Source organism: Xenopus laevis, chromosome 1L (assembly GCF_017654675.1).
Source record: "Xenopus laevis strain J_2021 chromosome 1L, Xenopus_laevis_v10.1, whole genome shotgun sequence".
Lineage (NCBI taxonomy): Eukaryota > Metazoa > Chordata > Amphibia > Anura > Pipidae > Xenopus > Xenopus laevis.
The window spans coordinates 139,201,008-139,273,096 of record NC_054371.1 but is presented as its reverse complement, the minus strand read 5'-3'; the positions used below and the strand labels follow the sequence as shown (position 1 = coordinate 139,273,096).

General features: G+C 37.3%; 2 protein-coding genes across 2 annotated transcripts; both read left to right on the top strand.

The window, feature by feature from the left end:
* Positions 1 to 38,209: 38,209 nt before the first annotated feature.
* dmrt2.L (doublesex and mab-3 related transcription factor 2 L homeolog) lies at positions 38,210 to 40,410 on the top strand. The gene is given in 2 exon segments (NM_001096256.1): positions 38,210 to 38,378; positions 39,030 to 40,410. A coding segment is annotated over 1 exon segment (573 nt). The 5' UTR covers positions 38,210 to 38,378; positions 39,030 to 39,092; the 3' UTR covers positions 39,666 to 40,410.
* A 1,678-nt stretch (positions 40,411 to 42,088) lies between these two features.
* Positions 42,089 to 45,039, top strand: LOC121394124 (doublesex- and mab-3-related transcription factor 2-like). The gene is made up of 2 exons (XM_041564132.1): positions 42,089 to 42,170; positions 43,759 to 45,039. The coding sequence occupies exon 2, from the start codon at positions 43,830 to 43,832 to the stop codon at positions 44,790 to 44,792; it is 963 nt and encodes a 320-aa protein (XP_041420066.1). The 5' UTR covers positions 42,089 to 42,170; positions 43,759 to 43,829; the 3' UTR covers positions 44,793 to 45,039.
* Positions 45,040 to 72,089: the final 27,050 nt, after the last annotated feature.

Genomic DNA, 72,089 nt, shown 5'->3' with positions numbered 1-72,089 from the left:
GCTTAAGGTAAGTTTACTTGATCACTTAGATCCACATAGGAAGTATTTTAAGTGAAAATACACTACTCATTTTTATGCCACGCAAAGGACTTCCGGGATGAACTCCCAGTTTTGCTACTTAAAGTAACAGTTCAGCGTAAATAGAAAAACTGGTAAATGGATAGACTGTGTGGAATAAAAAAGTGAATGGATGTCAAACAGAACAATACTTCCTGCTTCAGCTCTCTATATCTTAATTAGTCAGTGACTTGAAGTGGGGCCACATTGGACATAACTGTTCAGTGATCCTTAGCAAGAGTTTCATATTTAAAAGCAAAAAGGTATGACCCATATGGCTCTCCTTCAAATCACAGATTGGGTGCTGACAGGTAACCAATCAAAGCGTTGCAAAGCAGGAAGTTGGGTTCTGGCTATAATGTTAGACATACGGTCACTCCAGCCTTTATAGATTTACTGTAATTTTTGGCTAACTAACTATGTTAGAAACATTTTTTATTTTGCACAGACTATCTATTTACCAAGTTTTTATTTTTACACTGAACAATTTCTTTAAATGTCTACATTCATGAAGACTAAGATCTATGCCCCAATTAGCGTGAAACAGCTTTGTAGTTAGATTCTGATCAGTAACTTACCATCTTGTTCTTCCAAACCCAGTAGGTGAGTTTTACCGTATGGCTAACATAACTTATGGAGGTTTTTCCACCAGCATATATCATCTGCCATCCTCACAATTGTGCAAAATCCTTGTATGGCACTATGTGTGCTCTCTGCATTTCCTTCTCATTGCAAAAAATGAGAATTGCTGCAGGTAAGACATTGACTTACATAATTGCTTGAAAATGCATTTAAAGGTATTTTCACACGGTCTCTCAATGCTTCAGAAATGAAGAGGTATTTTCAAGTGCTTTGTGTGCTCTGTGTGCCATCACCCTTAGGTTTCTTGATGTTCTTTGCATCTTAGGAGATCACAACAGGAAAGCTAAACCATAACAAATGGTAGTCAGTAAGGTCTTCACATGGCATCTTCTCTTTATATTCTGTTATGGAATTCAGGAGCTGCTTGTCTGCTTGTCAGTATCTTTGAGTTTTTTCTTGTCCCCCACCAAAAGTTTTTTTTTTGTAATTATCTATTGCCATCTCTTCTCCTCATCCCTCTCTGCTTGTGTGCCATTCACTCCTACTCCTCCCTATGTGCTATATCCCATCACCTGTGCCATGTTTACATCTTTCTCTTATTCTTTCCATGTTTTAATCCATTCCTCCATCCAATGTACTATTCTCTTCTGCTTTGCTTCTCTGTCCATATACCAACTCTATTTCCATCTACTATGCATTCCTGTTCTTTGTCTATATGACCATCAATGCCCATTGGTCAGCGATATATACGTTTGCCCAAACAGACCTAGGGGTTGATGGGGAATCCTGTAACCCTGGAAATCTTAATATGCTGGGTGTAAAATGTGAGTGTCTTGCTATGCTTTCCTTTAGGCAAGATTCCCTGCTACAGCTTTCAGTTCAGATATTTATAAATACCATTATTTGTACCACTATTTGTACAACTACTATTCTGCAGTTCTGAATATAAACAGAATATAAAAAGTTCTAAATATAAACAAGTTGCATCTTTTCATGCAACTGCATGTGACAGCAAGAGATTATGTAGGAAGCCACAAAGTGTGATCCTTCATGCTGTAATGCAGTATTTCATTAGATAAAGTGAGCTGGTAATGGAAAACAAAAGTCTATGAGACGTTATCATGTTGGACAAATACACAGTGCGAGTGTTGCCTTTCAATTGCATTGTGTCAGATGGATTTTACAGATCTGATTTTTTAGTTCCATTATTTTTAGACATGTGCAACTATATCTAAACTGTCAATAAGAGGACATCCAACAAGAACTCTCATGTAGTTCAGCCTTGAGTAGGTATTAATATAAGTGTGCATCTATTTCAGTGAAATAACATAAATACCAATCTCTATGAAACTAGAGTAAGTTCCCAAATCGGTTCTAATTAAGTCTGTTCTATCAAAATACAACCTAAAACAATTTTATACAGTGAAACCTTAATTTTACATCCAGTGATGTAACTTTCCAACATCGGGCCTGGGTGCAGATGAACCTGCCTCCTCCGGAATAGCGCAGCAGCACACTCCCGGCATTTGTGCTGAAACCCCCCCTGCCATACTGCCCACAATAAGATTAATAGCTGCCACGGCTGGCCCAAGGCTGTTCAGGCCTGGTGCAATCGCACCCCAGTAGTTACGCCACTGTTTACATCCCCTGATTCTACGTTTTTCTGCATTATACACCCTTTTTTGTGGTCCCACCAATATATAATGTATAATACATTTGCCTGATTTTACATTTTCCTGGCATTGACGCCATATATCTTCTGGTCCCCTGAAAACCGTAAAATTTTCCCTTTGTGATAACAATGTAACATGAGTAAAGATATTTCTGAGAGTCTATATTTTACCCCAGATAGGGCCACCATCAAGGGGGCTGCAGCCAGTGGCCCCATGACAGAGGGGTTCCCCAAGATTGAAAAGCACAATTCTCTGGTTGTGGGGGAGGGGGTTGGCTTGCAGAGTAGTGGGGGAGGGGTGGATTTTGGAGGGAGTTTTGGCATAATTGGAAATGGCTAATGCAGATTAGGGTTGTGGCCATGCATGCAAGGTTTTTTTTTTACTTGTTCATATGGGGCCCTACTAACTGAGGAGTATGGGGCCCCTTGATTACTGGTAGTGGACCTGATCCAAGGGCAGAGACTGACAGACTTCTAGGCTCTAGATTTTGCAAAACATCACCCCTGCATCATCCTGTTGTATGCTTGTTATGGCTGTACATATGTCGTTGTGTATGCTGTGTTTCAGTACTTGAACCATGCAAATACTCACACTTCTGCTTTAAATAATAACAAAAAGAAAAAAGTTTCTTCACTTTTTGTTCATAATGATAAATAGTAAATTATGCACATTCTGGTACATGCCAACTGCAATACAATTATGGGTTCTATTTTCCAGAAAGCTTCAAAATACAGCATTACCATTTCAATAATTAAGCAATTCAATTTTTCTCATCCCTGTATATGACCCCAAATGACTCTGAATCCATGGAACATAGATGATTGTAGAAAGCAACTGTGATAAATGCTAAAGATGCACTAAATCCATAATTCTTGGGTTCGATCAAATACCAAATCCTCCACCAAACATTTCGGCAAATACAAAATTGATTCTGAACATAATTTTGTATACTGTTATGTGTAAAAAATATTACAAAATATTTGCATAATCTGTAAAATAAATAAAACAGTCTCTTTCAGTTGCCCAGAGCATTAAGGTCGAATAAATTATGGGACAAATTATTTTGGGTAGAATAAACTTGCAGGCTGCACTGATTGAAAACTGGTTACATATTTTATTGATTTTCTGTTATTCCATTTTTCGTTTTTGTAATAATGATGCATTGTAGCACCCCCTGGTGGTGTTTTAGTAGATTTACCATTTAACTTTTTCTTTCTTTTAAAATTCTTTTTATTGAATTTTCATGAAAATACAATGAATTAAATATATGAACAATCATATTATGGAATAAAAGAATAATTCATATGAGTAAAGTTCAAGAAATGTTTTCATGTAATCTAAACCATGAAATAACCAAAAACAAATCAAAACAAAACAAAAACAAAAAGACCCGTACTTTATTTTAAAGGTAATTAAGACATGGGAAGTCAGTACAAATAGTTTTAACACACTTTCATATAATAATGACAAATGAATAGTTATGTGAGTGAAAAGAAAATATAAAATTACCAAATTCGTTCATTAGCGATCATCTTGTCCCATCAGTTTAAGGATAAAATCTTTTTTAGAAACATCTAAAGATGAAATTTACAGGGACCATCTGTTTTTAACTTTATTTCTATGAATAGAATCATCCATCCTAAATCTAACAGCTTCCTGCATACATAGCTTATGTAAATATGAAATTACATCTTTCAAAGAAGGGGGTTGATCTTTAATCCAAAACAAAAAAATAGTCTTTCGAGTAGCAGCCATAACCAGCCAGCAAAAAGACAATATTTCATCTGTAATCTTCCCAGAAGAACCATTCTGGGATAGCTGAAGTGAATCTTTAAGATCTAACAGTGCATATTGGGGTTTCAACAAAAATCTAAATTGACCACTCCTTTAATGTAACGCGTAATTTTCTCCCATAGAGTTATGATAAGTGGACATACCCACATATAATGAAAAAAATCAACATTTTGCTCTTTACATTTCGGACAGTAAGAAACCTTCTGAGAATCTTTATTTTCTTGAAATAGTTGTCCATAACCCAGGTGAATGAATCTAAATTGCTGATCTCTCCAGCTCTCAGAAAGTACATTCTTTCTAAAATTCTGAAACGATCTCAAAAGATCTTTGGAAGAAATGTTTATCCCTAAAAACACAGACCATTTTTTACTTGAATTATCAAGTGGATCAAAATCATTAGAAATAGGGTTTAGAAGATGTGATGAGATCCATGAAATATTGTTTAGTTTGAGATCTTCAGTTAATTGCACTACGAAATAATAAAACTGATGATGATTTAGTTGTGACTAAACCTGAAAACCTTGTCTAATTTGCAAATAGCTTAACCTCTCTTTCTCAGAAAGACCATATTGTTCTTTAATTTTGTTCCAAGAAAGAGGATCTCCTGAAACCGGATCAATAATATGACTAATTTGAAAGATACCAAATCTTCTCCACCTATGAGAGACAATATTTCTTCCCTTTTTAGGAAAACCTCCCAAAAAAAAAGGAGATAAGAAAGGTGAAACATTAAAATTTAAATTATTCTGTTTACATAAAATTTTCCAAGTACTGAATGTATCTCTATATATTGGGTTTCTCTTAATATCAATATTTTGCTCTGACCAACCTCTATGGAGAGAAGAAATAATATGTTCTTTTGAGTCTTACAAATTGTTCCAAATCTAGATTAGTGAATTTCTCTCTACCAGACAACCATTCAACAATATATCTAGTGTTTGCAGCAACATTAAACTTTCTAAAATATGGAACATTAAGTCCCCCTAAACATTTAGGTTTCCTAAGTTTAGATAAAGAAATTTTTGCTTTTTTGTTATGCCAGATAAAATTACTTAGAATTCGATCCATCTTCTGCACATCTGAGTGCTTTAACAATAGTGGGAGATTTAAAATAGGAAATGCAATCTTTGGAAAAATCAACATCTTAAATAATGCTATTCTTCCCATTAAATTTAATGGACTATCCATCCATTTTTTACAAAGAGTACTCATTATTTGAATTAATGGGTTATAATTTAATGAATATAACTTCGAGAGATCAGAAGAGATCAGCAACCCTAAATATTTCAATGTACCAGAAGGAGATTTAATGTGAAGGTCAGCAAGTAATTGTCTTGGAATGGCATTACCAATGTTCAAAATATCTGTTTTGCTAGAGTTTATAAAGTACCCCGAAAAAGTTTTATAATAATCAAAAAAATTAAAAATGTTCTTAAGTGATAGTGTAGGATTACTCACAATTAAGAGAAGATCATCAGCATGTGCTAATGACCTAATATGTTTGCCGTCAATCATCAACCCTTGAAATAAATTAGAAGAGTCCATAAATCTAATTAAAGGCTCCATAGAAATATTGAACAAGAGTGGGGATAAAGGACAACCCTGGCGAGTTCCACAAACCAAATGTTTCAGAAAGTTCACCAACTACAGCAATTCTCGCTTTAGGATTTGAATATATGGAATGAAGTAGTCCAATAAATTGACCTCTAAAACCAAATCTGTCACAGCATTCAGAAAGATACTTCCAGGAAACATTATCAAAGGCCTTTTCGGCATCAAGGCTCAAAATTGAACATGGAACCATAGATTTCTTGGCTTTATAAATAACATTTACCATTTAACTTTTTAACAAGGACGCAGATTCTATTTCAATTGCCTTATTAGAATTTAAATTCCACCTTACTTTCAATGGTGTCCACAGTTCATATTCCTAATATTGGCATCAATCCAGCACTTTGACCACAGAAAACCTATAAGGATAATAAACGTTGGATTTGACTAAACATGGGGTGCAGAGAAGCAACTAAAACCACTCCTTCCACCTCCCATTCACTTAAATGTGAAATGCATGACCATTTTTCAGCCCAAAGATTGCCTGGTGATAAATGCTTGCTGAAATACATTGGCAGAAAATATGCCCCTTATGCTGTAGCCTTTAGAGAAATGTAATTAAAACCACAGTGTAGATGCACAGCTATTCCTTGAATAATAAAGCCATTAACAAAAAAAAAAGCTTAGAGGTGTATTATCATCACATAAATTAATCTTCTTATTTAAATAGCACATCTTTTTATAAATATTGACCTCACACTTGGTTCTCCTCAGATCTCTCAAAACTAAATTCCCCAGCAACCTCCCATTTCTGCTTCCTGGGCAGAGAGAGAGCTCACCCCTAGCCACTCCCCTTTTCCCAGGTGGTGACTCCTCAATTCCAGCACCTGTACAGGCTCCCCCAGCCTGATTCAATACAGCCTCTGTTATTCTCCTCATCTGCTGTGTCTCATAGCATTGTGGGAAAGACTAACCTACCGTTTATGGTTTTTCCAGTCACTGGGCCATAGAAGACTACATGTCTTTGCCAGCATCAGAGCTCTATAAAAACTGTAAAGTTGCAAAGTAGACCAATTTCCACACATTGCCCCAACCACCTGGGAACTTTTTTTTTACTTTTGTAAATATTGACAGTGCTTTGTTTTGCTATACAAAAATGATTCCATATTCCAAGAAAATCCATGTATAATGTGAAGAAAGCAATTAGTGATTCTGTGTCAGCACACAACTCCTCCACTGTTTCTGGTGCACGTTCAATGGTGGCCACCCCACACCGTAGACAATTCAGTATAGACGAGAACAGCACATCTTGATATGATAAAAAGGACTTTATTCAAACATGGCACAGACCAATAGTAGCAACGTTTCAAGCCATCTCTGGCTCTTTATCAAGCTTGATAAAGAGCCAGAGATGGCTTGAAACGTTGCTACTATTGGTCTGTGCCATGTTTGAATAAAGGCCTTTTTATCATATCAAGAGGTGCTGTTCTAGTCTATACTGAATTGAACTAATGTGAAGAAAGCACCAAAGCATTGCTGCTAAAGATCCATCCCACCACAGTTCCCCCTGAGGCATTAGATCATCTCATGTTCCTAATGGGCAGTGTCGGAGACAGTGTAACACACTCAAATATATTTGCTTGATGGAACTGTCAGGGGGTTAGTGGAAAGACACTGGGGCATTGAGAGTCAGTCATATTAGCTGCATGGGTCATTGGACATTTGATAAATTGCATTCTAATAATAATATTCAATTGAAAGAGGCACATATGATCTTGACTTGCTGTACTGCTGCTATACACTCAGTTCTTATACCGTTATTATATAGGCTCAGAGGTAAGACTGAAACCATGTTTGTCCATACTGCACAACCCTCTTTGCTATTGTTCTACTAACGAAAGTCATTCTATGGGATCTCTTTCCCTGCACCACCTAGTGGCTTTGTCTTCCATTAACAACGTTCACACATAGTGTGGGTACTTGCGCGTGTTTAATCTATATACAGGGATTTAATTAATTTATATTAATCCAGAAATAGTAAACTAACACAATGAATGCATTTTATCCTTTTAACACCCCAATCTATATAATTTGCTGTGTAGTTTACGAGCACACATGCATACAAATACACACACAGGCACATCCCTAGTGGGGGATTTTAAATTTCCCAAACAGATACACATGTAAGACTGACACTCTCATCAGGGATGAATCAAATCAGGGCCGGAACTAGAGGTAGGCAAAAGAAGCACATGCCAAGAGTGCATACCTCTCCTGCAGTGGCGTAATTAGAGTGCGCCCGGTCCCCCTGCAAAACAATTTTCAGAGGGGCCCAGCCCCCCAGCCTACTACAATCTCCATCCTGCCTCCCACTTCCTGCCTCCGCCCACTCCCTACCCTGACCCGCCCACATCCACACAGACCCCACCTACTCCCCTGACTCTGTGCCCTCTTGCGTTCTGATACTCCGCCACAGGTAAGAGAGCGGCTGGGGGTGCTTGCTAGCTATATAGAGGACTGCGACTACGGGTTTCTGCTTCCTCAATAGTTACTCCACTGCCCCCCTGCCTATATTACACTGATTTCTGTCTTCCTGCTTTGGTGGAAGTGATTATCATGATCTATTGGTATCTGGGAGGGAGGAAGAAATTATGTCCCCACTTCTGTGCATGCACATTTGTGGGGTTGGTATCATCCAAACGAGGGGGGAGGGGCTTGCCTAGGGCACCCATGTCACTTGGCCTGGCACTGAACCAAATCCAGAATTTTAGGACTTGACTGAATAGTAAATACACCATAAAACATTTGTCTGTATATGAACCCTAAATTCCTTTTTACAAATTAGCTAAATGAAAATAAAAATCATCAGTACCTTTTTGGATTAAGTTTGACCAGGACTAAGCAGCATTAATACAATACAATACTAAAAAAAGTCAGTGACACCTAGTCTGTATTATACACACATGCACAAACAGTAAAGCATGTTTTGAACCTCAGAACTCTGCATGTTTATGTTCTAGTTTGCCCAGTAGGTGTCTCTACCTCCCCATCCAAATCAGACTTCTGTAACACTGACTAAAGGCAATCCTGCTATAAATAAAATCATTTTCCAAGAAACTTTTGTTCCATTTTTATTGAAATGAAAACCTCAAGAAATAAATGCATTTTTTAGAATGTAAATTCAGCAGCACATTGGTATCTCACCCTGAAGTATTCCAGCATCGGAGGAATAGAAGAGTTGCACATTTCAAATAATTTAGTAAAAAGGTCAAAAGTAAGCACTATTTCATATGGAAATATCTAATTATTCTAAAAGTACTTTAGCAAACCCAAGGCTGAATTAAATTAACTGGGGTTTAACTCACCCCTGCATCTTGGCACTAAGTGCAACCCCGTCATTCAGCATGCATTCTGCATGTGCAATACATGTACTTGGTCATTTAGAGGAGAGTTCAAGCTACCTGCAAAAGCATAAGTCTCTGTGAGTGGAAAGTTTCCCAAGTCGCCTGGCGAGAATCTTCCCGAACTGCCTTCTGTCTGCCTTCCGTCTGCTTGAATGAAGAATTGACTGTGCTAATACACTCTCGGTGCTTCGATTTCTGAAGTCACCCGAAGTTGCCTCACTGGTGTTGCACAGAAAATGTAATAAGATAATAGATAATCTATTATCTAATAATAATGTAAAAAGGGGCTCAAAAGTTTCTCCATCATTTTCAGGGTGAATATTCTCAAGCATTTATTCTGGCATTGGGCAAGGATCTATATATATGATAAGGCTTCCCAAGAACACTTAACAACTCTGCAGAATACTCATGTAAGTGAATTGATAGAATGACAATTTGCCATTGGTTTGAATGAATCCCAGCAGGTTTGGACTATACAGTACATCTAAAAACCTTGATATTAGGGTGAAAACCAATTTTCTGTCAGGATCAACCTACATTTTTCGCCTCGACCTTAATGTCTATCTCAGAAGGATCTAATAAAAACATGTCTTTACCATTGTCACAGTTTTCTTGGTGGTCATTTTATTAAACTGGAGATTGTATCCAATAACCCAACAATCTCCCCATCTGGGAGAGCAAAAAATAATGTCACCCAAATGCAAATTCATGCATACAGGCCGGTGCAGGCAAAAAAGAAAGCTAACGCAGTGTTGGGGTTTATTCTAGACATGCATTTTTCAGCAGGCCAAGATCAGCCCTGGTGTGGCATTAGCCAAAGGGAAGAAGAAAAACTTCTTTTTAATAGAAGATGTAACCATAAAGAATTCTCAACTGAAGTATTCGGTAATCTTGCCCAGATCCCTTTCACCCCAAACTGCTCCTGAGCAAACTTAATTACTTTTATTTCATATGGGGGGGTAAAGGATATCTCTCCTTTAAAGCCATGTACACGTGAGTCTCTTTACTACTTGTGCTCTCATCTCCTTCCAGTTTACCTACTTTCCAGGATACAAAAGTGTGTTGTATCTATATACAAACTAAGTAGTTATTCTAAATAGTCCACAACGCATTGCAAGAGTTAAACAGTTATATGTACATGTAAACACGAATGCCCATTTGTACTTGCTGAGCATTGAGCAGTTGAAAGTGACTAGGGACAAGCCCCAGGCAATTTCAACACATGTGCCCCCACTTGTTTCAGTGTTTGGATTAACTATACACTGGGAATTTCCCTTACTGTGTTCTCTCGTGCAAGTCATCTTAGCCAGCCAACGGCTTATTATATAGAAATCGCTATCTGAAATAAAGCTGCTGCTGTCTAAATATGTGACTAATGACATATATGAATACAGAATTTTTTTTTTTTTTTTTAAAAAGTATGGCTGTATGTAGGTGAATGTAACCTTCAAAGTTGGGTTCTCCAAGTAAATATTAGGAACTTCATGTAAGAAGAACTGTTTTTTTAATGAAGCTGGTTTGAATGAGGTTTCCATAGACTTCTGTTTATGGCATTATCTTTTCAAATGCATCAGACATGCAGAAAGTGATCTACAAACATATGTGCTAAATGTCACCAGTGCAGTCACCCATAGCCATAATATATATGTGTTCATTTTCTAACTTGTAGTAGACAGTCCACAGCTAAATGCTGATTGGCTACCAGGGCCACCATCAGGGGGCCAGAGGGGGGACAGTTGTCCTGTGCCCGGTGGAATTTAGGATCTAAAGGTGGGCACACCTGGGCTGCACTTTCCGGATCAGCCGGGCACCCTTTAAGAGAGTGGACGTTGCCGAAGATCCGAAGCTGAAGACCTGAAGCTACAAATGGAAGCCAAAGTTCCGAAGCCAAAGACCCGAAGCTGTGAAGGTAGCCAAAGCTGAAGACTGGAAGTCGCAAACTGAGCCAAAGACCGGAAGTTGCAAATGGAGCCGAAGACCCAAAGCTGCAAACAGAGCCCAAGACCCAAAGCTGTGAACGGAGCCTAAGACCCGTAGCCGCAAAAGGAGCCAAAGATCCAAAGCCACAAAAGGAGCTAGGAAGGAAGAAGAACCTGAGGTAAGTTCCACTGAACACCAATGTTTTTTTTTTTTCAATTAAATCCCTGGCCACCAATGTTTTGTTTTAATCCTCTATGGACCCCTGGCCACCAATGTTTTTTTTTTTTTTTTTTCATTTTTCAATGGGGCCCCTGACCACCAATGTTTTTTTCAACTTGTAAGGGGGGCCCTTGCCACCATTTTTTTTTTTACCTTGTAGGGAGGCCTTGGCTACCAATGTTTTTTTTTAACTTTACGGGGTGGGGGCCTGACCACCAATGAAGTTTTTTTTTTTTACCTTTTATAGGGGGCCCCTGGCCACCAATTGTTTTTTTTAACTTGTACGGGGGGCCTTGTTACTAAAGGGTTTTCTAACTTGTAGGGATGGGCCCAGCCACCAATTAAGTTTTTTTTAAACTTTTATTGGGGGCCCTGACCACCAATGAAGATATATAACTTTTATTGGGGCCCCTGGCCACCAATTGTCTTTTTTTTAACTTGTATGGGGGAGCCTGACCACTAAAGACTTTTTTTAACTTGTAGTGGGGAGCATGGCCACCAGTAATTTTTTTTTTTAATTATTATGGGGGGGCCTTGACCACCAAATGTTATTTTTATCTTGTAGGGGGGACCCTGGGGTACCCACAACCAATGGGTATTTAGCAATTATGTTTTAGCGCCCATATTTGTTTGGCTTTTTACTGTGGTGTGAGGGTACATGGGGTCTGGGGTGGGGCCCTCTGTGGTGGATGGGCCCCATAAATGTTGTCGTATGGAGCTAAATGATTTCTGATGGTGGCCCTGTTGGTTACTATTGGCCCTACAATATCCTACTATCATATTGATCTGCATGGAATAAATAGGATATCATTCCAGGTTTAGGAAGCACATACTTGTTGGAAGAAGCTATAACTCAAAACACAGGAGGGCATTACTACATGCATGGGATCCTTTATCCAGAAACCATTATCCAGAAATTACAGGAAGGCCATCTCCCCTAGAATAACATTTTAATAACTAACATTTTTAAAAATGATTTCATTTTTCTCTATAATAAAACAATACTGTGTACTTGATCCAAACTAAGATATAATTAATCCTTATTGGAAGCAAAACCAGCCTATTGGGTTTACTTAATATTTAAAGTATTTTTTAGTAGACTTAAAGTTATGGCGATCCAAATTACAGAAAGATCCCTTTTCCGGAAAACCCCAGGTCCCAATCATTCTGGATAACAGGTCCCATAACTGTACTACAAAAGAATACAGCAAATGTTGCTACAAAGCTACATAATACATATGCATGTGTAGTAGATACAGTATAGTTGTCCTTGCACAGTCCTCCAGTTGCACTAACAATAAGGTGTCAATCATTTCTGTTTATAATACTGTAATAGGATCTCCACCCAGTGCACACATCTTTAACCACAATGAACATCCATGTAGTATTGAGTCTAAACCAAGTATAAAGGTAAAGAATGTGAGGCCTAGACAACTACATAAATGGGGATGTAATAAATGTCATCAATAACAAAATGTGTATTTTGTTTACACTTTTAAGTAAAGGAATGCAAACTTTTACCTCAGTTGTAGAAAATTTAGACCTGAGGTGGAACCCATGGGTGTTCTGATTGCAACTAATGATGGGCTCTTTTTTGCAGTCAGGTGAATGTTTATTAAACTGCTATATAGTGCAATAACGACTGACAGTAGCAATAACGCCAGCAAAATCAGCAGATTTAATTACTTCATAATGATGTGATTATTTCCTAATGTAAGTCCTTTTAGCACCCAAATATTTTCAAATCCATGCTATAAAAGCTTTTTTTATTCATATTAGTGTTGTCTTTTACACCAAAACAAAATGTGCAAGGTTTGTATCAGAAAACTGAAATTGCTTGTTGCCAATTGGCAGAATTAAAGCTGACATGATCTCTTCCGCTTGTGTAAATAATGTCAGCTATGACATATTATGTGCATTACTCGTTAGTAAACACAGGCTCTATGTTTGCAATTCAATTTGCAGTTTTAGACAATTATAAATTGATCTTTACTAAACAATTGTAATTGCTGGAATGGGAGTGCTGGGTGCTGATATATTTGGATTTTATGTTTAGCTATCCCTATGTTGACTAATGGGGTGCTAAACCACTCATAGATGGAGAAGAACACTGAATGTACAGACAGATGTTGCCAATCCATCAAGTGCCTATAGTTAATTTACATAGCAGGGGCACCATAACACTCCAGATCTTATGTACATTATCCATCTCAAGTTACTTACACACAACACACTCACTTCTGACCTAGCAAAACACCTAAGGGGCAAGTGACATCTTTTTCAAAAGTATTTGCTCCGTGCTTCCTTTATGTATAGACAAACTACAGTGGCAGGAGTGTCATGTAGCAATATGTGGGCAGTGTACAATAAAGAGGGAATATGCAGAACATCTCCAAATTCTTTGTTTCTGCTTTTTGCTTAACTCTGGTATATTCACAATTAGCAAGCTCCAGGCTACTTCATGGCTGCTTTAATGCACTAGTGGGCCAAGAACAAAGATCTTAATAGTGGTCCCCCAAAATTTTGTGATAGCCCATAATGCAAGTAACAAATTCAGTTCTTCTGTTAAAAAGCACCAAGCAGGGCCACCATCAGAGGGGTACAGGGGGTACTGCAGTTATTGGGGACCCATTTTGCATGTTTACCCCCCCAGCGGCCCAGGTAACCAGTGGGCTATTGATTGGGTAACAGTGGAAGAGGGCTTAGTAGTATGGGGCCATAGTAGTATGGGGCTCCATGTTTGCTTATGGCAGTCCTGTCCTTCCTGGAGATACAGCAATTTGTATACATTGGTTAGCTGGGCAAGTATCAGCAACAAATCTTCCAGTCATGGACACACATCCAAACTACCTAAAAAGAGAAGAACCTTATGGATGTTTACATTTTCAGAGCAGAGCAAAGCATGCTAGAAAGGACCTTACTAGTTAAATATTATTTGCCTATAATTCCATTTCTATGGCCACTTAAATATTAATTTGTAACAAAAAGCTAAACAAAATGAATGTTGTGCTCAGACTGTTGTGTGATAATGTTGGGAGCAATACCCTGAAGATTTAAAGCAAGTTGTGTGTTAGGCTAGGTGTGGAGCTTCTAAGGATGTCATCGCTGTGGATGCCTGTTCCAGCTCTGTGTGAGCCTACCCATCTGTGTGAATCCCAAGGGTGAGTTGTGCCTGAGGGAGGGAAGAAAAAGAGAGGATCCAGTATGTCTCCTGTGTGTGATACAGGCATTGTTTGTGCGCCTGCCACGTGGAAGTAAATACCTTGGTCCAGCGGGAAAGTTATTTGAGCAGGTAGCGCTACCTGGGAACAATAGTGCTCTTTGGGGAAAATGGACTGAGACTCTTTGTCTGCCAAAAGAGTAGTGTGGGACTTTGCCTGGCAACCAGCTATGGGGTCTTAGAAGACCGGGAAACAAGAGAAAGTTGTGCACACCATTAACAATTTTAAACTATTAGGCAATGGTGCAATTAAAACCGACAAATACAAGAGGTCCTCTGCACTCACCCATTATCAATGTATAAAGGGCATTAAGATATTTTGTGCATTTAGCTACCAAAAATGCAATCTATTCAAACTAGCTAACTATGTCAAAGTCATTCCTGGCCTGGCCATTCCTGCACTGCCTTCTCCCGATTCATTAAAAATTCTACTGATTTACTATACATTTTACATAGGGACTAAGTTTTACCTGCAACTTACTTTTCAAGGTTAAAAATTCCAAATGATTTCCCAGTTTGTTGGCCACCACTGGGATCACCTGACTGTAGTTGGAAATGACTGAAGGTGGAGGGCAGTTTTTTTTGTAGCTTAGTGCACAAATGTCATATTTGATAAAGGGTGAGTACAGAGGATTGCTTGTCTTTGTCTTGTCTTAGACAGGAACCTATTTTGCATGCTAAATTATGCTACCAATATGTTGTCTTAGTGAGACATAAAATCATACTGAGGTTCTGTTACTTTTGATGTAGGACTGAATGTAAAGATTGTTTCTAGAATACTGTCTTTGCAATAAGTCACGATCCAGACTGAACTATCTGTTTTGCTAAAACTCAATTCCCTCTATTGCCAATTATTTTTGCAAAATTTTATATAGCACAAAATGCACACATGAAAATATGTAGTAGGCAGTGTTTCTGCATTTGTTCCCAAGCATTATCGCACTGTAGCATGACATGACACTGTATAGCTATGAGCCCTCTATTCACACCATGCCTGGTATAACCCAAGCATAGCTAATGCAGAGATAGCAAACCTGTTACTTTAGACTCTTCATCTATCTCTCTCTGCATTTCACAGGAAGAGGAAACACTTACACGGTGCCATCTGTACTTGTAATGTTGATGAGAAACTGGAGGACATTAGTTTTACATTAGCTGGTAACATTTCTGACCAAACAAACTGTCAGAGATCTCAGCGTTTGGCAATCTAATCTGTGTTAGACAGTTAGAGGAAAGGGCAGGATCAAAGCATTCCTATACTGGATATTGCACCCAGGGGCTTGCTATTTAGTTAGCTTGCACTAACCTCACTAATAAATTTTCTGTAAAGAAAGGATTGATGTGGGGAGGAAGATCCTGCACCTGCAGCCCTGGCATCTTTACCAAGCACATGTTGCATATTAATGTAGCACAGGTCTAATGGCAGGCATGTTTTCACCCACGGAATTGTCTGGAAAACTAGGCTAAACCACAATAGTTATGGCCATGGTAGGGATGTGGGGTTAAAGGTGAAATGACTGAAAATAACATATGCTACACGAACAGGTTTTGTTTTTCACGTGCTTTTTTTTTAATTGGCATGCCTATACTATAATAAATATTCAAAAATATGATATTGTTACATAATTCATTTGTGTTGAACAAAGACAAACGTCCATCAAGGTCAACCTCTTACATGTCCTCCAGTGCACATATACAGTATACACATAATAATCGGACCTATTGATACACTCACATATTTAGAAATATAGAAACATACCAATACTAAAGTAACTGTTAAGAACACTATACCTTTAGATATAATGTTTCCCAGAAGTTGTCCAAACAACTCTTACAGCCATTAACAGTATCTGCCATCATAACATTGCTGCACTCACCATGAAGAACCATGTTCACTAATTAAAGGGATGTTAGCAAGGGGTGGCGTTTGGTCCTTCATTTCTATGGGAAAAATAAGTTGACCTCTTTGTACCTAATTAAAGTTTCAGCAGGCCCAGCTAAAATTTATGCCTTAAAGTGTTTTTCTTGATAACCATTCTGTCAAACAATGGTTATCAGTTATCAGTTTTTTCCTTTCTTTTCTTGTTTCTCTAAATGCAGCTTTATTTCAGTCTGTTATTTTGAAAGACTCTAATACAATTTGTGTCATCACGATGGCCTATATGATCCAATAATTGGCCCAAGGGTCATACAATCGGATCAGCCTGATTTTGCCCACATCAAGGTGAGTATATTGGTGAAAAATCCACTCATTTGGAGACCTTGCTAATGTTATGTATGACCAGCTTTAATAAGCCTTCCGGTACTATCCTACTGTCTTCGCCCTTTGGTTCCACACTCACTTTATCCCTAATTATACCCTATAATTTTAGCCAGACAGCACCTTTTCCCGTCAACTAATCTTGGCTGTAACCCAAAAATAAAATGCAATGTAAAGACAATATAATTATAAGAAACAGTTACCCAGGTCCCAAGAAAAACATTTTTCTGGGCCCTCTAAACATTGTGCTACAACATTAACTTCTACAAGCATATGGATTCCAATGGTTTTGAATTGGCCATGTATCTATTGGACAGCAATTACATCATAAGGCGTCGTTCATGATCTAATTGTTGTCAATACCATTTGAAATTGAGATCAAACAAAATGTTGTATTTTGAAGCATACTAAATTGTACCTTAATTTGTACTCTAATTAGATGGGTGTGTGTACTACCTATGCCTTTAAATACAATGTGATGTCACTGTAATTACTAATGCTTGAGAAAGAAACAGGAGATTCGAAACGTTGCATATTATTTACCTGGTGGTAAAAATCTTTTTATTTTCACACACTAAGTTGTCTGGACTTTTTTGTTGGTTATATAATCTGTCCACATGGACTAAGTTACAGACAGGGAATACGCTCCACTCCAGTTTGTGTGTATATATATATATATATATATATATAAAACAAGGGAAAGTTGTGCTCACCACTAGTTTTTAAAAACATTAGGCGGGGGTGCAATGAGGGTGTGACCACAAAATACATATAGACAAATACAAGATTCCTCTGCACTCAACCCATTATCAATATATTTAAGACAGACGTATTCGTCCCTTTTATAAAATGTATAATTAAACCATAGAATTCTTAATGAATCAGATGAAAATTGAGCATAGGACTGGCCAGATATGGGATGACTTTGACGTAGTTGGCCAGCTTAAATATATTGCAATATATGGACAAACAATCCCTGTTTTGTTTAAAGGGTAAGGCATTTTTCGGTAGCAGTATGCACAAAATGTCTCTGTCTTAAATATATTGATAATGGGTTGAGTGCAGAGGAATCTTGTATTTGTCTATATGTATTTTGTGGTCACACCCTCATTGCACCCCCGCCTAATGTTTTTAAAAACTAGTGGTGAGCACAACTTTCCCTTGTTTGTTATAGTTCTACAAGAGCAGTGACCAGCTCCATGTTGTAGCTCCCACCCCCTCCAACTATAGTCAGGTGATCCCACTGGTGTCTAATAAAAGGGCAGCCAAGTTTGGGAGTTTTACTTTGAAAGCAGCTAGTAAGTTGCAGGTAAAACGTATTCGTCCCTTTTATAAAATGTATAATTAAACCATAGAATTCTTAATGAATCAGATGAAAATTGAGCATAGGACTGGCCAGATATGGGATGACTTTGACGTAGTTGGCCAGCTTAAATATATTGCAATATATGGACAAACAATCCCTGTTTTGTTTAAAGGGTAAGGCATTTTTCAGTAGCAGTATGCACAAAATGTCTCTGTCTTAAATATATTGATAATGGGTTGAGTGCAGTGGAATCTTGTATTTGTCTATATATATATATATATATATATATATATATATATATATATATATATATATATATATATATTATGTCGGTACAGTGAACGCACTCCTCCCGGATATATTTCTGTCGATGGTGGTGCGTTGGTCAAAGTTTGATAATACAATCCAGTAAATGGACCCACACTCATTCATATTAGTGAAATAAATGTGTATTTATTCAATGAACCTGTGAATAAAGACACATATATTTCACTAATATGAACGAGTGCGGGTCCATTTACTGGATTATATATAAATATATATATATATATATATATATATATATATAGAAGAAATGGAGATCGCACTCGCAGGTCTTAAGTGTAGTAAATAGCTTTTAATTGTGGACAATCGCTGACATTTCGGCTGATACAACAGCCTTTCTCGAAACGTCAGCGATTGTCCACAATTAAAAGCTATTTACTACACTTAAGACCTGCGAGTGCGATCTCCATTTCTTCTATTGATTCTCCTGCATGACGACTGCACCCAGGCACAGATTACTTCCATATCGTGAGTGCCGGTTCTTCACTCTATATATATATATATATATATATATATATATATATATATATATATATATATATATATATATATATATATAAAAATATATGTATATATGTATATATATGTGTATATATATATATATATATATATATATATATATATATATATATATATATATATATATATATATATATATATCCAGTCTTAATACTGTTGTTGTATTTCTTTACCGTCAGTAGATGTCAGCAGTGTCTGGACTTGAATTGCAAACAGCGGTATCAAGCTGAGCATAATTTTGGCAATATTAGCATTCATAATAATAGCTTTTGGTATTCAGACTGTGATAATGTTAGAAATATGAAAGTCTAGTATTCCACAATGTTCACAATGTTTACTTGAGGGTGCTAGAGCATTTAGAGATTCAAGATCTCTTTTAAATTGATTTACTGGTTGAAAATAATATGTGTGAAAATACATATAGCAGCATTTGCCCTAGTTCCTACAATAACTACCCTTTCTTCCTTCTAATATATAACAGATATCTGTAATTTGAAACAGTTTTAAGCCTTCCAAAATCTCTATACAATATCCCTTCCTGCAGATGCCTGAAATAAAACACTGTCATTGAGTCATAACGTTACGGAGCCCTGATGTCACTGAGAATGTTTAAATCCATGGACTTCTTAGAGCAGTGATCCCCAACCAGTGGCTTGTGAGCAATGTTGCTCACCAACCCCTTGGATGTTGCTCCCAGTGGCCTCTAAACAGGTGTTACTTTTTAAATTACTGGCTTGGAGGCACGTTTTGGTTGCATAAAAAACAGGTTTACTGCAAAACAAACAAATAGGCAAACACTTATTTGCACCATTTACATGCTTGTGTTGCTCCCCAACTTTTTTTACACCTGAATGTTGTTCACTGGTCAAAAAGGTTGGGGACCCCCGCCTTAGACAGTCACAAGGCGGTGAAGGGTGGGAATTATTAAGGATAATAGGTCATATGGCCCTTATAGCCAGTGTTTAGTATCATTGATCATGTGCCCCCCATCCTTTGACTTTGTAATGTATGGTAAGGTGAATTAATCCTCTACTCAAAGCTCAGGGACTATGATAATGAATACAGAGCATAGACTTTTGTAGTAGGGGATGTTCCCAGGTATTTCTGCCTTTTAACTTTGTAAAAGTAGGGAAATTCTGAGCCCCTAGAATTACATAAATAACATTTATTATCCCCTATTAGGGTTGCCACCTTTTCATAAAATTTCCACTGACGGCGGTGGGAGCAGGAACAAAAGGGGCGGCTGTTATGAAAAAGGGGTGGAGCCACATCGCACGATGGCCAGAAGGAGGAGAAAATTTATGTTTTGAGCGGATTGGAGTCGGGCTTTTGTTAGGAGTATTACAAATTTCCCGGCATCTACATAGCCGGTAAATTTGTAATACCGGTCCTGGCCTTGGCTGGTGTTTTACCGGCTATTGCCGGCTTTACTGGCAATATGGTTGATGATCTGCTAAACTGCCTGATAAAATCTATACATGTTTGTACAAGTTTAGTTAGAGCAGTGGTCCCCAAACAGTAGCACATGTTGCTCTCCAACCCATTGGATGTTGCTTCCAGTGGCCTCAAAGCAGGAGCTTATTTTTGAATTCCGGGCTTGGAGGCAAGTTTCGGCTGCATAAAAACCAGGTGTACTGCCATACAGAGCCTCAATGTAGGTAGGCAATCCATATAGGGGCTACCAAATGGCCAATCACAGCACTTATTTGGCACCCAAGAACATTTTTCATGCTTCTGTTACTCCCCAACGCCTTTTACTTCTGAATGTTGGTCACGGGTTCAAAAGGTTGGGGATCCCTGAGTTAGAGAATAGCACTGCATATGGGTAAATCGGACAGGATCTTTAAAGCAAGCCTGTTTATCTGACACCATGAATCGATACCAGCTGTAAAAATTATGTAACATGAGTAGATATAGAGTAGAGTATGTTATTACTGTAACTATTTCCTAATGATTGAAAATTGGTCATTATTTTGTGTGCCACTTAAACTGACAACATTTTCTGCTGTTTTTCCCCCACAACTTTTTCTATGCCATGCCACTCAGTTCAGCCCTCATATACAACTAATCTGAATAATCATCGGTGCATGTATGAGCAACATCTGTCAAAAAGACAGTGACCTTTTCTGTGCATGTAAAGGGGCAACTTACTGACCAAGAACTGCATGGATTTGCCAGGTACAGCTGCTGAACTGTATATATTCGTGACTTGTGGGGCCTCGCTTGCCTTGTCCTATTGATCCTGTTTGCCAGCCATTATGTCTATCTCTTCAGATCTCTTGTCTCCAACTTTAATTGTAAGATGTTTATTTGACAACATGATCTCTGATATAGGGCACTATTTCCCTAGGGCAATAGGTAGATCCAGTGGCTTAAATGCTTAGATCATCTAACTAATTCAGCTAAATCTATGTATTTTACATACGTGCTTGCCTGCTTGTGTATTCCTGCAGCTCCCATGTAGATGATCTTTCTATACCCTCAGCCTCTATTTATGCTACACCTTTACCTATGGAAAGCTATTATCAGTTGGTTTTAGTTGGCCATTAGGCAATGTCCTATGCTGGATTCTTATACAAAAACCACTAACACAATTTCGATATGGTGTTTCTGTATTTTGTTTCTGCAACCATGTTCTGCAATATTAGACTATGGCAATATATTATACATATATGATCCTTCTGCTTATTTTTTGCGCTTATACCATTTACTACATAGCTCCAAATGAGTCAACAGATTATTTAAGTAGTGATGACCAACAGGAGAACTGGAGGCTGCATTTCTCTCTCAGCTCAGCGGCACCCTCATAATATTGGGGGACCCATCCAGAAGTCTTATACTGGAATGAAATATCTGTTGTTGAATACCTTTATGGTATTGTGCTGTTGCCAAGCTGAAAAGGAATAATGTGAAGGAGAACACAGGGGCACCATGTGAGGTCCTTGAAATCTTGTTTCCTGCCCATAATTACTGTAGGTCCAAACTCTACTGGCTTTTTTTTCCTAGTATTTTAACAGAGCTAACCTTGGAATTGTGCTATACCATTTTCTAGCAGTGATTTCTGGTGGTGGAGACCTATGACTAGATAATGCTTACCCCCACATTTCTCTCTTCTCTAGCTGAACATGAAAGGGTAAGTGAGAGTGTTAGTTCTCCAAGCATTGTTGCCTCTAAAGGTGGCCATATACACCCAGATTTAAAGGAGACAACAATTGTTTGGAAACAGTTCCGCACACACACACACACACAGATGTTTCATCCTGATGAACGGAGGGTTTCCCCCCGAAATGTTGAACTCCTGATGGCATAATAAAAAGAGTCAATCCCCCGACTGCATAATTTTGTGTGTGTGCGGATCTGTTTCCAAACGATTGTTGTTGCTATGGGACCCGGCCGGGCCAAAGGAGGTCCAGCACCACCATTGCAATATAAATGAATTACAGGTGTGCGGCGGAATAATTACATTAGATTTAAGGAGAACTAAAGCCTAACTAAAGAAGTAGGATAGAAATATTGTACATTATGTTTTGGGCTTCTGTACCAGCCCAAGGCAACCACAGCCCTTTAGCAGGAAAGATCTGTGTCTCCAAAGATGCCCAAGTAGCTCCCCATCTTCTTTTCTACTGATTCACTGCACATGCTCTGTGCTACTGTCACTTACTAAGTTTAAGGACCCACTCACAATATAAAGTACACATAGAATATAAATGTTGTAATATAAGAGTGATTAGTAATTAATACAGATAATTACTACATGGCAGCACAGAAACCAGTGCAATTAGCCTCAGAATTCAATAATCAGCCTTGTAGCATCAGCTTATATTTAAGGCCAACCTCATTTTCTGCTTGATAGCTTTCGACGACCCCTAAGCTTAGCTTCTCAACAGCTGCTCAGAGCCCACTGAGCATGCGAGTGTCGCAGACACTTTCCAAGATGGTGACTCCCTGTGACAAGTTTGAAATCCTGGATCATTGCTGTTATTAAAAAGCTGAAACTTTAGGCTAGTGCAATAAGTTCAGTACATAACATTTGGCATTTTTTATCCATATTCATTTTTAGACTTTAGTTCTCTTTAAGCTCCCGATTCAGACCAATTCAACAGTTTATTTTGGCTTGTGTATGGGGCCCTCTGATGAGCCCACCTGACACGTAACTGGCTGAAAATCAGCCCGATGTTGATTGAGCAGGTTTGCTTTTCCTGTCGGATCACTGGCATGAAAGCAATTATGATCCAATTGTTGGCCCAAGGGCCAAACAATTGCTTCAGACTGATACTTTCCACCTCAAAGTGAAGGATACCCTTGTTTGGCAACCTCGCTCAAGGAGTGAATCTCATAATGTATGGCCAGTTTCAGTCTAAGCAAGCACTCAAATTGTGACAATTGTGCACACAGCAAATTTAATAGCACAGAACAGTGGCATATAACTGTAGAGGAAGCAGACCCCAGTGGCGTAACAAGAGCGCATCGGGCCCCAGGCGAGGGAGGTGGTTGCGGCCAAGGGCAGCTATGCACACCGGTCCCTACTGAAGATTTTTTGGCTGGGAGCCCAATGCACTCTTGTGACGTTGGCACAAAATACTTTATATAGTTGGTTTTGTGTAGGATGTTTGCACAGGGATCAATGATGTTTCTCTTTATTTTAATCCTGCTTATTCAAATTGTTTGCTTACTAAATAGAACAACTCTTTAATATACTATATTTAGCTCCTGCCATAAGATTTTATATCCAGAATGGGGGTATCCAATAGACTTTCTTATTTCCATTAAAGCATTGCGATTATTTTGACTACACATGTAAATAGGTAAATAGGTATATATACAGTAGGTAGTTGTAACCCTGATTTTAATTTTGGCAGCAATGTGACAGTTGGTGGGGTGAGGGCATTTACTGTGATAAATATATGAAGCCTTTGTGAAAAAGATTGAGTGAATACCTTGTACACAAGTACCTATGAGCTAAGGGCCCAGTGAGAAGCTAGTAGATTTGCGTACAGCTCCGCATATCTGTGACTTCCCCTCATTGCCCCTCAATTGTCCTGACACATTGCACTAGTAAACGTTTCCCCCATGCACCTGTGTCACTTCTTGTGGCTAATGCTCTTAAATTCCCCAGTGCCACAGTTAATTCTCACAGAGATTGAAAGGGAATCCCTCCCCTTTTGGCTCCCAGAGAGCAAGTAAATAGAATGCTAACTGTTTTGTCATTTACTGTAATGACTAACACCATGCTCCTAGTTGTAATTTAGGATCGATTTACAAGCAAAGGGCCATTTATCCTTCACCCCCTTCTATTCTGTACCTTGATGACTTCCAGGGTCCCCCTGACACTGCTGGGGAGGGGTATGCTTACATTCCTAGTTTGGTTACGCTACCCAGGGAGCCACACAGTAGCTGCAAAGGTAAAACTAGCTTGTGAACATCAGGAGATGCACTTGTTTTACATCTCTTCTTACAATAAACACAGGGGTCAAAAGGGACAAATGACTTTCAAAGAGAAGGATTTCTGAAGAGATTGTTTTGGGTGTTTATACACTATAAACCTTACCCCCCCCCCCATGTCCCTCTCAGCACTGTTTGTTGTGTAAGCAAGAAAAAGGGAAAATGGAATAGTTAACCTTTACCTGTTTAAATTAAGTTTAAATGAAATTTGCTTTCAATAAGAATTTTATATGAAATAACAACCATTTCATTGCTTTTTATATGGATGTGTTTCTAAGGAAACAGCTGGCATGGTGACCCTTGGCAATCCTAAAAGAGGTTGAGGACTTAAATAAACATAAAAAGATATAAAAAAATAAAACGTGGGAGCCCCATTTTAAAACCGAAGCATTTTCATCATTAATAATAGGAAGTATTTCTCTGCATGCAGCATGTCACTTAAATGTTTTCAATAAAAAAAAAAATACTCCAGCATTGCCAATATATTTCAAACACGGTGCCCAGTTCCTTAGATGGACAGGTTTAAGGGCTGGGGAGGGCTCTGATGCCATTGATATTTGCAAGAGGTGGATAATAATGATGTCCGTGTTTTGCTTTCCTCAATGAAATAGACTTTTTCCCCAGGCAAGTTAGATGACATGGTAAAAATGTTGTGTGAATTTGTGCAAAAGAACCCTGGATTTCTCTGCAAAAGTGCACCAGTGAAAATGTTTGCTCATCCTCAGGCTGATGCATTCATTGACTGGCTATATTTTATGCCCAGCCTTGCTGAACAAGCCCAATCAGATCAGAAAATGGAATGGTGACTGTTTTGGTCAGATGCACAGGCCAAATGGTTGCTAATTTGGCCAAAAGGCACTATATCTAGCGGCAGTGCTTCCTATACAACTAACAAGTTTTCCTCTGCAAAAGCTGCTATAGCATCTATGCTTATACTTGCCCATTCTACTCCAAATGTACGAGAACACTACAGGGAAAAAAATACTTCTGATTAACACTTAAAAGAAAATTATTCCTTTAAAACCGATACTTAAAGGAGAAGGAAAGCGATGGAGGCATTTTATTGCCAATAGATTAGCTGCAATAGTGCAAGCTAGAATGCTATATTTATTCTGTAGAATATTTTACCATACCTGAGTAAAAAGCTCTAGAAACTCTCTGTTTGTTTAGAATAGGAGCTGCAGTATTAATGTGGTGTGACATCACTTCCTGCCTGAGTCTCTCCCTGCTCTGGGCTCAGATTACAGTAGAGAAGGGAGGGGGTTGGTAAGAGGAGCAAACTGAGCATGCTCTTGCCCAGGGCAATGAGGTTTAAGCTGAAAACAGGAAGTCTGATACAGAAGCCCATGAGTACACAATAGAAGGAAAGAAATGCAGTGTTTCTTTTGACAGGGGACTCAGAGCAGCACTACTTTGGGGGTTTACTGGTATATTTAGATGGACCTTTCTGATAAGGCTTACTTAGTTTTAACCTTTCCTTCTCCTTTAATCAGCAGATAATTATTGTGGGCCTTTGGTTTGAGTGAGCACAGTGCCTCATATGAGCCAGAGGGTGGACGTTAGTGCTTAAAATTGAAGTTTTCTTATATGGTGTTGTCCAACGCCATGTACCAATAGAAAATTATACTTTCATGAAAAGGCTTTATGTATATGATACCGTGTTATACTATATCACTGTTTTATGTGATATAGTGATATGTGATATATAATGGCATGTAATAAATAAAATTCAGACCATGCTAAAACCCCCAAAGCAACCAAATGTTCTTTTTTCACAGCTAACCAGCAGCTGCTCCCTTCTGATTAGTTGCTATGGGTTGCTATAGGTAACTAGACCAGTGTCAAACTTTGCACTCTTTACTTCATTACACCAAAAGAATGTATTCATAACAAATATATATATAAATACATGTTAATAAAATATCCTCTTTACTTTCTACAGTTCACTTATCAAGCAGACCATCTAGGGTCATAAGAGTTTGGAATGCTAGTTGGTGTCAGAAATTTTATTCAGTGTCTGGACAAGGTGCTTCAACGCCCTCGGCAGCTGCATAAACCCTGCACCCACCTCCCTTTTGGTTTGATTGCTGAATGCCAGGAACCACAGTGAGCTTGTAACAACATACTACATTCTTATACATACTAATTCCAATGTTTCCAAAATGGGTGCATAGTCCCCTCTGTGATCATAATCTGCATTGTTGAATCCAATCAAATATGGAGACTCATTTCCAACAGATCAAAAGGAGAGGGAGAAAATGTTAACAGTAGGGTACTTTATCTTTTTCATCTCTTCCTGATCGTTTCAGCCGAGCAACTTTTCTTTTTATTTCACTTCCTGTTTTTGACAATTTAAAAAACATAAAATGAAAAATAATAGTACTGAATGAAACTCTCAATTACACGTAACTGGGGTAGAAATGAGTGGGGTCAATTTTAAAATGTTAATTGCTGCAGGCTACAAAGCACCTTATATTGTGCAGTATACCCCAATTTTCAACATGAAGTCAATGAATAGGGCTTCTGCTATACATACATTTTGCCTGTTGAAAAATGTAACTTTTTCTAATTGAACCAGTTTTTATTAAGTGGAATATCGTAGGGGTCTTTCCATTTGCACAGGGACTTTTGTTGCCTGCATAGAAACTCTTAGCACAGAACAGTGCTAAGGGGCAGATTTATCGAATTTCAAGCTATTTTTGTGTTCCTCGACTAGGGAATAGTCCAAATTTGAAAATTCTAATTTAGAAATGTTTTATGTACTGTCTCTTTAAAAATTCTACTTTGACCATTGACCATCTAAAATCTGCCGAATTGCTGTTTTAGCCTATGGGGGACCTCCTTGGAGTCAATTGGTGGACTTGGGAAAAACTTTGATTCAAATTCGACTGAATTCGCTATTACTTCGAATACGCACCTATTTGATTGAAAACTGACCTATTCGGGCCAAAAAAAACCCGACTTAATTTCGGTTGGTCTTTTTGAATTCGAATTTCGAAGTTTTTAAAATTCGAAATTCGACCCTTGATAAATATGCCCCTTAAACATGGAAACATTGTTTTGCAGTATACACCACCACCAAATCATCACACAATTTATAGAATGATACCATATGATTCCACCAGAATACCTAATAGCCTATTAATCCTGCTACCTATATTGACCATATACCCTTTAGGGCTCATTTATAAATGCAAGTACAATATGCTGGATTACAAAATCACGTGCAAAATTGCTGTGTTTTAAAGCCACAGTGCACCAGTATGCACAAAGCAACAGTTCACTGGAAAACACACACACATGCTGCATAATCCTTGGAACAGGTACTGAGAAAACTCTTGGCACATTGAGCATTATTTGGGTAATAGCAATGACTGTGTACTGCTTAGCTCATCTAAGAACAATTTTGATATCTTAACCCCCAGTACCAAGCAAGTTCTTCTATGAACAAACCTGGGAATGTGATCTTTTCCCCCCTCTTTCTAAAGTGTTTGTGACACCCATCCAGTCTGCACTTGTCCCAGTCATTCAGATATTGTACAATCCAGAGTTGTCTGAGCTATCTTTGCAGTAAGGTGAAAGAGGTACAGACCCTGTTACTTGTCTAGTCTGATGAACCTCATAAATACATTCATGGTGTTTAAAATATTTTATTTGATTTTCATATTAAACAAATGAAATCAAAATGACAACAAATGTTATGCAGATGAAGAAAATATGTTGCAAAGGAGACAATGGCATGATAGTATCAAAACTATATCATTCATGAAAAATAACAAAAAACGAACTAAAAATTAACTAAGCCAGTGGATGCACAAGTAATAAAAGAAAGAAAAAGCCCATTTAACATCTGGAGTGTCAGATAGGTCATCTAACTATTGAAGAAAGCGCATTATTTGATCGCCAGTATTGGAGTTACAGATTTCAAAATAAGGAGACCAAACCAGCCTAAAATAATCTTTGGAAATACTTTCTTTAGTTTTAGTTATTAAGGCTTCTTGCCAACTAAGCTGATTCATATAAGAGATGATGTCCGATAATGAGGGGGGTTCCTTTTGTAACCAGAAATTAAATAAAGCTTTCCTAGAAGCAGCTAGAAAAAAGGAAGTCAATAATTTACTCTCGTGGGAGATAATATTTGACTTAGGATTTGCAGAAAGCATATTAATATCTAGATGCAGTAAAGCAATAGACGGAGATAGTTTAATTTTTATCTTCAGTCTAGAATTCAAAAAATTAGTAACTTCCCTCCAAAAAAGGTTAATTTTTGGACAGGACCATAAATAATGAAAAATTGACACATTAGTCTCGTCACATTTAGGACAAAATGATATAGGACTATTAGAGGTACTTTTAGCAAACATTTTCCCATAACCTAAATGAATAAGCTTAAAGTATTGTATTCTCCAACTCTCTGCCAAAATTAATTTATTATAAGTATTAATAGATTTCACCAAATCTGAGGGAGACACTTGACATTGTAAAAACTCAGTCCATTTAATGGACGATTTAGATAATGGATGTGAGTCTGTACCATAAATATTCCAAAATTTTTTAGATAAAGAGTTAATTGAAATCAAACAGGGGAGTTCCAAAAATTCTGCCAAATCATCTGCTAGCTTGTGGTCAGCTAAAATCAAATTGTTTTTATCATGCAGTAGAGAAAGACCGCATTGACAAGCTAAGTAATAATATCTATCAGATTCATTAAGCTTGTACTCATTTTTGAGTTTTGACCAAGACAATAAAGTTTTCTTATGTGGATCAAATAAGTCTTTAACTAAGACTAGTAAATTTCTCTTAGCAGAAAATAGAAAGGAATCAGACTTTTGATAATCTGAGGGTTTAAGTAAGAGCCTTGCTGGCATGAAAGGGGTTTCTGTATAACTATACCCATGTTGAGAGAATAAATGTTTCCACACAAAAATAGAATCACGATAAAGAGGATTCCTTTTAAAGTCACAAGGAACATTTCCCCATTTGCTATGTAAAACAGATAAAATATCAAAGAAGGGTTCTTGAAAGATCTCGATGTCAGGGTTTGTAAATTTATTGCCTTGAGAGATCCACTCAATACAGTATCTAGTGAGGGCTGATAAATTAAAAGCTCTAAAGTTAGGAAGATTTAACCCTCCTAGTTTAACTGGAGCTCTTAATTTATGAAGTGCAATTTTTGCCTTTTTACCATTCCAAATAAATTTATTTAAGGCAGAGTCAAGTTTCTTAATATCAAAATGTTTTATAAGCAAGGGGAGATTAATTAATGGATATATTAACTTGGGAAATATCAAAGATTTAAAAAAGAGTGCTCGTCCCTTTATATTAAGGGGAGAATTAGCCCATTTTTCACACATGGAAAAAACCTTTTGACAGGCTGGAGTGATATTCAAAGAATATAAATTATTTAGATCTGATGGAATTATTAATCCTAAATATTTGATCAGATTCTTTGGGTTTTTAAGTTGGAATTTCTTAAGTAAAGATTTAGAAAAAGAACCATAAATATTCATTACTTCCGATTTCTCAACATTAATTTTATAACCAGAGAAGGACTGAAAGTCTCGGAATAAATCAAAAACAACCTTTAGTGAGGACTCAGGATTTTTTAAAATTAGTAATAAGTCGTCGGCAAAGGCTAATACCTTGAGATGTCTTCTATTAATGGTAATTCCCGAAATTGACTTGGATTGATCAAAGAAACAAATTAGCGGTTCTAGAGTAATATTAAATAAAAGGGGCGACAAAGGACAGCCCTGTCTTGTCCCTTTAAATATTTCAAAAGTTGGCGACCTAGCTCCCCCCAAAATTATTTGTGTTCTGGGATTTTTGTAAAGATATTTGATATATTGGAAAAAGGGGCCTGTGATACCAAATCTTAAGGCAAACAAATAGATGATCCCAGGTAATATTATCAAACGCCTTTTCAGCATCAATATTAAAAATAGAATAAATACATTCAAATAGACATCAGAGGTCTACAGAAGCGCCTCAGTTTCTGGTTTCCCAAAATACATTATTTATTATTATCATCCGTTATTCTGTGACATGCAATAGGAATGAAATACCAGATGTTATGTATGAATAGACCAATGGCAAGCTGGCCATAGATGTTGAGATTTTTAAAAGATCAGATCCTGATCGTGAGACCACGATCTTCTCAGAACGATCGTACGATCGTATGAATTGACCATCAACTAAAAAGACCAATTTGCCAGGAAAACAAAGGGGAGCTGCCTGCTTGGCCCTGCAAACATAGATAGATTGCACTGGGGCCGACAAAGATTTTTTGACCTGGCCGATCAATTTCCTGACAGATGTCGGCCGAAAAATCGTAAGATGTATGATCGTTTGAATCCCACTAAACGCACGATATTTGCGAAGGATCGGTCGGGCTTCCCTAAAATTGGTCGTTCGGCAAGAAGAATCGTCGCGTCTATGGGGAGCTTTAGTGACTACATTTGGCAAAACTGCAACAAAAAAATCCATTTGGGTATCACTGCACAAACACAATTTTAGACATTCAAACATGCAGTTACTATGTAACTTTATAAAAGTTCTGCAACATCTTGTAGAAAATTAAGAATACTCAATTCTACAGTCACAGTTAATGCAGAGATAAAAGGCAGTTGATAGAAGAATGTTGGCATGGTTGGGACCAAATTGGTCTCCCGTGGATGCAGTGACAAATTGCTCAGCTCAATAGAATGTTCAAACTGTGTGTGGTGCAGCAAAGTCTGCATAGCAACAGCACCCTTGGGTCCTAGTTCACTGGGTGCATTTTAACATTAAAACTTCAGATTTAATCTACTTTCACTATTTAATTTGATAGAGGATTATAGGAGAACATTTCTACTGTACCCATGACAATTTGAAAGTATAACTTTCCAGGCAATACTGAGCTGAGAGAAAGAGGTTTTTAGTGGAGAAAATGTATTATTTACTGCCAGCAACTGAAAACTGAACGGCCCCTTTCATCCACAACATTTCCAGAAATCAGTCTGCCTTCAAACCAGTCAAATTTACATGTGAACAACTCGAAAATTGGTTTATGATGGCATTCATGAATAAACCTAGGTTATACTGTAGGCTGGCAAGTTCAGGCTTATATCTATTATATAGTGAATAAAGTACCCCCTCTTGTAAAATATAAGGATATTATAAGTTACCGAGGAGTTTATTATATCCTTATAAATGGTGAGTTCTGATGTCATCAGTTATAAACAGTGAGTTCTGATGTCATTTCTGTCACATGACTCACTGAAACGTGTGTATTATAATAAATAAAGTACCCCCAGTTGCAAAATATGAGGATATTAGAAGTTACCTCGGAGTTTCATGACCTGTATAAAAACACTCGGACTTCGGCCTCGTGTTTTTATATGTCATGAAACTCCTCGGTCACTTATAATATCTTTATATTTTACAAGGGTACTTTATTCACTATATAATTTACAAGGTATTCATGGCTTTTGTGTATTATATACAGTATATTCTGTTCTTTGGAGATATGTGGGAAATAAGGGCTCACTCGTGCGTGTATCAGATTTTTGCCATATGGCTGATTTTTGTGTAAACCCAGAGAGCAATAAATAAAACACAAAAGGTTGATTCATGACCAGAGGTGCTAAATTGCACAAGTGTGTTTGTCAATAGCAGCCAATCAGGCCTTTGCTTTCATTTCCAGCTTCAAGCAGAGTATTCAAAACAAAATTGCTGCTTGGCTGCTACAGGCAATATCACTTGTGCAATTTAGCACCTATCTATGCTAATGTGTCAGATTATTTGAAATGTGAATCCTTCATTACTATGCATGGGTTTAAACAGAACCTAACCATGCATCAAAATCTGCCATAAGGTAATAACTGCAAGCGAAACCAATAGCTAGTCTGAAAGCGTTGACAGCCTTTTGCCACATTTTATCCCCAGTTCTATATATGCTCCATGCTCAGTCATATACCAGGTCTGCATGGGCCAAGAAGTGATCAGTTCCACTTGAGTGGGCAAAATATACAGTATAGTCCATATGTAGTCCAGTTCTTAAATATGACACGGCTACTTTGCTTTTTAGAGGAAATACAAACACATGGCAGCCATGAATTTCCTTAATTCATGCAAAAGCATGACTGTAACTTTTAGAAAATGCTATTTAAAAAACTAAAAAAAAAAACTAAAAATAAATAAATAAAATAAAACTAAATAAAACTAAAAAAAAACTAAAAAAAAAAAATATATATATATATATATACAGTATATATATATGATTCTGTCAAAGGAGTGGGCTAAAATTGCACTTTGCCTTTTGAAGACAAAACTGTGGAGTGATTAAAACATAATAAATTTTGCAGCATTCTCCCACACAAACCTAATTAATTCTACAAAGTAACAAGGGTGCATATAATTAGTTCCTCACAGTCACACAAATGCATAAACGTTTGAAAGTCATTTTTATGTTATATTAAAGTAATAAGAATTTGGTACAATGGTCGAAGATCCGTATCTGCCACATCAAAAAAAAAAATCTAAATCCAGCCCAGGGGAAATGGAAACATGCCTGCTGTTTATAATGACTTGAGGAACAGAGGGAAACCAAAAGATTTGGTGAGCTAAAACTGGAAAATATCTGTCATAGCCATAAGCAATTAGGAGCTCTTGCTTAGGACAGAACTTGGTTTCAGGGTTATCCTAGGTATTTGACAGGAGTTGTAGTAAAACATCAGTTGGGGTGCCATTCTGCAAGTGGGAATCACTAAGAAGTCTGTGCTGTGCCTCTATCAGCTCTCCAACTCATTTGATTCCGCTCCCAGTGGCCTCAAGGCAGTAGCATATTTTTGAATTCCGGGTGTGAAGGCAAGCTTGAGTTGCATAAAAACCATGTTTACTGCCAAACAGTGCCTCCTGTAGGCTGCCAGGCATAGCTCATATTTGGCTCCCCCAGGGACTTGTTTTTTTTTTTTTTTAATTTTTACATTTGAATGTGGCTCGCGGGTGAAATAGTTTGGGGACCCCTGATGTAGATAGTGATTTCCAAGCACAATGTGCAATTTGCTATTTATTCTGTGTTTAGTTCTGTATCTCTCTATTTTGAAATTTGAACTGTTACCTGGAAATAATGCAGGTTCTAACTGTAACAGGAAGAAGTGTGAAGCAGGGCTTATTGGCTGATGTAGCTTAAAGGAACAGTTCAGTGTAAAAATAAAAACTGGGTAAATACATAGGCTGTGCAAAATAAAAAATGTTTCTAATATAGTCAGTAAAAAATGTAATGAATAAAGGCTGGAGTGACTGCATGTCTAATATAACATAACAGAACTTCCTGCTTTTTAGCTCTCTAACTCTTAAGCTGGCGATAGATGTTGAGATTTTTAAAAGATCAGATCCTGATCGTGAGACCCTGATCTTCTCAGAACGATCGTAGGATCGTACGAATTTACCATCAACTAAAAAGACCAATTTGCCAGGAAAACAAAGGGGAGCTGCCTGGTTGGCCCTGCAAACATAGATAGATTGCACTGGGACCAACAAAGATTTTTTGACCTGGCCAATCAATTTCCTGACAGATGTCGGCCGAAAAATTGTAAGATGTACGATCGTTCGAATCCCACTAACCGCACGTTAATTTCGAAGGATTGGTCAGACTTCCCTAAAATCGGTCGTTCGGCAAGAAGAATCGTCGCGTCTATGGGGAGCTTTAGTTAGTCAGTGATGATCCTTGTGCCCCCCCCCTCAAGTCACTGAATGGTTAGTGCCTGGTAACCAATCAGTGTAAACCAAGAGAGCTAAAAAACAGGAATTAGTGTTCTGGCTATTATGTTAGACATCCAGTCACTCCAGCCTTTATACATTACATTTTTGGCTAAATAACTATATTAGAAACATTTTTTATTCTGCACGGCCTATCTATTTATCCAGTTCTTATTTTTAAACTGAGCAATTCTTTAAATAGGGTTTGTAACATATTGTATGTTATAGAATAGCAAATTCTAATCAACTTTCCAATTTGTCTTCATTATTTATTTTTTATAGTTTTTGAAAAATTTGCCTTCTTCTTCTCACTCTTTCCAGTTTCCAAATGGGGGTCACTGACAACAAATTGTCTCAGAATATCACTCTCTACGTCATACTGTTAACTCAAAAGTGAACAACCCCTTTAATATAGCTTATGTGTGCCAGGGTTTGCCCTTGAGCACATTGCCTCAAAAGAGGCAGATCATTCAGTAACACATGCTACTAGAAAATAATATTTTGCATGAAAAGGATACCAAGCATATCCCCTGTTTGGGTACCTTTTAATGAACAATGCCAACTTTATTCCCTGAGTTCCGCACTTTTCCTATCACATTGACCTCAAACAGCTTGCATAATATGAATCTATGGCAGCCCAAAGAGAGGCATTCAGGACAGGCAGTGGCAGCTAATGCCTGGTTCCCTTTAAGGGGAAGGGGTGTGTCCATTTACATCTTAACCAGGGGGAGTCTATTGTGGGGTTATGTGGCCTTTAATGATCTTTCAGTAATTTTTTCTTGGAGCTTACTTGTTTCTGTAGGGTGCATACAATTCCCAGACCACTTTCAGGCCAAATTAACCATTTAGGCTATATGCAGAGAAGAAGCACACCAACATATGCTGGCATACAGTATGCCTTTAACTCATTTTAATGCAGAAACTGTGGCAGGAGCTTTCTGGGACAAATAAAAAGTCAAAATGTGTTAAAGGCATATGTTGTTGTGCATTTTCCCTGCATATAGACCTTGAACAGCATCAGTTGATAATTATACATTATTAAATGTTGTATTTAATGAGCCACAACTGCCTTCAGTGACAAGGGGTCACATTTATTATTAATTAGCATATTGCACCACACATTTTCCATGCCACCATCTCTAGTGCTGTTTGTGTGGCAAAATGCTGCAAAATACCATTCGCAGGGTGTGTATATCTCTGTATGTTATTACATGTAATTTTTGGTAGTGCTTTTTGGGAAGATCATGAACATGTGTGTTTGAAATTTTTTGAAGTTTTGAAAGCTGAGAAAGCTCATTTTTAAAACCCTGATATTTTGTCACCCTGAATATTTCTGATTTTTGTGCAATTGTCTGCCCTGTTGGATGAGACATTTATATACATGACCCTTATAATAAAATGTGCACTAGCACATATTTTCTATCATATTATCTATATATTTCTTTTGTAACTTTTTAAATTAAATATGTCAGATTCGCTGCCCAAATGATAAGTTCAATTAATTAGGACTCATTATTATTGCCAAGGGAGGGGGTTATCACTCTTGAATTAATATTTTAAAAGAATGCTAAGGCAGCAGAAGCAAGCAACAGGACAACATCCAAATGCTAAATATATGTACCATGTACACAGAAAACATATATTCGCACACAGCATGACTTTTGTGCAAAGAATGGTTAAAGTAATCCAAGTGTGTGAAAAAAAAAACTCTTCCTAAAATTCTTGGAAACAGATTCCCACACCTAATTTCTTGTATCGGTTTAAGTCTTATTTTCCAACCACTTCTTTGAAAAACAATAGCCTTTTATTAGTTTTAATAACTATGCCCCCCCCCCTTGCTTTCCTTAGAAAATATTCTGGGGGTGTCGTGCCATCCAAAATATATTCCCCCTGGCCAAGCTGAAAGAGTTGGGATGAGAACTGTGGCGTCTTCTATGGAAATATTCCGTTCCCACAGTCCCACCCAAATTCTCTTGATTTATCCTTGCGTAGTTTGGGAAAATGTTTATGTTTTATTGTAGTGGAACAAAACCCAACGAATTGTTGCGCAAATAATTATACAAATGTTATTCTTCCGATTGGGGAGCATTATTGCCTGAGGAGCATCACTTTGCTCCAAATTATGGTTCCCATCAGTTTAGTACTTTAAATACTGATGTGTAGCAATTTAGTAACTTCACTCTTTCTGCCCAGAAAGAACTTATATTACAAAATCTGTAAAGAAGCAAAGAATTTTGCCCTGGATGTATTTGTTTCAGACCTGGGGGCAAATATGTACTTAGAGCTCTGTACTAATTGTATTCGGTGTTGTGGTCACCTGTCACTCTGAGCTACACGTTGGGGCTACTATAGGTGATACATATGTGACCTTATTACAAAAAGCTACAACGCATTGTGGTTTTTGGAAATCCCCTGGTGCTCTGTATGTTTGTGTTTCAAAATACAATGTCGTTTCTACAAGGAACTGCGATCTAGAGAAGCAGTGATCTGATATTTGATCCGTGTAGCAGCAGAGACTCTGCGATTTCCATCTTTTCTGGCCCATCAAATAACCCCCTAGTATAAAACAGACATGAAATTAAAATGAAATTAGAAAATAAAGTGAAGTCTGACTTCCATCTTTTAGTATTCCATTATTCTTAGTATGGTTTGAAAGAACAGATTTAATGACTATATATATATATATATATATATATATATAGTTATATTATTGGAGTAATAACCCACAAAAGTAACTGTAGCTATTAATTGATAAGTAGTGCACTTGTGCTTTGTGTTGCATTAATATGGGCTGGCACACTACATGTCTGCGCTTGCACCTGCTGGCACCTTCCTGGCACACAGACTTAGAGCCGGCTGTGTATATGTTTAGGTATCCCATATCAGCAGCACATTCAGCCAGGGGCACTCAGCTCTGACTTCAGCGCCAAGTTTACAGTACACAAACCAAAATCGTGGGTTGAATTGTTTTCTATTTCAGATAATGATTTATCTCAAGTTCTCCCGGTTCAGAGAATGCAGTTCTACTGATTTCTTTGTTTTCACTGTATATAGAACACCTGCTCTTCTTCTTATCTGTAAACTTGCTGATGCCCACAACATGGGATAAACTGACAGACAACCTGGAGATGTGAGCGCAAAATGAATGAATTTGCCCCCATCATCTAGAAGTGTTCACAACTAAACATTTCGTTAGAATTCGATGCGAATTATTGATAAATAAGAAATAGGTGTACAAATAAGCGTGTGAATCCAGCAGAACCATTACGCTTTTCGGTGGGGAATTAAATGTGAGCTGCTTGTAGACATTGCCAATAGCTGGCTGTTTTATTTTACTTTTCAGCAATGTTATTCTTGCTTGCGGTTTGAGTAGAAAAAAAAAAGGATGGGGTTTTGTAACTGTATAAACCATTGTATTTAAAATGTTCAGTTGTCGGAATTGATCCAGTGTATGACTGGTATTTACTCGGAATAAAACAGCCGCACAATTCCGGTGTATTTTCCTCACCCACTGACACAAATGTATGTAAATGTGCCCTAAATAATATGAAAATGTGCAGGTGCTAAAATCCACCTTCCTGTCCCCTTGTCACGTTTTATGGAAAGTCTGAGTTATTGTAAAATCCGAATTAACACTAAAGGAAGTCGAATCACTGCTATTCATTCACTCAACAATATTTTTGTTCGATTCGAGTGAATCGCTTTTAAACAAACTCGCAGGTATAACAACCAGAACTTTCCTGTGTTTGGGGTAAATCAGACTCACTTGATGAAACAAATGTTTCTTTAATTCTCCTCGGTCTTTTTCCTTTGTGTTCTTTATTGATTGCAATCTAGAGGTATATTTACAACATAACATTCCATCCTCGGGTTATTTATCACTGGGGCGCATTGTTCTTGCAAACAAACGCCTTGCAGATTTAGGAGATAATAGGGGTTAACGGCGACTGTCGCTAAAGAAGGCGTTGCGATACGCTACAGGCACCGCGAGGGCAAAAGGAGGGGCATGTCATCCACAGGGAAGGGCTTTCTCGACCTCAATGACCAATAAAAGCTTGCACTGCCCTCCCAAGCAGCCAATCAGCGCGGAGAATCCTTAAAACTTCTGTGTATAGTGTAGCAGCGCTTTGAGTGCTGTGTGCCAGGCAGCTATTAAAGCTCGCGCTCTGAGTCACAGTTAGAAGCAGGCTAGTAACCAGCCGATTAGCAGCTCCATCTCTCTGTCAGGAGCACCAACCTGGATCAAAGGAATATTCAGACCCAGATCTACACACAGCAGTGGAGTAAATATCCCACCACTAAGGGAACTGCACAATCTCCAGATCGCTGGACTTGCCTGGATCTGCTTTTGCACCACCTGGAACAGGTAAGTCGCAGGCTTCCAATACGGCCAACAAGAACAGCACGGCTAGTTGTGTAGAAAAAGGTCTGTGTGACTGGATGTTACATCGCTGCATGGTGTGTGTGTGTCTGATTGTGAGCCCCAATATAGCACAGTAAGGAGAAAGAAAGAGAGAAAAATAAAGGCATCATAAAATAAGTCTGTGTTCTTGGGAATGAAGTCGTAGAACTCTCTGTGGCTAAAAACGTACAGTTCAGCGCTACGGGCACGAGGAGAGACGCAACGAATTCACTATAGTATTTACATACACTATACATACACTCATACAGTTACTACATATTGTGACTCATTTACTTAGAGAATCACAGATTGACCCTCCTTTCTCTCTGGGCCCTATAGTCAAGTTTGGAGTCTGTTGATTATCCCTGATCAGAGAGTCACATGCTGTCAGCCAGGGCTCAGCAAGAAATTTAAATGAGAGAAACAACAAGATTCCCTTCTAGTAATAATAGACATAAAATAATATATATATATATATAGATAAGGGGAGTGGCAGGGCAGATTTATAGAAGATAGAAAGCAGTGGGTGGGTGGGTAAGAATAAAGATGATCCGTAGGTAGAGAGATACAAGCATAGGGATGGTAGTGAAAATCTGACAGTTGTTCTGCCCTTAGGGAGAGAGAAGAAGCCAAAAGCAGGACCTGGCTGTAGTCAGAGGGCAGCTGGAGATGTACGAGATGAAGGCACCTGCTGCCCCATCCTCTTCCTCGTCCAACCCTTCCTCCTCTCCTCTGTCCTCCTACTGTTCATCCTTGGCCGGGGACTCAGAAATAGACGTGGAGAGCCTGGAGATGGAGGGAGATGGGCAGCCTGAGCACTGCAGGGCAGTTGGGCGCCTTGATGATGAAGATGAAGATGAGGAGGAACAGGAAGGGTTCGATGGAGCCCCGGCCAGTAAACTGGAGCATCAGAAAGCCAATGAAAAGGGAGGCGAACAAAGGAAGCTGAGCAGGACCCCCAAATGTGCCAGGTGCAGGAACCACGGGGTAGTGTCGTGTCTGAAAGGCCACAAACGATTCTGCCGCTGGAGGGACTGCCAGTGTGCCAACTGCCTGCTGGTGGTGGAGAGACAGCGTGTCATGGCTGCACAGGTGGCACTCAGGAGGCAACAGGCCACAGAGGTGAGTGACAAGGGAGATCATTCACAGTGTCACATACTCACATTCCTGTCTCTTGTCATCTACATTCTGCCCTCTCCAATGTACATAACGGCCTATATCATCGCTTGTGGCTCTAATGTTCCAATCTAATATGCCTTTCCAATTGATATTTTTGTTTAGCCACATTATTGTCCTTGCCTTAAATCACCATCATCCCAGTTAATCTTGTACGTACATTATGATACTAAGGACCTCATGGCAGTCTTATTTATTATAGGGCGCTATGGGCTCTACTCTGTGTCATATAATCTCAAACTCAGGTTCGATGGGTCTGGCATAACTTGAACCGAATAAACGGGTATCTGAATTCACCCCAGACACCAATGCTGTGCAGTGGGAAGGAAAGCGGTGCCTATCATAACTATGACGGTCAAATGGAGCAGTCTGGCACTGAGCAAGACCGCATTATTAGCATTTACAAATGATTACCGTTATTCGTTGAATTAGAAATATCAGAATCGAAATAGCTTCAGACTGGCCTTAATTTGTAATCGTATAAACAGATAACTGAGAAGCTCCGACCATACCCGATTGCTCGTGTTCTGTTCTTTGCGCTGTTCTAGACTGGCGCAGAGGCTCCAAATGTACTCGCTAACATTGCCATACACGTGACGCAATGGCTCCAGCAGGTGCCAGGCACAAGCCAGACTGGCTATATATATATATTTCTATTGATTTGAATTCACTTTACTTTTTCCATACACGAACAGGATTTCCTCTTGGCACGTTGCCCTTGTAACGCACACACCTAAACTTTCATTCCCACTGTGCCAATGTATCAATGTGCCCAAGCCACTTGTATTTATGCACAAAATAAATATCTTCATGTTTTCTACTTTTCTTCTACCTATGTTTATTTTAACATCTCGACACATTTATAGAAATGAGGCAACGATGAACTAATGATTGCCTTGCACCACTCTTTGATTTTGTGCACAAATGCCTCCATAGAATGAGCAGAACAGGACAGATTGTGGGTGCAGCAAGCAAATGGTCTGGGAACAGATTTCCTGTGACCCCTTATACAAGTTTGTTTGATTGTTTGCTGCACTTACTTTAAGAAATACCATTTGTTAAGTGCAGCAAAACAGTTCAACTGCGCGGTCTGTTTTGTGTTGAAACTAATAAATATTCCCTTGAACATTTTATGGTGTTTGTTGTAGGTAAAAGTCACTGGTTTCCGGATGAGAGGAAGCCAAGTTTAAATAGAAATACAGTCTATTTTCACTAGTTAAACTAATTGTGGGGTTTTATTGACATTGCAACAGGGACTGATCAGGCGCACTTTTACGCTAGTTTGATCGCTTATGCGCTTTCTTTTATTTCTTTTATAGGATAAGAAAGGTCTGTCCTCAAAGCCCAGCATCACAGAGCGCAAACCAGTGTATCAGAGACACATTCGCCCCCCGAGCTTACTGGCCAAGAGTATCCTGGAAGGTAAGTCATCCTCCACCCTCTCCCTAAATATTCATTTTCTCACTTTTTATAAGCCTCCTATAACTTCACTGAGGATGTACTCCCTGTACTCCATAGTTATTTCTGCTTATATGTTCTTAGATACTCTATTTAAAAACTCTAAGCTAAATAAGCAAATGACACATTATTACAAAGTATTCATATGATTTAGAGAAATACAGTATTCCATTTTGTTATGCTTTTCGTTAATGCAGCAAAGAGATTGTAACAATATAAAATCACAGTATAAAATGCTTAGAAGACGTGGGGAAAGTGAGCTAAATACAGTAACCCAGTCCTTGACATAAAACACACACCCCAGTGACACTATAGAAGGCAATACTGTTCTGCTGTATCTTTTTATGACATGTTTCTTTGATTTGCTTGCCCCATATAATCCACATTTATAGTCTGTACGCCTGTGATGTATTAATCGCATCTCGTCGCACGCTCTCTGGGCACCTACTTGCATACTTTATGCAAATATTTCCCATTATGAATCAAGCTGGGGAAATTCTAGGAAATACATTTAGATTTTGATGCTGCCAGGTCTAACACTTTACCATACCAAAACACAAGCTAGATGCCGAATATATAAATATACAAATTATTTTTAATTTAATTAATATTTTTTTATTATTAATTTATGAATTGCCTGAAGGCGACTAGACGCTGCTGTTAGTCAGGTGTGAGTTTACACACTGTTAGAGTAAAGAAAAGAAATAAGAGCATTGTTTTGTCTTTTCACTTGCAAATTGCCCTGCTGTTCGCAAAATGCCAGATAAACGCTTCGCATAGACGAATGCGAGCGCACAGCTCATTAATAGAGGGAAATATAGACACAAATTTGTCCAGGGAAAAATACATGATGAATGTTGAGTGGTTGATGGGGCAACAGGCAATCAGAGGCGCTAATGAGGCGTGACTCCAGGGCTGTAGGTGCGCTAATAGCACCTCTCACTCTATTATAAACCGCTTCATCTGTACAATTCCGCGTTTTCAATCTCATCTTCTTGCTCTCTCTCTTAACTGTCTGTCTTTTTTCTCTTTTCTCCTAGTTTCCCTTCGAGTCTCTTCTCATCTGTAACTCTTTCTTCAGTCTGATCTGTGGGTAGGACAAAACCATACCATGGATCCTAGGTATAGAAATCTTTTCCTGACATTAAAGTCTGGCCAAGGGCAGGATACAGGGCTGATATAAATAATGTCTGGGTAATGAGGGCAAGCTATTTGTCACTAATAAATCTGGTAGTCCTCATTTGAGCTTGCCCCCTTTAGCATAGGCTAAAGAGGAATATTTCTACCAAAAGATAAATATTCTGGCAGCAGTGAGAAGACCTCTCTTTATATAATTATATTAATTATATACTTATATATAAAAGAAACAACACAAACCTAAACTGTAAAATGTCAGGAATCAGGATATGATAAATACAAGGAGTCAGGTGATCATATATTTTGTACAAGCCAGAGAAACCCAAAGTTTATATATCAGCGCCTACTACAACAGAGAAAGAAACAAAAACAACAAAATAGTGCAATATATTTCAATATTACACCAACACCCAGTGTCCAAGTTGTTTTCTTGAGGTGTATTTCCCCTTTAAACTTCCACAGAAACCCAATTTGCCTATCTTTATTTGTCATATGGCTTATTTAGCATGGTTTTGTGGCCTTAATATTCTGAATTAAAGGGGCTGTTAATCTTCAAAACCATTTTTTTTTCAGTTTCATTGTTTTCAGATTGTTCACCAGAAATAAAGACTTTTTCAATTGCTTTTCATGTTTTACTTTTTTACTGTTTTTTCAAAATTGAAGTTTAATGTTCCCTTTTATATTGTTTCAGTCTGGCAGCCCAGTAATCCAGGTGCAGATTCTGAACTGTTACAATTTTATATATTAGTTCCTACATTTCTCAGCAGTATCATTGGAATATTAGCAACTATTGTATCAATACAGCAGTATCATTGGAATATTAGCAACTATTGTATCAATATTAACAGCTGCTTTTAATGGAACTCAGGGATTCGGCACAGCAACACCAGAGATAAAAAATGTATCAATTTATGTAATTTATTTAGAAGAGTTCACAGAGTTGGTGACCCCCCGTCTCCCAGAGCTGCTTTAGAAAGACATAAGAAGATGAAAAATTAAAGTTTAACCATAAATATTAGAAAAATTGTTATAAATCGAAAAAGAAAAAAAGTCTTTATTTCTGGTGAACTATCCAAAAACAATTGAAAAAAGTGTTGGAAGGTGAACAACCCCTCAGTCATAGGCAGAGACTAATGTATAATAACTACATAGTTATAAGATCTCCCATGCAAATCTATCTATTGGTAGCCTCCCCATACAAACATTCTCCCTTCCTTCCTGGAACTAGGTTTCTTATATGCCTATTGTTTGTACAGTGGTTATACTATAGTCAATTTCTATCAACTTTGTAAGCATGCTGTGTGCCTTTGTAAAATATTTTACACCATCTTTACATTTGCATTAAATCATTAGACAACTTTAGAAATATGCATTACATGGTGTACTGTGACATAACAGTGATGCTATGTGTATTTTAACACAGTCTTACTTTTGCTTACCTTTATTAATATACCCAATAATATTATTTGATATCATCATGTGCAAACACTGAATTCTATTTTGCTTGAGTTATCACAGATGCTTGTAATTCATGCAGCACTTTTTAAATACTGTACATGACTTGTTATTCTAGGTTACCGGCCAGTGCCAACTGATTCTTACCTGGGGACCAGCCCACCCTTGCCAGCCCCTGTGAGTGACAGGATGAGGAAGAGGAGAGCCTTTGCAGATAAGGAACTTGAGCACATCATGCTAGAGAGGGAGTTTAAGGAGAGAGAGATGTTGGAGGCCACTCAAGCCGCTGGACTTTTCTTACCTAACCGCATGGTTCATGCTGCTGAGTACAACTCCTACAAAGCAGCCTATGGACCCCCACAGGCTGACGTTCCTAGCAAGGACTTCTGCAATTTCCTTCCTACTTGCCTTGATCTTACAATGCAATATTCAGGGTCTGGGAATATGGAACTCATTTCCTCTAATGTCAGTGTTGCTGCAACATACAGACAATATCCTGTGCCTTCCAGGTTTTTGGTTTGGCCAAAGACTGGACCTATCAGTGATGCTCTTCTTTACCAACAGTGTCTATTAAATGCAACAGCTATGCAGACCTTGAAACCAGGGTCAAACTGGGACTCTAAGTCCAACCCAGTTATTGAATGTCAGCCTTCAGAACACGACTTGGTAGCTTCAAAAATAGATAATCCAGTCCTACATCATCATAATGATTATGGAAGCCTGCCGCAGGACAATGCAGAAAGGTCTGCCTTTTCAGCCCCCAAAAGAAGCTTCCCACTTATTTCCTCCAAGGACCACTTATCTACCCAGGACAGTTTAATGAGCAAAATTAGCAAAGAGGTCACAAAGCAGCCCTACCCTTTAAAATACAACCCATTCCATGCACTGCTTCAGCAGGCACATCTTGAAAAGTCATTGGAAGATCTAAAACCCCCATGCACCAAAGATCTCTACGAAGAGCCTGCAAAGAAATTCAGAGAATGTCCATCCAAAGAAATCCAGAAACACAAATTTACATTTGACAGACACAACAAGGACTGCTTCTTAGGAAAGGAGTCAGGAACAAAGCTAACTACTAATGAACCCTTACCCTTTTCTGTCGAGTCAATTCTCAAAAGGCCCTCAACAACAGTCAAGCGTTCTAGTCAGTAAATCGTCCTCAGCCCGTGCTCAATGGACTTGTTCATCCATCTCATCTTTATAGGTGCAGTTCTTGTACTGATAATCCTTTTGTACAGCATGACTGCTAGATATGTACATACAGCTACACTTTCTCTTTTGTAAAAAGTACCATATTTAAATGTAAAAATATGATCTGAATATATGAATGTAAACTATGTGAGTTCTGAATATATAATTATATATATAAATATATATATAATAAAATTCTCTAATAATTTTTCTTTTGTTTCTTTGAAAATCATTAAGATATTTTAAAAATTGTATAAGAAGCAAATGTTGTCCAATAACTGGTTCTTTATTTAACTGTAGTAAAGGTGCAAATGTACCGATTTTAAAAAATGGAGGGGTTTTCAGTGCTAACTTCAGTGACCATCACTTCATGACTTTGTCACCGAGAAATACAACATAACTGATTTTTTTGACATACTGTGATCTCCTAATATTTAAAGATAGGGCGTCACACTGGCCCCTACATGTTAAACCAACACATTGGAATATTTTGTTGAGATATTATAAAACACACCATTTTATTACTGTAACAGTGACAGCTAAAGATCATTGGTCCTACAAATAAGGACTGTGCAACCTCAGGCTTGCCAGTAGTGATGGGCAAATCTGACCAATTTTGCAGTGCCAAAAATTCATTGAAGTGTATGAGTATCAAATTTGTTTTGTTGCACAAAATTTTTTTTCACCCATTGCAGTCTCTGGCCTTAATTTTTGCGGCCACCTCAGTGAAAAATGACTACTTGCCAGCTCTTTGTAGGGGTGATTTTTAAACAGGGTCATAAACAATTAAAGTAGTATTATTCTACTGACACTGCAGTGTATCAAACTGCTTGTAGTGGGAACAGAAATTGTCCCAACTGGGGACGGCTTTGGGCTTTGAGGGGAACTATTCTGGGTGCAGCACATACTTGACTATGATTTTTATAGGAACGTGTCGGTATTGCTTTAAGACCTGTGAGTGTGAATTCCTTCCTTCTTTGCTGTGGATATATACAGTATATATATATATATAATTGTTTATATATATATATATATATATATATATATATATATATATATATATATATATATATATATATATATACATTTCTGACCCACACAATGAAATTGATTCTGGGAACAGCTGGAACGGTACAGATTCTGATTTTAAGCATTAGGCTGCATGAAAATATATTAATAAAGTGCAAAAATCCCATATAGGATACATTTGTCAATAACAGTCAAACCAGAAAGCTGCATTTTTTTATCTCAAGGTTTGTTTAAGTTTTAACTACAAATTGTTAAACTACACTATAAAACTTATAGATATACCGTATAAATCAGCAGAAAGATACAAAGATTTCCTTAACTTATTCCTGGCAAAGAATAAAAATAATCATTTTTTTCTTACATTACAAGGGATGAAACTAGGGATGCAAAATTGTTTGCTGTTGAAACTGTAAGCTATGTTTTCAAATATCAGTGGTACATCATTCCACAAATACTGTAAGTATATACTGTAAGCATTGCAATGAGAAAAGCAACAAGCTTGGATTTACAACCGCTATTAATTTTACTCAAAGAATAACATTAGTGGCAAATCAATTGTACATTTATAAAGCTGAAGCATATAAAATAATGGCAAGAAAATGAAATAAGAAAATATGTAAAAAAAAATTGGTTTTCATTTTACACAAAGCACATTAGTGGGACATTGTACAGTTTTAAAGCTGAAGCATATGTAAAATTGTTGGTGGACTGCATAGAAAAATGCTCTTACCAGAATTACACTGGAATTCATGGCAAACCTTTTACAGGTAAATGGTGCAGTTAATTGAAATTAGTGGGAACAAAAAGTCACTTTAAATGACTTGTATACCAACAGAGCATATGTCATTATTTCTGTCAGCTCATTTTCTTGACTTTTTCGGGAATTATCTGACGAAAACTCAGACTTTATCGAATTATCTAGATAATAAGATCACGATGTCTAGAAACAACTTCTGGGACATCTGCCATTGACTTCAACATGACTTCGACAGGTTTGAGATGGAGTATTTTTGGATTTTTAGCAACTTTGGGTATAAATCTCTGAAAATTCAAGTTTTTTTTCTCTCTAAAAATTAGTTTTCCCCCTACAAACCTCGACCAGAAAAAATTGATTTTTAATCACCATATTTTTTCCTATAATGCAGAGCTCTTCTCAGAATTCAATGACACAATTGCTATAAATAGAATGTAATTGTGCCAACATTTTGCAAGTGTGGTTGGTGTCATTTTTGGTATTCTTTAGGTGCAAATCGCCTATTGACACAGACACTGAGGGAACCCTGGAGCTATTTCCTGGTCTAGAAGTGGCAGTAGCTCCAGGATTCCTCTGCATCAGTGGATGCAACTGTGCTCAATTCAGGACTGAGCGGCACTAAGCGCAACTATATGGAAGTGCAAACTGCCCATTTTGATGCAAGTGCCAGTGTAAGGGAAAGTAAAGGGAAAAAGACAATTAAAGAGTAGAATAAATAATAAGGAATAAATAATATAGAAAGGTATGAATCAGAGAATATAAAATATATAAAAGTAATGTAAAATATAATAGGAAATTGACATATTCTTTGTAGAGCAAACAGGCCACATTTGGTAGTACTTATTCATGTGGAGGCATAGTTCAAAATATATTAATTTCGTAAACCCATGCCCTCTGCACAAGGAATCTATTATAAATGAGGGCTATTATTTTGCTATTTCAGAGGCAAATTAAAGGAAAGCATAATACATGTTATTTGGATCTGAGCACTTTATGAGCTTGTTGCTGCATCCCAACAATGTGCTTCAGTCATAAAACTGGTCATTTATAGTTCCCAAATCATTTAATACATTTGTTGTGAAAAAGTGCAGTAATATGTAATAGCTGAATTCTTCTTCTTTTTTTTTTTTTTTTACTTCTGGCTCATTGGTTAAAATCTAACCAAAAATAGCAATGACAGCATTTACTGCCCTTTCACACATCAGTATTTTTCTGTTTAATTGAAATAAATATAAATACGCCATGAAATATTTTTAATTGATATTAGCACTTGAAGGGGTAATTATCCTTAAAACAAATATTTGAAGGTAGATTTATCAAAAAGTGACTTTCCAATATTTTTTTCTAACCTAATTAAAAAAACTTGAAAACCTAGAATGTGCGCTTATTTATTAAAGAAATGTGATCACATAAAAATGTGAAGAAAAAAAAATCACATTTTATCCATCATTTACCAAATTTCAAATTGATCTTGAAAACTTTTATTGAGAACTAGCTTTAATTTTGATAATACAACTCTCAATGATTTCAATATGAATTAATCAGCTTTCAGATTGCAAATATTTGAGTTCTTAATAAATCTCGAAAATTGAAGGTCCAGAAAGTGGAACTGGGGATTTTTGCCACAAAAAACATTGTGGTAAACAGTCAAATTTTTTTCAAAGTTTCAATTGGTCTTTTTAGTCCATATTTTGCGTTATTTGCATTATTTACATTTTTCGTTGAGCAGCTGTCAGACTTTGACTTTGCTGATTGCAAGGGAGTGATTATCCTAGCAACCAGACAGCAGTTGGGAAGTCAGAAAGGATGATGAAAAGACTCAATACGAATATGCACAAGAAATACTAAGAATAAACATAAACTTCAGTTCTGGAAAATGAAAAATAGCAATTTTATTATTCATAAAACCTAAATAAAAAATAAAGACTGGTTGAGCATTTGCTTAAATATGTCCTTTCATAATGTACAAAAATGTGCTTGATGGTGAATTTCTTTTACATTATTGGCTTTTATTTTAGTAAGAAAATACACAATTTTTTTGTTTAACTGCCTTGAGGAAGGTCACATGAGATGACCTTAATGTTGAACTAATTCAATAAAAAGTTGTATTGTGTATTTAAGTCCTGAGAGTGCAGAGAATCACCTTTATTGCTGTCTTCTGACAGGCACCTTGGCATGAAAAAGCACACAAGCCACACCAAGCATACAACATTTCACGCTGAAGTTTATTTACTTTTTTCATGCTCTTACATTCCTTTTCGTTCTACTATATTTAAACTATAATTAATAACAGGCGCTGAGCTGGTTTGTACTTACATTGCGTGATTTTCAGAGCCTCGTCATTTATTTTCAAGTTTAAACTTAGATGAACTAAATGAAAAACAGATATATATATATATTTAAAAAAGGGATGTGAATTTCTCTTTCCTAAGGCCTGCTAATAATAAACACAACCATTTCGACCCAAACCACCTAGCTCAGACCTGGCCTGAACATGCTGTGATCTCTTCTATAGCAGCACCTGACTCCACCTATGTCTGACATTACAAGGGGCAGGGCAGGTTTGGGAGTTTGGGCCGGAAGGGCCCATGAGGACTGGGGTACATCAGTGGGCCAATCCAACATTGGCATAAACAGTATCTGTACTGCCAAAAGCTAATATACATGTTTTATTTTTTTTACACAGACATACCTAATTCTACAGATTGAAGACCGCTACCTCACATTGTTCTATTGTGAAGTGATGAATTTTGTCTGGATTTATTTCTATAGTGGGTGGTACACAGATTCACTAGAAAGCACTTTCAGAATCCATTACTGCACAATGGAAAGAGGTGAGGGAGGAGTTGCATCATACTGTGAGCCTAAAGGGGGTGGGAAACATATTTATTGCTGAAAATTCCAATATTGTCCATGTACATGAACCCAGATGAATGAGCGCATCACAAAAAGGCGGGGGGGTTTGTTATATTTTCCCTTTAATACTGAGAAATGAGTATACTGAGAAACTATTTAAATACATGATGTTCCTTTTTATCGTTACTGGACATTTGCAATGAATTTATTTTCTGAATGCCTTAATGGTAATCAAAAACAATCTTAGAAAATGTCTTGAAATATATTGAACCAAATGCAGTAAATGTAACAAAACCATTAATCTCCAGAATAGCATTTTTATTAAATGGAGAATACTACCTTATCTTGGCCTATTTTCTTGTACAGTTTTTTTGACATTTGCCAGAAAATTCACAGAGAATATTGACCTATTTATTACTCAAATCATTTTTGCTTTGAAATGTTCTGCAGGGTACTATATGCCAAAGATGATTCACACTTCCAGGCTCCAATTCCAGTATTTACTGTAGATGATTGAGGAGTTTATTTCTCTTTTAACTATAGAAGAAGACGATTGTGAATAATACACCACATATACCCCACCCAGACCCTTCTTTCTAAGGGTGAAATCCCAGTTATTATTTTCTAAATAATTTATTATAAGATTTTTGCTTCTTTGAGCACTGAAACCTCTCTTTCAGACTGATTCATTTGGGTTATGGGAAGCTATTTCATAAGGGTAATGGTTCAGGTCACATCTCATATTGCCCGAAATGTAAACATGAAAATGTGGACCTGTTCCATTATTTATGGAGTTGTCCCCAAGTCGAGTTGGTCTGGCAAAGACTAAAAGATTTTCTTTGTTTGAAGTTAAAAATATGCTTTACACTCTCTCCAGCGTATGCTCTCTTAAATATAGGCTCCCCTTTTATTTCTGGAATAAACCAGTGTAAACCCAATACTAAAGAATTAAAATCGATTCATCGTTTTTGTTGCTGCTACGAAGAAAACTCTTCTTCTATATTGGCTTTTGGAAGCACAGATTTTTAGATAATTGGTCTCTTTTCTTCAAACAAATTGATCCTTGTCATGAGATTGAAATCTTAGGGATATTACAAATCTAATAGTTTTACATGTAAAGTGTCTCTATTAATTCAAGGCTATTTTTGATATTTGATTCTGCTATATTGGATAATAGTTCTTTTCATTTAAATCTGTAAAACCGCTGAGTGAGGTTTTGGTTTATTTTGTTTTTTATTATTTATTTCCCTTTTATTTTATATGCTATGTTATCTATTTTCCATTGGAATCTTTGATTTTAAGGGGCACATTTACTAAGCTCGAGTGAAGGATTCGAAGTAAAAAAAACTTCGAATTTTGAAGTTTTTTTTTGGGTATTTCGACCATCAAATAGGCTACTTCGACCTTCGACTACGACTTCAACTTCAATTCGAACAATTCGACCATTCGATAGTCGTAGTACTGTCTCTTTAAAAAAAACTTCGACTACCTACTTCGCCACTTTAAACCTACCAAGCTACAATGTTAGCCTATGGGGACCTTCGCCATAAATTTGCTAAGCTTTTTCTGATCGAAGGAAAATCCTTCGATCGATAGATTAAAATCCTTCGAATCGTTCAATTCGAAGGATTTAATAGTTCGATCGAACGATTTTTCCTTTGATCGTTCGATCAAAGTATTTGCAGTAAATCCTTCAACTCCGATATTCGAAGTCGACGGATTTTACTTTGACACTTAGTAAATGTGCCCCCTAAGTATACTATATGCAATTATTTGTGCAATTCTGTGATATATCATGCAGCAATGTATATTCTTCATCTATCTTTATCTTGACATACTTAATATGTGAATCATAATCTGTTGGGTTTATAAAAACCCAACAAAAATGTTGGAAAAGAAAGAATGCAGGAATACTGCTGAGGCCAGTATAGCCCGTTTATTATGTATTCAATGCAATTGATAATGACCACAGAAATTTGGAGTTGTGGGGATTATGAAGAGTTCATTATTCCCCTAAAACATGGGGGTCTGTATGCAAATGCTGCCCTTGCAATCCATTATAGAAAAATGCATTAGAAATGACATTTATATATTCCATAATGTAACGATGGATAGTTTTCTTAGACTTAACTGGGCTTTAGTGATGGCGTAGACACGATAGGCAACTGGCAGCTATCGATTTATACAGTCTATATATTGAAGACGCTCTTACTGGGGGTAATTTAGGCTTCTGACTTTCTGTGGGACTCTCCACGTATATTACAATACTGTCATTGGTCAGCCGAAGTGTCCCTTGGGTCTTCTTGCTCAATATCACAAAAACAGATTCATTCATATAGCCTCTCTAAAGTATAAATATTTTTTATAACATGCTCTGTTTATATTTGAAACATGTTTCTGTTAAGCAAAAGTCATCTTTTGTCATTATGAGTGAGTGAAATTCGTGGATGGGAGTTAGGTTGTTTTAATAAAAAAAATAAGATCAATTTAAATTTTAGTAAAATACTCCCTGCGAGTTTTTTCGAATTAGAAAAAACCTCTAACAAATTTGAATTGTGATAAATAAGCCTACTATTGTTATAAGGCCATTATTAGAAGCACAAATGTATTACAGGTGTGGGACCTGTTATCCAGAATGCTCGGGACTTGGGGTTTTCCAGATAAAGAATCTCTCCGTAATTTGGATCTTCATCGTTATATTTTTTTATTATTCAGCTGTGATACAGTATTTGGAGACAAGATGTCCTGATGTCATTGCCATAGGGATATTTACTTGAATTTAAAATGAAGATAGCTGATTATGTGAGAATTGGAGGACCCTGGTTTATTACATTTATTTTATTTAAGTTTTGAAATTAAGTGAACTATCCTTTCTAGCTTGTTTAAGAAATCGGTCCAAAAATACAGGCGGTTGGATGTCAGTAATACAAAATTCCCAGAAATGATTCTTCTTACATGCAGTTTATTTATTTTTTGTTTGCGTGTATTTCCCTTTATAGTTACAGTGTGTTTCTAAAGTAACAGAAATATTGTACCAATTATGATGTAATTAACATGATCCCTGCATGATCAGTATTCTGGCATGTTTCTGCTGACTCCACAGTTAAATGTAGGAAAATGTGTACATGGTGTAAACCACACTTGAAATGCAAAGTTCATCTTAGAATGCATCATATATCTAATGGGTTGGAAGTGACAGCTTTTTGTTATTTTGGACACCAATCAGCTAGGCTTCCATTACAAGCAGAGTAATATTTACAGTGCTTTGAAGGCATAAGTCAAAGGGCCAAGAATCTTTCTAGCCAGTACAATAAATATACACTTTGTTCCACAAAGCTTGTCATTTCCAGCACAGACAAATGTGGCTTTTTCTCTTCCTGTTTTACACTTTAGCAGACACTATTCTTCCTATCTGGCAATGACTCACTTCCCGGTTACATCACATTCTATTCATAGATGGAGAGTAAATCCAAGATAAATCCTATTACTTGTGCCCGTGGGGAGTCATTGGAGCATATCAATATAAAGTTACATTACACAGCTAATGCATCCATGTACTAATTACAATGAGCTGAAGTTTGAGAACATGCAGAAATTAACATTCCAGCTGCTGATAGGAGTATAACTGAGTGGTGGGAAATACTGATTTCCTTAACTCCCTGTGCTGTTGCCCCTCGCTTACCACAGAGTATGCGCATGGAAAATCTCACTTAAACCATAACTGGAAAAATAAGTTTGACAAATATATCCATAAAACTGCAAAATCCTAAAAGGTGCCATCAGTTTCAGAAGTATAATTTTAAACAAAGTCACCATGTTTGATTTTTGCAATTAACTGCTTTTCACCTAGAATTTCATGTACACAAATAGTTGATTCTCATTACGCAATTGTAAATTATAATTTGCAGTTGTGCTGAATGTTTTCAGAGTCTGCCTGGTATTGTTTTTGGTATTTGGCAATATCCAAGTGACATGTGTGCCCTAGTCGTTTGCCGCAACTGAACTGCGCAGATTGCTACAGGTCACTGAGGGAACCCTGGAGCTAGTCTTTAGTCTTTATCTGGAGGTGGTGGCAGCTCTAGGGTTCTCCTGGGTCAATTCCGAATGGAAGGCAGGAAGGACTGAACGGCACCAAGGGCAACTATACGGAAGGAGCTCATTTTGATAAAAGTAAATTCAAGGGTTGTTTACAAAAACTTGATTTTTTTTTCTGGTCGGGCTTTTTGTGGAAAAAAAAAAAATCAATTTTTTTAAAGATTTATTATACCCCGAATCAGAATTCAAAATATGAAAGTCTGTCATCTCAAACCTGTCGAAGTCATGTATAAGTCAATGGCAGATGTCCCTATGCCAACTTGAAGATATTGTACTTTGCACTGGGTTTAGCCCGATCTGAAAAATACGGGGTTTTCAGGCAATAACATGAAAAATTAGAGCGATTTGGGAGAAAAGTCCGAAAATATCACGTGATTTCAGATTTTCGCTTGATTTTATTGAATTTCTTCCAGATGTATTTTTTCTCTAGTTATTTTAATGATAAATATGGCAAAATCATGGATGGAAGTTTGGTCAAGCTTTTTTTTGTTAAAAAAACGAGCTCAAATCTGATTTTAGTAAATAACCCCCTTAGTGAGAGTGGTTTAACACACAAACCACTGTAGGAGAAAATGGCAAATTGCCTGCTGCGCTTGTGGATTTAAATGATGCAGAGCACTGAAAGAACCCTGGAGCTACCTACCACCGTTTCTGAAAGTGGCAGTAGCGGCAGGGTTTCCCTGTGTCAATAGGCACGAAATGCAAAGCAGAAAGGACTGAGCAGTGCAGAGGGCATAAAGAAGTGCGAAGAATGCTGACACAAGTACATTTAATGGACATTCAACAAACAATCCATACACAAGTGGTCAGTTACAACCCTAATAATATATACCAAAGGCCACTAACTCTAGCTGTGCTTATATATTGCCTCTTTATCAATTCAATAATTAAATATATATTCAGAAGAAGTACATGCACAGTGTGCATCACTGTCTAATGGAGACTACCACACTGCTATTTTATTGCACTACAACATGTTCATCGTGTTAGTTGTGTATTTAAGACTTGGCAAAATTACTAAAAGTATTGGGCCTATTTATTAAGATGCAAGACATTTTCATAACATTCAGCATATTTTGAATTTGCATGTCACACCCAGCAGAGCAGAGCAGAGGTTGACCTGAAAATGCCTTCTTTATCATATTTGGGCCAAGCTTTGCTCCTTTGTGTGTGAGAGCACGCAATCAGATCTTATTCAAATAAATTGAAATCAAACTCAGAGCAGACTAGGAGCAGCGGAGCCAATACTCAGACTACTCTTGGCCTTAAACCTTTCAGTCAGCTTTGCACCATAGTGTATACTACCATACAGCCTCTTGTTGTGCCTGGCTCTATTTATTTCCAGACAATTTGTACTTTATTTTCACTGCTGATTACATATTTGAATAAAATAATGCCAGGAATGCCCATTAGCAATGTGTCTAAGCAATTTGTCCAAACTTTGGAAAAATTCAATGCACACGAGTCCATCAAAGAAGTGTCAAGGTAAAACCAGCAAATGTATTTAGCTATGTTTAAAAGCAGGCATCTGAAACATTACATGATAAATAGCACGTAGTCATGGGAATAGCAACACAAACAAAAATGACCATATCAAAATCCTGGTCTATATGTCATCATATTGAGACAATCAATTCTTTCAAGCTTTACATGACTGTACATATAGCTAAAAAGTGCTGGAGGTGGTATAAAAATATCACCTTTATGCTACAGGCATTTGACAACTGAACTACAATAATGGTAAAGATATAGGGCTACGTTTTCCAAGCCACGTGGCAAAAATGTAACTAACTTATAAGATATGTTATTTGTCCAGTTTTGTCTTACTGCCTGACCATTGCTGCATGTATGGACCCCAAAGAAATCAGTTTAGAACATTCTGCAGTTTGTTTGGACAGAAAATCTGCTCTCTCATATTGTCCACTGGTGTGTAGATGAGGCATATTGGTAGATTTAAAATTTGCTCATAGAGTGAGAGAGTAGATAAATACGATTTTAGCATCCACGTATAGTGATTGGCGAATGTGTCCCAAAAAATGAGCTAAACGGTGAAAATATTCACTGCAAATTCATGAAACACATGAAGTCAAATAATTCTGACGTTTGACAATTTTGACACGAGTGACAATTTTTATACACGTGACTATTTGGTCCAAATGCATTAAAGTCAATGGGCTTTTGAATAATTTGGATGCGCAACAATTTTTATGCGCGCGTCAATTTTGCCTTTCCCCTTTTTTTTCCATTGTGGCTGATTTTTCACTGGCAAATTTTTGTCTGAGTTTCGTGAATTTATTCGCGGGTGGCTTAACTCCGAGAATCCTTGCCTGCCAAATTTATTTGCCCATCACTATCCATGTAGTATGCTAGATTGGACATGCAGACATTGGCCCCTATATGGTCGTCATTGGATTGACAGCAGAAGAAGCTTGCTTTGTTTTACTCTGTCGGAAGTACTGGAATGCGATCTCTTGTTCATAATTGTGGTATCCAGAAAGCTCCAACTATGAGAATAATACATAATAGATCCCATACCTGTTATGTTATGTTTTATTTAGTATTGCATGGCTGCTGTCCCTTCAAGATCAAATAAAAATGATAGTCAAAAGAAGCTGCATTTCCACTATACAGAACTGCAAGAAGTCGCAGTTGGACTTGGGTGTTTTACTACTGTTTGCTATTCTAATATATATCACTAGGACTAGGTCGATTTGAGAGCATTTTTACCAATGCAGGTGGCAGGGAGCTGTTACCTTCCCATTGTACTGTTGATAGGCTGCTGTGGAAAAATGGGTGGGATGATATCATGCTAACTTGCAGTTCAGCAGTCAAGAACGAGACTGAAGTTTTTCTGAGTCACATGACTGGGGGCACCTTGGAAACTAAGAACATGTCTAATCCCACACAAAATTTCAAAATTAAATATAAAAAAACATGCACAGTACAGAATGGATTCCAATAATTGATACTACCAGGGACAGCACAGGAAAATTTGTACCATGAACTGCAGCAAAGTTTCCAGAACTGCTTTGTGTTTTAAAAAAAGTGGTGTAGTGCCCAGGGTAAAGGTGAAATATTTCGGTAACTTGGGGTGCTTAACAAGTTGGACCCTGTTAGTTTTTACTTTCCTCTTCTTTCATTTTTCATGCTTAGCTATCCTTAAAGGGGTGGTTTGCCTTTACAGTAACTTTTAGTATGTTATAGAAGGGCTAATTCTAAGCAACCTTTCAAATGGCCTTCATTTTTAAAGTTTTGAATTATTTGCCTTCTTCCTCTGACTCTTTCCAGCTTTAAAATGGGGAGGGGGGTCACTGAGCCCATATAAAAAACATATTCCAGTCTCTTATTCAAATCAATGCATGGTTGCTAGGGTAATTTGGACCCTAGCAACCAGATTGCTGAAATTGCAAACTGGAGAGCTGCTGAATAAAAAGCTAAATAACTCAAAAACCACAAATAATAAAAAATGAAAACCAATTTGAAATTGTCTCAGAATAAAGCTCCCCATAGAGGCGACAATTCTTCTTGCCGAACGATATTAGGGAAGTCCGACCAATCCTTCGAAATTATCGTGTGGTTAGTGTGATTCGAACGATCGTACATCTTACGATTTTTTGGCGACATCTGTCAGGAAATTGATCGGCCAGGTCAAAAAATCTTTGTCGGTCCCAGTGCAATCTATCTATGTTTGCAGGGCCAAGCAGGCAGCTCCCCTTTGTTTTGCTGGCAAATTGGTCTTTTTAGTTGATGGTCAATTCGTACGATCGTTCAGAGAAAATCGTGAGGATCAAATCTTTTAAAAACCTCAACATCTGTGGCCACCTTAACACTTTCTATATCATACTAAAAGTTAATTGCTTAAGGTGAGCCATCCCTTCAATATAGTCATTATCAATATACTTTTCTAAATGAATTATTTATTTTTAAACTGAACTTAAAGTGAGTAACACAGCAAGCAGTTGCTTTCAGCTGGATTTTGTGTTATTGTTTTAAAATCCCAGTTCTATTATTGACTTAGCGATACTTTGATCAGAGATCACTTAGAGCTTCATTTACCCACGAGAAAACTGCAAATGAAAGGTTTTAGTTTTCAACCTGTCATTTGTTCAGTAATCTCTTCTAGCAGCTAAATGGTTCACTGGAGCAGCAAATCTTTGTATTTTCTTCAGAGAAAAAGAAATATGAATTTGTTCCTTGAAACATATTTTGCTATTTACGTGCAGCAGAGATATCCTGCTTCTGCTAGAGAGCGGCTTAGCTGCATCCGGGTGAATAAGATTTCTGTATTCAATTGGAGTTAAACAGGGCTGTAAGCTGATAAAATATTAGTGTAAAAGAAACAGGGTCACTGAGGGTAAAACAATAGAATGAAAAGCAAAAATGGAATTGTTTCAGAACTGGCCAGCCAAAAACTTAAAATTTTACTGAATTCTATATTCTGTTATGCTCTCTACTTGGAGTTAACATATTATAACAAGGCAACTTATTCTATTGGTGTCATAACCTTCGTTTTTGGCTACTATATTTAAAGAATAACTAAAACTTATTAGGCTAGACATAGCACACATTTTGTTTTGGGCTTCTGTACCAGCCCATAGTCTGATCATAGTCTGATCTGCCCCCCCTCCCCCGAAGAAATCCTTTCTGCTGATTCAAAACACATGTCCTGGTGGCTGCTGTCAGTTGCTTGAGTTGTTAAACAGGGACAGGTGCCTTATTAGTAATTAATTCATATTCACATTACATGGCAACATAGAATCCATTCCTTTCTGCACCAGCATTAATTATAATGAGCCCTGTGACATTGGCTACTGTGAAATATGATTTCCAAGCCCTAAGCTTAACATCTCAATTGTAGCCTAAAGCACAATCAAGCATGTACAGTGCTACTGGCACTCATAAGATGGACTAACAAGATCCAATATTGGGAGCTGCTTTGGAAAATATTGATAGAATGAATAACTAACATTAAATGGCTGCTGAATTTATAGGCTGGTACAGCATGTTCAGTATATGAATTAAGCATTTCTACCTTTATTCTACTTTAGAGTTTAGTTTTCCTTTAAGTTCAGGGCCAGAACTAGGGGTAGGTAGAGTAAGGGGGGGGGGCACCAGGCTTGTTCCTGCTCCGTCGCCTACCCCATATCCAGTTCCCCTCTCTGACTGTGTGCATTATAGCTTCGTCTTCTTTAGTCCTGCGCATGCGTGTGCTCATGATAAAGCTATGGTGTTTGTTATTTTTTGAGGGTCAAACCGGGAGACTGAAACTTCTCCATGTTTGATAATATAATTATGTACCTTGCAATGACCAAACATGGAGTCCCTCTCCCTTCTTATTTCAAGAGATAACAAAAACCATAGATATTTTGTAAAACAGTAGGAAAAAGTTCAACATAAGCTATATTCATTGAACTCATGCTGAACAAGGGGGCATACAAAACCTTTAAGGAAAAGCTAAGTGAGCCTGTATTAAAAGTAGACTCCCTTCAAAACACACATGAGCAAAGAGGAAGTATTGTCTTTTTTATTTGCATATTTTTTTTTTACTGGATTTTCTTTTTTTCAGAAGATATATGATTGTGTTGTCCCACATTCCCTTTCAATAATGTATACACTTTGGACTCAACTGAGATGCGGGAACAAGCCATACAGTACCTGGCATAATAAACCTTAGATATTGTTTTGAACACCTTCAAAAAAGGGTGTGGAACTGTTATCTATAATGTACACATCATACAGCAATCTGAAGTTTTATGTTTAGGAAACACAGGAGTCCTACACTCTTGCCCAATAAAATGGCTAGTACATGATTCAGCAGCAGCCTGGTGCTGGTGAGTGCAGGTTTGGTAAAGTTTCTGATTTTTCCTGTATTTCCTCAGCTAAACTGATCTTAAGGAGAACTTCACAAAGAATTAGGCTAGACATGCTACTAGTTCCACAAGTTCAAGGCAAATATAGCCTTGAATATATTTGCCCCTGAAGATCCCTATCTTCTTTTCTTCTGATGCTCTGGGTGGCTGTCAATTGCAGTAACTTAGAGATCAACTCCCAATATAGAGTTTATACATAAAATAAAAATTGTAAAAAAAGGTTGTTTAGTAACAATCAGCCCTGTAGCATCAGCTTCTATTCAGAGGAACCTTGTATTTTGCTGTTATAGGGCTGCCAGACCTCTAAGTTGATACAGTATGCTTAGTAAATAAAACAACAGCTTTTATAACTATATTATTTTTTAAGTTTTAACTCTCTTTAACTATAGAGAGAGTTTAACTATAGAATGTTCAGTAAGATAAAGGCATTCTAAGCATAGGGGGTACAACAAAATCTGTTGACCCATCTTAAAAAAATGTGCTTGAACTGACTGTCTTAGATCCTTGTCATCCCTCATCTAGTACTTGAATTCCCTAAACAACATTCTTTATAATTATTAGGATTATTATCAAGTAGTTTTAAAGCATCAACATATTCCACAGCATTGAATGCCAGTGAAGAAACCTATGAGGTTTTTAATTTCTATTCTATGAGTCTATAAACAATCCGGTTTCTATCACAGGAAGTGGAGAATGATTTTTCTGATCTTTTACTGTGAGAGTGCTCTAAAAGTGTGACTGTCACACCAGTTGTGTGACAATTAACAGAACTGAATCATGATGGGTGTGGACAGTGCAAAACAATTGGAGAACCACATCCCCGTTCACACATACACAAGTTTCGACAGCTCTATTTTCCAATATAAAATTAACTTTTATTTAGAATAGATATTCATTTTAAAGGAAACTAAAGGTTAATGAATATTGCTTGCAGGCAGGACATCATTTATTTGATAGAGAAAACATCTGTTTTACAGTAATCGGTTTAGAAACTAGTATAGTATTGGATAGTCTAGACTGTGTCCATTAGGTTTAGTAGGTATTTGTTCAGACTAGTGTATGAAATAAAGAATGATCTGTCCATGGCCAAAACTGTGATGTAAAAGAGTTTCATCATAACATAACCAAAATAATGCACCACCAATCAGTTTGTGATGAGGGTTTGGTAAGATCTTCCTCTTACAAGGAGGAATTTCCTTTGGCTGCTGTTGGACAATATGCTTAAATGGGTTGCCCCACTTGATCTGATCGTTGATGTGCGGGAAAAAAAATTGGGGGTCATCCTTATATGACCGACTTTGTAGGATTTTCCAAAATAAGTAATCTTAAACCATGGGACATGGGAGATTCTAAATCAGGGTAACTTGAAAATGAAAAGATAACAAGGGATTATAAGGTAATTTTTCTGAGAAAGGGAAACTAGTATAGTGGTAACTAAAGAGGTGGACTGCTTGGTTTGAGGACGTGGAATGAAAGTCAGTATGGGTAACAGTTTTTTCCTTCCCTTGGCAACTGTAAAAGGAACTGACTTGGAATGTTTAATATTTGCAGTTAAGAGATAATTAGTGACACAATGGGGGCTATTTATCAAGGTCCGAATTTATCTCAGTATTTCTAATATCAAACTTCGAGGAACTCCGAATTCCCGAATGGACCTTATTTATAAAGTCCGAAAAAATAAACTTCGGAGCTTTCCCCCGAAAACTCAGAATTGCTTGGAGATTTTTTTTGGAGTTTTTCGCGCAGAAACCCCAAAATCATCGGATATCGGTACGGACATCAGCGCAGGCATTGGAACCTTCCCCATTGACTTATACAGGACCTCGAGAGCTTTTAGATGCTGGGGTTTCAGATTCAGAGTTTTTAGACCATCAAAACTTAATAAATCTCGAAAAAATTTTAGTTTTTATTTTTACTCGGATAGGTTCGGATATTCAGAGCTTGATAAATAACCACTAATGTGCTCACTGGATAGCAACTTTTTGTTTGCAGCCTCCCTTGAAAATGGAGATCTGGCATACCTTTTCAATACACTGCTGTAAAAGATAATTTAGGGTTGCCTCCTGCCTAGTTAATGTTAGTTCTTACAAGTCTCTTTATTAAAGTAATTCAAATTTTCCAAATAATCCAATTTTTTTTAAAATGATTTCCTTTTTCTCTGTTATAATAAAACAGTACCTTGTCCTTGATCCAAACTAAGATATAATTAATCCTTATTGGAAGCAAAAACAGCCAATTGGGTTTATTTAATTTCTAGTAGACTTAAGGTATGGAGATCCAAATTATGGAAAAAGCCATATTCAGAAAACCCCAGGTCCCGTACCTGTACTGACAACCAACTAAGGAATTTTAAAAACAGGCAGATATATTGAATTTGTTTTAGTTTCTTTCCCATTTGTAATTCATCCCTATACCCAGTAGATGCTTCAATTTCTGCTAATTTATGTAAGGCTTGAAATATGATATCAAGGTAGCTATCTGTAAATATACACAGCACCACTATTGGAAAATGCTATACAGTATATAAAGCACCAGACAAACTGTAGAAAAGAATAATGTATTGACTACTATTATCTCAATACAGATTAAGATCTTTTGATAAACATCTATGATACCAACATATGGTGTGCGCTAAAACCATATGACACCAAAAGGTTCATTATAATTATTTTGGGTTATTTTAAACGTTATAACTTAAAAAAATAATTTCCTTCAGTTTAATAAAGTAAACACATTTTTACCACTATTTTCTAAATAATTCTACAAATTAAATCAGTATTTGCTTTTCTTGGGTCAGTGTGCTTCTGTGATGCAGGAGTAGAATTGCAGGCCCCCTGAAGTCTCCGATCATGTACTGGACTTGAAGATTCAGGGATATACACAGTTAAACTATAGACTCCAAAGCACTCATACAGTGCATCTGCTCTCCTGACTTTTTAACCACGGAGTGCTAGTTTATGACTTAGCTTAAGGATAAAAGAAGCAAGAAATGAAAGTTACAAAAAAAGTTTCCTTCTTCCTAAGTACATTCAGATGTCTGTCTCAGAGAGCACTTTGCACTGTGCAATTTTCATTCCAATATTTTTTTTCGTTTTAGCTTGTTTTTTATTTTAGTTTGCCTTTTTAGAAGATTTTTTTTCCTGGATATGTACATATAAAAATATAGATAATTGTAGTTCTGATACACTGTAAGACTCAGTACCAAGTGGATTGCTGTTTGCTGTTGTGTGAAATTAATGTTGGTCCAAAATACCCTACTACTAAATAGGTTACTGCCAGCTGTATGAGCTAATATGAGGATATGTTATAAACCAAGTAAACATTTTAATTTATTATTGTATATTTGCAAAATTATTTTTTATTACTTGCAAAAAGTGACCAGAAGGGAACTATGTACTATCATTGTAGATATGGATAACTAGAGTGTTATAAAAAAGGGGGAGGAACTGCTTTTGGGGTTTTGCACTTAAAGAGGCCTCACCAATCCCACAAAAAGAAATAAATGACAAAGTGACCGGATTACAGCACAACTGCATATTTATTGGCTGAGAGATAACTGGCGATGATGGGACTTAAATCCGACAGATGCTGGATGTGACAGATTAGCATGACTGCTACTGTCACAATCTCTCTTAGGTAGGTCATTTGCCGTTCTTTTATATTTAAAGTAGTGACTTGTGTTTGACTGCTACATTTCTCCCAGAGTGCTCTACAGTGGTCAAAATGTCATGTGTGCCATAGCCATTACATTATAAAAAGAAGAGCATGAGCTTCTAGTTATGATCATTAATTGGGAGTTTGATTTTAATAATCAGAAATGAAAAGTTAAGTATTAAGGACATGATTGTCCTTCATCCTGGTCAATTGGGTGGTGGTCCATGATTGATAGGAGTTCTTTTTCGAATCACAAATCCTTTGTTGTTATTTTTTTCTATTCTGAATGCAGCCAGAGGAGCAATCACCAAAATCAGGCCACCTTATTGATTTGCTTGCTAGAATTCACTGCACTACATGGATGGAGTACCTAGCATAGCCATTGATAATGTATTGTATAAATGTTATGTAAAGCGTAAGGGGCACATTTACTAAGGGTCGAATATCGAGGGTTAATTAACCCTCAATATTCGACCATCAAAGTAAAATATCGAAGTCGAAGGATTTACCGCATTTACTTCGATCGAACGATCGAAGGAAAAATCGTTCGATTGAACGATTAAATCAGATTCGAAGGATTTTAATCCATCGATCGATCGAACGATTCTCCTTCAATCAGAAATTGCTTAGAAAGCTTATGGGGAAGGTCCCCATAGGCTAACATTGGTGCTCGGTAGGTTTTAGGTGGTGAAGTAGGTGGTCGAAGTTTTTTTTTAAAGAGACAGTACTTCGACTATCGAATGGTCGAATAGTCGAGCGATTTTTAGTTTGAATGGTTCGTTTCGAAGTCGAAGTTGTAGTCGAAGGTCGAAGTAGCCAATTCGATGGTCGAAGTAGCCAAAAAAAACTTCGAAATTCGAAGTTTTTTTTTCATTCTAATCCTTCACTCGAGCTTAGTAAATGTGCCCCTAAATGTAGGTGCAGGGCACACTGGTAACTCACATATAGATCAGACCAAAGGTTTGCTGATGAAAGAATGAATACTTTATTTATACAATCATCTCTTGCGTTTCGTGTCACTAGGACACTTAATCATAGGCTTAACTATGATTAGCCTATGATTAAGTGTCCTAATGTCCTAGACATGGACACAGCCCTGTATATCTCAAAACAAACAGCAGCAAAATATCGCTCCTCCTTATTGTCACTTAGTGCCATTTGGCTTGTTGTTACAGTAGTTTCCAAATCAAATTGAAAAAAGTTAAAAAAAAAAAACACTTGAGGGTGAGACAGCTACTGTTGTAAATATTGCAGAACATTTTCCATTATTTCAGTAATGCCAAATAATTGCTTAATGTACACTTGTAGAGGTAGGTGATTGGGACTGTGCAATCTACCTGCACTTGGGACTTTCATCGACTTGTTTTATTAATGAAGTTATTTCAGCACTTGCATATTTCTAGTTTACTTGTACCTGGCACATTGACATAAGGATGTATAAAGAGCGAAGCTTAGATAGTCTACATATTTAATTACCAGAGAGTTTGTGTAGCATTTTACTAGACATATAATCTAACTTCCTATAGCCACAGCTTTATAAGACGTTCTGCAGGTACATTTCATCTTCAGATAATATGCACTGTATTAGGAGTATAAATTAAAGAGTAGGGTGGTTCAGAGGACAAGAATGAGTCAGAGAAGTAAATAAACTTTGTGTTATTTCCCACAATCATAGTTAAGTCATGTATATGGGTTTTCTGAGATTTCATAGATTTTTACTCACAAGCTTATCATTTTTTATGAGAGTTGTACAAGAAAAGGTTTAATGCTAAGTACATAAACCAGGCCCTAGCAACAGCCTTGTGCCACATGAAAAGCAAGTGGATCATAAACATAGCACATTTGCTTTGTACCAAATACTCTTTGTTATTCACAACACAACAATGGAATCCAGTATAGTTGAGATAATAATCATTCCTGCTTTTACTGTGGAGCATAGGAATGTTGGAAGCATTTGGTTTAAGTTGGACAAGTTGCATTGCAATTGGAGGGCTTTCTGAAAGCTATGTGAGGTGTAATAAAATTTCAATGAGGTATTAAGACAGTGTGTGGCAGTTTAACACCTGCCATAACATATTCACTCATTTATATAATGCCTATGTGGGAACAATCAAAATAATATGGACAAAACTACTTTTGTAAAACCCAGAAGAATGTTATATTTTTCTGATACGAGTAGGGATTATGTAAATCTCTTGGATAGAATTGGTCACTCCATATTTTTTTAGAAATGACTATTTTATTAACATTAGTTATTAGCAAAAGATTTTGCCAGGCATGGATTTGTGGTAAAATTCTGCCATAGGCAATCTTTTTTGCTTACTGTGTCAAAATTTTGCAGCAAATATTTTTGGTGTGAATAAAAAAACCAAAGCAAAATCCTGTGCAGATAAAAAAACGCAGCCAACAAACCCCATTGAATTTAAGGCCTTCTGCAAATGTTTCGCCAAAGTTGCAGATTTTACATATGGGTGTTGGTAACTACACTCTCATGTGGCAGATTTTTTTGTATGTTCCATAATAAAGAAACATAGGAGTTAACTGATCTGAGCAGACCCGGACCAAGCAACCCAAACGGCCACCTCACCCCTCCCCCACTTGTGTGCAAAGATGCACACGTGATGATGTGCGAGGGGGAGGAATGTGCACAGAATTGTGGTGGAGGTGGTGGGGGGACAAGGAATAAGGACCTGGGCTAAGGCTAAGAAGAGGTACTTGCCTGGCGCCCCCCATCATTGTGCCCTAGGCACATACCTCTTCTGCCTCTTCTACCTAGGGTTGCCTTTTGTGGAAGAAAATACCGGCCTTCCTATATATTTATATTTTTTCCCTATTAATAACATTGGGATCAACCATCATTTTTACCGGCCAGGCCAGTAAAATACCGGTCAGGTGGCAACCCTACAACCCTAGTCCCGGCCCTGGAGTCTCCTTTATGGGAACTATACAAACAGCAGCACATGTTAACCTCAAATATGCACAATTTTATTTGTTTGTTTTTCAGTATGTGCTCCTGTTGGTATAGCGACCACAAAAGAGATTCAGCCAGTTAACCCCTGCAATCCTGTGCAGTGGACCTCACATTAAAATCCAATGCGCTGTGTATAAAAGTCCTTAGTCTTGACTCAAAATCTGCTATTCTGATGCTGTTCATCACTGATGGTGGGATCGCAATGGCAATGTAGCGTCTAAGTGCTGCACTAATGTGTACTCTAGTGACACCAAAATGACACCAATGCGAAATTGCAAATTGTGCCTGCACAGAAAATATTTTGTATACTGAAGATATTTTGTACACTTACATAATTCAAAACAATGTTTTTTTTAAAAATAAAGTTCCCACACAGTCTACAGGAATTAAGAGGCAATGTTAGTTAACATGACTTCGCATTTGACTTGTGATACCTCTGCTGGCCTGATCATATGGCTTCTCAATACAAAGGAGTGGCTCTAGGCTTTGTTTTCATCTATCATCCAGGGAAAATGGGAAATATGGGAAAATAGGGCTTATTGAGTTTGGGGGGGCCACTGTTCCCCCATTATGTCTTCACTTACATTTTTTCCTCTGGGCATTGTCTCTCCTGATGTTCGCACGACTCTCCCCACAACCATTGCTTTTCTCACATGACTGTATAGGAAGGGGGGACATTGAATTACTGAGCCAATGGAGCAGAGGCTGGTCCAAGCAGAAAGAGAAAGAGTGTTTTTGGTCTTACACTGGCACTGCTATTGCCTGCCTGCTCTTTCTTGCTACCTACTTGACAGTTGCCTGCCCTTGTCCTGCCTTGCTAGTAGTCTTTCTCCCCCTCTCAACTGTGCAATCCTCAAGATTCAAGAGCCCTTCCACCACACCTGACAGCTCCACTGCTACTGCTCCAAGTCCTCCTGCTATCCACTATGAACTGTAGTCACAGTGTGTTTTTATTTTATGAAATTATATTGTATTGTATGTCTAATAATAATGACATATTTTGCCTCTATGTTAAGCCTGATGTTATGGATCAACCCTTTAGTGAAACCCTTGCTGATTTCAAGTAGAAGAGTTTATAACACAGCAGGAGGGTGGATGGTGTTCATAAGGATTGCCAAGTAGTTTAGCAACAAATACAAGTTAACTTAGCAATATATTTATAGAAAAGATCCCAATGTAAAAACCTAGAAAGGTTACTATCTCACTAGTAATTTGTGGGGCCTGGGTGCTCATGCCCCAGACCTACAACTCATGGTGGAGGTATCCGACCAAAAGAGAAAATGGCAGGAACTCACAGATCCCACAAACAGCCTTGTAAAAGAACTGAGAACTTTATTTAGGCCACAAAGTAGATAAATACATAGCCTTATGCGTTTTGTGCCAGTACGCATTTAATCATAGGCAATACCTTTATTCAAGTAAAAAAATACTCAATCACCTTTTAATATTTACATTAGACAAATCCTATGGTGATACAGTGGTCCTTTAAATGAAACTTAATCAGAGTATTTTATAGACCAAGAAGTCTGAATTCAAAGGGCAGCCAATAACAAGCATGCAACAATAAAAAATCCAAATTCAAAGATGACAGGCTTTCAAGAACAGAATAGGAATTATTGGCGTCTCAATTAATAATGTACATTTGTTCTGCTGTTGGCTGGTCCTTTCACCCTTTCAGTGGCAGCAAAGTTTCACATTTAATTTGCATTGAGTGCCAGCTGGTTTGTGAACATGTTGTGCTTTCTCGGTAAAGGCATTTCTAGAAACCTATTTTATGATGAAAATACAGCTGATTTGATTGAGAATCAATACCCAATATGAATAGTTTTATGGAGAGTCCTTACTATATAGATACATAGATGCAGGTATAGGATCCATTATCCAGAAAGCCTGTACCAGTGTTCAGATAAACAACTGCATAATGGACTTGTGCTAAAGTCCTGCAGCGGGTCGGGTACCCGCAAAAACCTGCGGTACCTTGCTGGTTGAGGGGAGAAGTTCTTGGTGCGGGCAAAGGGGTGCGTCGGCAGTTCTGCGGGTTTGCGGGTCGCGGGTCGGGCCACGGGTCTTCTCAATAGCAATATTTACTCCTTTTTTCTGGTCATGGCTTCTTCCAGTGATGTCACTTCCTGATTCTTGATGGTCAGCGGGTCGCGGTTCCAGGTTGTGGATAAGGTACTTGCGGGTAGGGTCGGGTAGCAGTTCCAAGTAGGTAAGAATGCGGGTTGAAGGTCCGGGTTGCGAATTGCAGGTTGTGGGTACGGGTCCCAAAAAATTGACCCGCGCAGGACTCTAACCTGTGCCTTTCTGTGCGATTGTAATCTGAATGTCTACCTTGCAAGAATCAAGCGTGGAGCAGCCTGTTTGCCCTGTTTAGTTCAAGAAATAACAAAAAATATAGTGATTAAAACACTAGGCAAAAAGTATATTCAGCACAAGCTCTATTTAATTGCACTTGTGTTGAACAAGGGGAAATAATGCCCATTAAATGTTCTGAAAAATCATCCTTTAAGTTTGCACTTTGCAGCATCTCCCACCATATCATTGGGTTTTAAAACAAAATATCCTAAATATTAATGCCAGGGGTCTTTTGTCTGATTCATGCTCACCAGGCATAGCGGTTAGACATGTATGTGGCACATAGAGACCCCAATATAAAAATACTGCTTATTAATTGTCATGGTTGCAACTTCAGCTACTGCAGATCAATACATATCCTATATTTTATGTGTAGTAAAAATCTCTTAAAGTAAATTGACCTCAGAAAACCATATATTTTTTAAAATGACACATCCCCACTAATCCAAGGGGTAAAGATATCTTTCTCTTTAAACTATTAAACATCAAAGCTTTGCTAAATTAGTAGACTTTTATGAAAATTTTGAAAAGTGTTTTTTTTTTAAAAATCAACCAAATCAATCCTAAGGTGTTAAAGGGTTTGTTCACCTACCAATACTTTTTCCATTACAGTTGTTTCCGATCGTTCAGCAGAACAAAAGACTTTCTCCAATTACAGTACTTTCTGTTTGTGACTGTTTTTCTAATATTGAAGTTTAAAGTTTCTTATTTCACTTGTCTTTCTAAAGCAGCTCTGGAATGGGGGGTCATCGACTTTGTAAACTGTTTTAAATTGATACATTAGTTGATACATTTGTTATTTTTATCCCTGCTGAGCAAAATCCCTGGATTTCATTAAAGGCAACTGTTGTAATTGATACAATAGTTGCTAATACTCCACAGATGCTGCTGAGAAATGTATCAACTAATGTAGCAAATTGTATGAGGTTCCGCATCTGCACCTGGATCACTGAGCTGCCAGACTGAAACACCAGAGGGACGGACATTAAACTTTAATTTTGGAAAAAAATGTCAAAATAAAACATAGAAAGCCATTGAAAAAAGTCTTTATTTCTGGTGAACAATGTCAAAACAACTCAACCGAAAAAAAGTGTTTGGAAGCTGAACGACCCCTTTAAGTTAAAACATAATAAACATTATGTCTTATTAACAATTTGATATTTAATATTCTTATTATTACTAAAGTATATGGCATGCAGAGACCACAAAATGAAAATAATTCAGGGCTGTCAATTCCTCTACTGCAAATCCAATTTACTGTCTATGTGACTTCAGTAAACCATTTATTTATTGAAAGTACTCATTCTGATGTATTGAAAATCAAGGCAACCATACAGGAAGACTGATGATCCACAAGTCTCTCTGTTCAACGAACCAGCAACCTTTGGGCAGAAGCCCCTCTTATCTGATAAAAAGTTTACAGATACAGCATAAGCAATGTATCAGTCATTCAACCAAAGTTTTAAGAATATCTAAGAAACCAAATAAGTTTCCTTCCAAAATCTCAACCTAACTGACCTTCAAGCTGGGCTTTCAAGCGTATCTAGAAGTGCAAGGACCTTTTAGTATGATGTAGCGAAGGAAATTCTGATACAATTCGCATTTGGTTTTCATTTTTTTATTATTTGTGATTTTTGAGTTATTTCATTTTTTATTCAGTATTCTCCAGCTTGCAATTTCTGGTTGCTCAGGTCCAAATTACTCTAGCAACCATGCACTGATTTGAATAAGAGATTGGAATATGAACAGGAGAGGACCTGAATAAAAAGACGAGTAATAAAACATATATTTGTAGCCATACAGAGTATTTGTTTTAAGATGGGGTCAGTGACCCCCATTTGAAAGCTGAAAAGAGTTAGAAGGTAACTAATTCAAAAACTATAACTAAGAAAAAATGAAGGCCAAATGCTTAGAATAAGCCATTCTATAACATACTAAAAGGTGACTTTAAGGTGACCCACCACTTTAAGTAAGGGTCTGTTAGGCTTATGTAATTCATGCAAAACCGTACCTTTATTTGTGAATCTTGTGAGATTTATTAAAAAAGTAGTTAAATATAAAACCTGTTCAGATGCCATAGAAGTTCATGGGAAGTGTATTGTTTTTCTCTGTGATTTATTTGCAGTTAATCAGCTTGTTTGAAAATGAATGGACATCGGTAACTTTTCCTGAGATTGTTTTACCACAATTCAACACAGTGGTGATTAATCCACGAAAACAAGGCAAAAAAAAAAAAACATGAAAACTTGCGATTGCAATTTAATCTCAATTCTTTTTTATAAATATATCATTTAGTCAATTGAGTGGTAGACCTCTTTTCAGTAGGGATGCACTGAATCCAGGATTCAGTTCGGGATTCAGCCAAGATTCTGCCTTTTAAAGCAGGATTTGGATTTGGCCAAATCCAAGTGCCTGGTTGAACTGAATCCAAATCCAAAAGATCACGTTACATTTGGTCACACTAACAAGAAAGATATATTTTTTTTTTAACTGTGCGCTGCACTCATGCTTCTGTTTCCTCCTTCTTTCCCTAATTTACATTTGCAAATTAGGGTTCGGATTTGATCCGGAATTCTGACGAGTCTTTCACAAAGGATTCGGAATTTGGACAAATTCTAAAATACTGGGTTCGGTGCATCTCTACTTTTCAGGAATTAATTAGATACTTTGTTTTTGACAACTAATTTAGGGTTGTAATGCTAAGTACGCGTTGCTGTAGAGACTTCTGGAGTGTGCCATGGTGTTGCAGGAGGCAGGCACAGCTCTATAAATGTCACTCTCTATAGCAGACACCTCCTAGATTTTCTGATAGGCTGAGAGATAATAAAGTTAAATAGGTATTTCCCTGTACCTGGCATGAGAGTATAGTTTCCCTTATGCAGTTCAGTACAATTTTTTTTACATTTCTCGTGCTGCTTGAATTTGTAGCTATACAATATAGAGTCATCCTTATCGTCCCCTCTATGGTCCTCTTGTGTTACAATCACCTTGCAAGCAGCTGCCTTGCAGAAAGCATACTTATTGTTCAGGGGCGTGGCTTGATGAAACTGTGGGTGTGACCAGCAGAGAACAAACAGTTATATTGTTCCACAAGTGTAGTTTTATCAGGATCCATATTTAGAGCTTTCTTATTGTTTGTACCAAAAAACATCTATACCAGCATAGATATTTTCCCTTTAGCCAGCTCTTTTCAGTGGGTAGATTTTTGAGAACTAAGGCTCCTTAAATTCTTTATACACTACTTTTGTATTGTCCTACAAAATTGTCCTAGGTTAATGGCAACAATACATGAAAGTGCCAAATGCATTAAAACAGTAATTTGCCCAAAATTGTTAAAAACTGAGCTTTGTTTCCCTTTAAACGCTGTTTTACAGGGCTCATATGGCTCTATTTGCAGGTGTCATGCCTTCCTCTGTTAGCATTATGAGATTTGGACATTAGCACGCATTTTGCAGAAGAGTACAAACCATGTGAATTTAGGTATCAAATATCCCTTGAGTGTCTGTGGATTAAGACAGTGAAAAGGTTTAAATTCTCTCCTTTATATTTGTCTTGGAAACTACACGTCAAGTAATTTTTTTTTGTCTCCCAGCTAAGTGTTAAAAGACATGTTTCTTATCTAAACACTATGACATTTAAAAGGGATTTTTTTTGTTGCTGCTAAACTTGCC

Excerpts from the sequence above, each read along its gene's own strand:
- LOC121394124 (XM_041564132.1), top strand. The coding sequence starts at position 43,830 with ATGAGGAAGAGGAGAGCCTTTGCAGATAAGGAACTTGAGCACATCATG.